This window comes from Phyllostomus discolor, chromosome 8, assembly GCF_004126475.2.
Source record: "Phyllostomus discolor isolate MPI-MPIP mPhyDis1 chromosome 8, mPhyDis1.pri.v3, whole genome shotgun sequence".
NCBI classification, from domain to species: domain Eukaryota; kingdom Metazoa; phylum Chordata; class Mammalia; order Chiroptera; family Phyllostomidae; genus Phyllostomus; species Phyllostomus discolor.
The window spans coordinates 15,733,562-15,805,650 of NC_040910.2; positions in this window are offsets into that span (position 1 = coordinate 15,733,562).

Below are 72,089 nucleotides of genomic sequence, written 5' to 3' on the forward strand. Positions count from 1 at the left end.
AGTGGCCTGGCGATACAAGTGGTCTGCGGTGGGGTCTTTCCAGCTCTAACGATTAGACTGTAAAACTTCCCCAACCCACGTGCATGTTTCAGTATTATTCTTACAAAGTAAAACACAAAGACATTTTCAGATTCAACAGTAACTCCAGCTTTTATGCAATATGAATCAATAAGAAAATTCTGCTAAGGTTGAGTATGCAAAGATACAACTGGCTTTGATTTTTCTCTGTGAAATGAAGCTTTCTTTCTCTTTTTTTTTTTCAGATTTTGCAAAAGATACCAGAGAAGAGCATGAGTCTGGAAAAAGCAGCTCACACTAGGAAAGAGGAGACTTTGCATCCCTTCACTGTTAAATAGGTACTCCCTGATCAGGTCTGTACACACAGGAGCCCCCCTTCTGTGTGATGGGGTGTGTGCCAAGACCCCCCAGTGGGTGTCTGAAACCTCAGAGAGTGCCGAACCATACAGATACTATGATTTTTCCTATACATACATACCCATCATAAAGTTTAACTTATTAATTGAACACAGTAAGAGATAAACAGGAATAGCTCATGATAGACCTGGCTAGTGTGGCTCAGTGGACTGAGTGCCAGTCTGTGAACCAAAGGGTTGCTGGTTCCATTCCCAGTCAGGGCACATGCCTGGGTTGTGGGCCAGGTCCCCAGTAGGGGGCGTGTGAGAGGCAACCACACATTGATTTTTCTCTCCCTCATTCTCCCTCCCTTACCTTCTCTCTAAAAATAAATAAATAAAATATTTTTAAAAGAATAACTAACAATAAAATAGAACAGTTTTTACAATATGCTGTAATAAAACTTATGTGAATATGGTCTGTCTTAAAATATCTCATGGTACTACAATCACATTTTCACTTGAAGGAAGCTCTTTATGGCTTCTCCGGCATATCCAGACTGTCAGCCTCATTGCTCTCACCCTTTGGGGCTATTAGTAAGTGAAACAAGGGTCGCATGAACATAAGCACCGCCATGCAGTGACAGTCGGTCTAATAACCAACATGGCCCCTAAGTGATTAATTGTCAGGGAGCCTCCACAGCATAGAGACGCTGGACAAAGCAGTGAGTTGCCTCCTGAGTAGGATGGAGCAGGTGTCTTGAGACTTTATCAGATGAGTCAGAGCTGGACGTGATTTCAAATGCATAAATTGTTTATTTCCGGAATTTTCCATTTACTATTTTCAAACCATGGTTGACTGCAGTAACTGACAGCCAGATAAGGGGGGGCTGCTGTACAAGAGAATAGGAGTCTGGGGACATTTTGGGCGTATAAACTATAAAGGCTCCAGACCGTGTTCTTCAGGAAATGTGGGAGCTGAGGTTAAAACAAACTCCACTGCACAGACCAGGCAGAAATCTAGCTGCCCTTCAAACATGCTCAGGGACTTCCACCCCACTTCTGCCTGCGTCTGGGATGACCCTTGAGCCCGTTCGCCTACATCTCTTTAAATCCACATCATACCCTCCACATACCTTGCTGGACTGGGATCCCATTTCCCTTCTCTGTGTTCTCCCAACTCATTTCTCTTGTATCCCACGGTTTCTTGCACAAATACATAAGTGGGTAGTCAAGACATCAATGGAAGCATAACGTATATTAACTTAATAACTTTCAGATCTAGGGGCAAGAACACTACTACTGTATGAGGAATGTAATATGAGTTCAGAAGCACTTTGAGAAAAAAATGAAAACAGCCCAGCTGATTATAGGCGACTAGACTGTATCGAGAAAACAATACCTACATTGCATCGGTGAGTGAAGAAAGGATGTATTGTGTAATGCTACAAGTTCAATGATATCTTTTTAAATTAATTAATTAATTTATTTACTTATTTTTAGAGAGGGGAGGGAGGGAGAAAAAAGAGAGAGAGAGAAACATCAATGTGCGGTTGCTGGGGGCCGTGGCCTGCAACCCAGGCATGTGCCCTGACTGGGAATCGAACCTGCGACGCTTTGGTTCAAAGCCCACACTCAACCCACTGAGCTATGCCGGCCAGGCTCAATGATATCTTTAAAGAAAAATACAGAAAGAGAAGAGAAGATTTCACAGTAATGTTTAGGGTTATTGAATTCAGAATTGTATTCTCTACTTTTCAAAATGTTGACAATGAGGCTTATATTACTCTTATAATGAAAAAAATAATGAGAACCATGCTTTGAGTCTCTGTGCTCACAGAAATGAGGAATACCAGTGGAATTTTGTTATAACATGAATCTGAGGTTCACATAATTGCCATTTTTTAGAGGAACCCACTTTATAGCAAATGCTCAGTTTTGGACTAAAAGTTGATAGCCTTTTCTGTGGGCTTCATCATGGGCCTTTTAATAAATTCCATTCCAGGGAGAACAGTGTCGCAACATGCCTGTGTCTTGCTACCAAAGAGAATTTTATAAGCAAACTGAATGAATTTGTTTCCTACTACATTTTTATCCCAATTAAGAGCCCAGAAAGTGGGGGAAAAACATGGTAATTATCTTACTGGTCTCTAAATACCTTCATGTTTTAAGCCATGGGCCAGTTTAGGTACTGAAAGATCCAATCTAGTCAAAGCCACAAAGTCTACTGATCACCTGAGGAAAACCCAACGGCTGTCCTCTGGCAAATGACTGACCTAGATTTGATTGGCAAGGCACGAGAGGGTGTTTCCAGGGATGGGGGGGGGGGGGGCGTGGGGGCGGGCAAGACATCCACTCCCAACCCGGCTTTAAAGCTGTGTGTGTGTTAAGGGAGTACCTATTCCCAAGACAGCAAGAGAAGGTGGGATTCTCTATCCTTTTTTCCCCAGAAAAACCTGGCTACTTCAAAAGACTTGCCTAAAGAAATGTGCCTACAATAACACATTCCACCTCCATACAGCTACAGCGTAAAATACTCACAAGTCATTTCAAACTTTTTCTTACCTCAATTTTAAAAAAGAATTGAGGTAAGAAAATGCCCGATTGGTCACCAAAAATGCCCAATTGGTCAATATAAAATGACAATGGAATGTGTCCCACAGCTCTCTGCTCTGGGACATAGTCCCACGCGATTAGACATATTCACAACTGTGCTGTGGTGTTCCTGTGAACGCTTTTATCTTCTTTCTGAAAACAACAGCCTTTTCCAAGCCCTCCCCTTTCTCCTACATTTTCCTGCCCAAGATGCAGGTGTGAGGGTCAGGATCACTGCAGCCACATTGCCAGCAGGAAGGCATAGCCGAGAGAAAATGAGGAAACCTTGGAACTGATGTTAAGGTGCTGAAATGAACCTGGAAACCTCCCACCTTCAGACTGACTTTATTTATGTCAATGTGGTTGGGTTTTTCTGAAAATACGATAATGGCAGTTTTATCTAGTACAGCCCATTTACAGCCAACCGCAGCACGGTGTGCTCCTTCTTTTTTTCTTTGCTCTACTTTGTTCTACTCTCTCAACAGAGGATGAGGGCGAAGAATAGAGAGATTTTATGATCAAATATATTTGGAAAACATTGAATACTCTGTTCCCCTTCTGGGGTGTCACACTACACATAAAACTATTGCAGACTTCGAAAAGAACAAATATAATAGAAAAACTGAAATAATATTCAGATGCTTCCCAATCTTATTCACCACTGAACTGATTTTTCAAGCAATCCCTTGATGTACTGTACTCCTCTGAGAATTAGGGTTCTGAGGGCCATATGTGGGAAGTACTAAACTATATTTATCCATAATTATTTTCATAATTATTGTTTTATATTTTCTTATTTGCAAAGGACCCATATGTTCTGGAAAATGTTAGAGAAATTCCAGAGAAATCGGATCAACACACATTCTGACCAATACCAAAGGCAGGCAGGGAGGCGGGCAGCCGAGGTTGCCCTGCCTGGTACACATTCCCCACTTCCTTTGCCCGGAGGATGCAGCCCCACATCCTGGCAGCTATGGTAACCTCAACGTGCCTTTCTGGATGGAGACATCACCTTCCATACTCAATGCCTGAGACCTGACACCTTGCTACTGCTGTCTGTAGGGATAATCACCGTGAGTCCATGAAACAAGCAATCCTTGCTACTCTATGATACATGTGGATTGCCGTGTGTTCTTAAAATCCTCTTTCACCTTTCATGCCGAACTCACTTTCCCTTTGGGGCTGGTCTGTCCTCTCATCTCAGCAAGGGCATCTGATGTGCCACCAACAGACCTCAGGACGCACTCACCGCCCCTAGCGTCCTTTTCCGAATTACTTCCTCTGGGCCGTGAACCCAACTGTGGCCACCAGGGTGTGTGTATTTTTCCCTTTTCCCTCTTCACATTGTCCCAGCTTTTGAGCCAGAATAGCACTGGGGCCTTGCCGGGATTTGCACCCCCAAGCAGCCTTCCAGAGTCTAGGCATTTTGCCAGAAATCTAAACTCTGTTGAACTGTGTTAAAAGGTTAAGCATTTCACAGAGTTTAGGTCCCCTGCCCCCACCGCGCTCCCAGATTCTGCCTGGATCTTAAACGTCGGCTTTATCAAGAAACGGAGTAACTAACAACGTGCTGGATGGAACGTGCCCAACCATCGCCCTGTCACCGCAGTAGAGCAAGAAAACCCCAAACAAGTGCTCATCACACGGCTCTCCTTCCCCAAAAGAGCTGAGGCCAGACCGTCAATTTACACTGTTTTGAGAAAAATGCTAGAAACGTTCCATAAAATACAATGTTTAAAATAAAGCGCTTATTCCTAGCTCGTAATAACTTCTCTTTTAACAGAAACGCTCTCCTAAAATGAACATCAGTGAACAAAAACAAACCCCAGCCTCCCGGGTCTGGAGGGAATAGGAAATACTGGCTGCTAGGCGCTTCCTTGTGAGAGCCTGCTCGTGGTTGTTTTCTGAGGCCAAGGGCGCCCGCTTCCTCGTGGCCACGCTGCTGCTGAGGTTCTCAAGCCCACGGTCAACCAGGATATCGAAGGGAAAGGAAGTGAAAAATCTTGAGTTTGCCCTTAATTCGCCCACTTCCCCATCTGAGGATGGCATATCTGCAAAAACGTTCCCCCAGTTTGCTACTATCTCTTACCCCCGTTACCACCCCGGTCCCAGCGACCATTCTGTCACCTGGACCCCCGGGGTGGCCCCCTAATTGGCTTCCCTTCTTCCTCTCCACCTCCGTTCTCCTCAGGGAGCAGCCAGGCCACTGGGTCTGCAGAGCCTCAGGATAAAAACACAAGCTTCTTGTCCTGCTTTATAAGGCCCTGCTTAAACCTCTCCTCACCTTAAACCACCTCCTCCTTTGCCACCACATTCCTGCCAGGTGGGACCTTCTTCCTTTCCTGCAAACACACCAGGTTTATACCTGGGCCCGTGGGGGTACAACCCCCCACCTCGTTCTTTGCACGGCCGGCTCCTCCCTGTCATCAATTTTCAACTTAAGTGTGACCTATGTAGGACAGCCTTCTGCAGCCACAGTCTAAAAGCCCTGCTCCCCAAACCCTCAGTTTTTCCCTCGCAGAATAACTACACTACATGGCACTTTCCCCATCTGATATTTTCTCTGCTCTGTCTTTGGATTTCCTCTGCTGGTCAAGGGCAGGAATGGACTCCTCCACTGCTGACTCTCCAGCACCCATCACAGTGCTTGGAACACAGGAAGACCAAACTCAGTCTGTCCTGAGCGAATACCCAGGCAGGACAAGAGCAGAGAACAGGTGCTTCCTTCAGCTCCCGTGGCCCAGCCGTGGGAAGATGTAACAATACTAGTCAGCCAGGACTTTTGGGTAAGAGCATGTCGGGGGCTGGGCATCCTATCAGATGTCTTGGGGTGTGCCATGAGCCCCTGAGAACTACCCCACAGAAAATACAGATACTGACACAAAGAGAGAGAGAGCTGTTTGTCTTCACTTGTGGGGACACGAACTTCTCCAGGTGGCTGTTTGTGTCTTTAATGTGTTCAATATAGTTTAAGCTGCTACTTGTCAAGGAAGTCTCCTGATAAGAAACTTCCCTAAATAGGGAATATTTTTTACTTGCTGTTTTAAGGTAAATCACTGAAGGTTTCCTGGTAGACAGTCACGACTTCATAAGGAGTTTACAAATACAGTTAAGCAATAGTACTCCTCGCTGCTCAGCAAACAGCCAGCTTAGATGACTCGCATCCATAAGTTGAGAGTTGTGTCTGTGATCAAAGATCAGAGCTGGAGATGCTCACTGGAAAAGCGCTGAACAAATCTTTGGCTTCAAAGCTGGGTTTCGTGTGGAGCCAGAATTAACAAGGGGAAGCATGACCAGAATGGAATGTGAGGGATGAGCACTGTGGAGCTGTCCCTGGGGCTGTGACCTGCTTTGGGTCAACCGCCCTGGGAGCTGGGCTTGTTGCGGCTTAGGCAGCTCTGCTCTCATGGCCAGTCAATGGGATGGGAAGGGAATGGGAGAGGAGCCTGGGTGAAGAAGCACACCGGCATGTACTGTGAAGGGAAGAGGAAAGGTAAGGATCACAGCAAGGTCGCTTCTGGGAGAACGCAGATAATGACAGATATATTGGCAAGGACAAAAGCAAGGAAGTCAACTGGCCTCAACTTCATGAATTCCAATTCAGGGTCCATACACAAAGGAAATGGAAACAGGATATCGAAGAGCTATCTGCACACCCGTGTTCTCTGCGGCACTGTTCACAATAGCCAAGATACGGAAACGACCTAAGCACCCACCAAGGGGTGAATGGGTAAAGAAGATGTGGTACCTACGTAACAGTGGAATATTATGCAGCCACGAGAAAGAAGGAAATCCTGTCATTTGTGACAACATGGATGGACCTTGAAGGCATTATGCTAAGTGAGATGACATAGATACAAAAAGACAAATACTGTCTAATGTCATGGATATGTGGAATATAAAAAAGCCAAATTCCTACAAGGAAGGAGTAGAAAGGAGGTTACTAGGAGCTGTGGATTGGGCAAATCAGAGAGATGCTATTTAAGGACACAGACCAGTGAACACAGTCAACAATGTTGTATTATAACCATCGAACTTGCTAAGAAACTAAATCTTAATTATTCCAGTCACCAAAAAAAATGATAATCATGTGACATGATAGAGGTGCCATCACCACAATGGCAGTCCTATTACAATCCATAAATATATCAAATCAACATGCTTTACACCTTGAACTTATGCAATGTTACATGTCAAATACATTTCAATAAAAATAAGTAGAGTTCATGGGAGGCAGGCAGGCAGACCAAGTAGAAGCTGAATCTGATAATATTAGTACCTAGCAGAGAGCTTCTCATAGAAATGTCACATTACGACTGACCATACAATAAAAAAACAAGGTGATGATAATGACAAGCAACTAGATATTCCCAAAGTCTCAGAAGAAAAAGTATGTGGTGAGGAAAAGGACTGCAATTTCTTTTGAAGAACAACATAAAAGGAAACATTATAGACCTGGGTCCAAGAGCCCCTACTCTCCTCGGTTTGTTGAAGCATTTACTGGGCTATACCTTGTGCCAGGCTCTGCATCCGGCGCAGAGGACAGAAAGAGAAGCTACACATCTTGAACACAGATCTCAGGGAAGTATGGGGGGTAGTGACCCACATGCAAGCAAGCAGACGGTGATCGGAGCAGTGGTACCGGGTCAACGCCGGGGCCGTTAAGTAAGGCAGGAGAAATACGAGCGCGGTAGGGCTCCAGGTCCTTCCTGAAAATATTGATTAAGTACTTCTTTTTCTTTCTGGTTATCACTCCATCACAGTTCAGCGAATGCTGCTAAAGTAGAACGTATTTTATCCCTTTTCTGAACAGGTATTTTAATCCCTAAAGACAGAGAAAGAAACTTCTAGATCAGACTTTAAACGAGTCTATAAGCAATGTCTTCTCCCAGTTTTCCATCCTCACTGTCTCTATAACACCCCCCTGTTTTCCTTTACCATTTCTGCTGCATTAAATAGGAAGCTCCTGCTCACCAACTTTGACCCATTTTAGCTGCTTTTGAAATCATTGGGTTTCCCAAACTTGTGCTAAAACTTTTTAACTTCAAAATTTCTTTGTTAGCATTATATAGTCTTTTGGGGGGGGACAGGAATTCATTCATTCATTCATTCATTCAACACAGTGCATCCACTTTGTGTGAGCTACTGAACTGGGCCATAGGAAGAGAAAGACAAACAAGTCGCAGTGACCCTGCCCCGAGGAGCCTCCCTCCTGGTGAGCACAAGTAAACAGAGAGTCCCAGGGGCATGCTAAGGGCTATGACAGAGGACACGTACTAGGAACTGTAAGGGCTCATTAGAGGACAAAGTCTGGGACTGTCAGGAAAATTGTTTAAGGAAAACAACATTAAAACTGAAACATAAAGGATAAGAATTTCCAAGTAAAGAATGGAGGAAAGAATGATGTCATCAGACACAGTTTCAAAATCCCCAAGAGGAGAGAGGTGCATTCCAGGAAATACAACTGTGGGGCTGTTGTCATTGGTTGGGGGAGCTGTATGGAGGAGAGAGGGCACCGAGTGTGAGGCAGGGCTAGGAGAGGCGCAGAGCGCCCTGGTTTCCAAGGAGGGAAGCAGGAGAGAAGTTGTAAAGGATCTCATAAGACATATTCAATGCTTTCAACTTGATCCAGAGGGTCATGGGAGCCTTTAGAGGTTTTTCAGCAGGGGAGCTGTAGAAACTAGATTTATGTTTTACAGCAGTAACCCTGAGCACAGACTAAAAGAACATATTTCAGGGAACACGGATGGTGGTAGCCCACGTGTAAGTTGGAGGTGGTCAGAGCGGTGGTGTCATAAGCCAAGGGAGGGAATGTTGGGTGGAAAAGGAGAAAATTGAGCATGTTAAATACTGGTGTTACCAAACCTATGCAGAAAAGTAAATATATGGGAGAAAGAACATCAGGAAAGTGGTCCTCCAGGGATGTGACCCAGAGCTCAGACTGAGAGCAAACTTGGGGAAGAGACGCACCTTCCACTGGACTGAAAGGAAAGAGAAAAGGGCGGATGTGGATGAAGGTCAAGTTTTCAATTTGGTGGCAGGGATTGAGGAAATTCTCTACTTGCTTCTGTTTGCTCAAAGATCTGCTGGCAAGATGTGTTGCTAAGATTGACCAGGGAGGAGGGTAAGGAGTTTGGAAAGAGTGGGGAACCTGAAATAACCACCTTGGCGGTGGGTAATGTTGAGTGTGCGGCTGATATCAAAGGTATGCACCTCTAGTGGCATGGATCTGGCCAATTGGGAGGATGTTTCAGCAACGTCCCAGCTGTAGGTGTCTAATGAGTAGACAGTTGGAGTGACTAAGCTTTAAGGTTTTGCCAGGCAAGCACCGAGGAAGAACAAAGGACAAGAAAGTCTGAAGATTCTAAGAACGTTCTCCTACATAACCACAATACATCCATCAAATCTAGAAATTAACAGTGGTACTAAACAGCGTGCTACCACCTAATTCTTAGACCCCACTTAAGTTTTGTATATTTTCCCAACAGTATCCTTTCTGACAAACGATTCGGTCCGGAATCACGTGCTGGGCAGTCACATCCCTTCGCCTCCCTCGGTCTGGAACAGATTCCCAGTCTTCTCCTGGCTGTCCCAACTCTTCAGAAAATGACAAGCCAGTTATTCTGAAGCATATCCCTCCGTTTGGCTTCGTCTGATTTTTCCCTTAATTAGATTCAGTATATGCATTTCTGGCGAGAACATTTCAGAAGTGACAACAAGTTTTTCTTAGTGAATTCTATCGGATGGTGAGTGATTTCTCTTTGCCCCGTTCCTGGTGCTGGTTACTTTGGGCTCCCGAGTGAAGTGGTGTGACTACACCGCAGAATGTTCTTCCTTTTGCCTTAGAAATGAATGATGGCTTTGTAGGGAGATGCTCCGAAACTATGCAACTGTCCTGATCTTCTTCAAATGTTCAATTTATTCATGAACATACTTATATCAAGGTGGAGTTCCCATTTTATTTAAGGGGGTTTAACCCACTAAGTCATAATTTGTACATTCCAATTGTCCCCAATTGGCCAGAAGGAGCACAATTAAGCTTGCTTCTCTTTCCTCTGAACATGCTCCCAACATCTTTCTAGCACTTTCTTGCTTCCTGTCTTGTGTTTCCCTTGCCCTACCCTGGGAATTTGCTACTTCCTCAAGGAGCCTGCTGCCTTTGCATGGAAGACAGTATTTAAAAGCCAACATCTAAGTGCTAGATGGTATGGGGGTCACTGCTCCAAGCGCCTCTGTGTGCAAAGAGCTAGGAAACATGTGTATGCATCAGATAAATGTCCCAATCTCTTCCATACCCATACATTTACACCTTCAATTACTGCCCTGTCTACCTATCCATCCATCTATCTACCTACTTACCTATCTGTCATCTACGCCAGCCCATGAGTTCACATGGAGAATTACAAGTCCAATCCAACACAAAGCAGAACAAACACAGGGCTGGCATAGATGACAGACAGTTTGTCCCCTGTTTTATTTGTATCTCCCTTCTCCAAAACGGAGAAAACCGTCTCCAGCACATTTGCTAAATTAAGCCGTCCCTCTGGGCATAGCCTGCCACCAGTTTTCCTCTAGGTGGCTGCCTCCACAGGGAACCCTTCACCCAGACCCTCTTCTCCACGCTGCACCTCTAACACCCACGCCAGGCCACCCCAGCATGGACACTCTGCTCTCCCTGCTGGAGCTCTGACACCGCACACCGGGCAAGTCCTCCTTGGAGAAGGTCTTCACATCCCCCTGCCGCCCAAATTCCCCACTGGCTCCTCCTCCTGGACTCACCCCTTTCCCTGAGGAGCGCTGACACTCTGTGCCCGCTGCCCACTCCCTCTCCTTACTCTGTCCGAGTTCCGACTTCCGAGCCGCCCCTTCCCTTTGCAGGGATGCCCACCTCACCCTGCTAGGGCGCTGATGCGGGGTCTCGCAGTGCCAACGGTCTTCCCCTGCTGGGGCTCTGGGCCCCCGCCACTGTCCCCAACGCACACGTAGTATCTAGGATACTTTATGCTTTGCTCGCTCCTGCATAATGGATTTAGGACAGAATTTTTCAGGGAAGGAAGATGTGGGCTCTGAAATGCTTTTTTTTTTTAACATAGACAATAAAGAGCTTTAAGATGTCTAGGGACTTGTGATGAATCATTTTTTCATCTTAATGTTTATAACTATTTAGTTTTTATTACAATTAGGAGTTACTAACTTATGAGATGAATAAAATTTAGTGAGTTCATTGGTATCCCATAAAATTTAAAACTGGCCTTTTCAATTTCAAAAATTTCAAAAATAGCCTTGCTGTTAATTATGCCTTTAAAATTAATTATGCCATTTTAATGCCCTTCCTTCAGTTTTCTTCATTTTTCATATACATTGTTGGGTGTTGATTTGACTAAAAATATAAGCATTTTTATTATTTTTAATGAAATCAGAATATTAATTTATGAAGTGTTAACTTTAAATGACAACTCACCATTGTCGTGGTGCTCACTGTCGGGTTTTGTTTACAAATCTGATGTGTGTGTGTCATTGCTTGACAACCAAGTGTTCTCTACACAGTTGCATTTTAGCAAATTTTATATCAAACCCTGCATTAATGTTTCACATTTGTAGGAATGTATTTATCCTTGTCTTCTAAAATATTCACTATTTAGAAACAGACACACTGCCAAGTTCTATATTTCACCTTTGGTTTATAAAACCATGAACATGTTTAAAATAATAGTTAAAAAGTCAAATGGTCGATTTGATTATTTATTTTTGTGTAGTGCAACAAAGAATGAGTCAGGCATTACCGATTTAACTTTTTCTACTGAAGACTTTTTTTGGTAAAAAAAAATACATGGTAGTCATTTCTTAACACTAGCACATTCTAGCCCTATGTCTGCGTGAAGTTTGATTTTAAACACACTACTCTGAAAATCGACAGTGGCCAAACCAGAACGCCATTTCCCCTCTGCAATGAGTACAAGGTAATTTCCTTTCCCACATGTGAATGGAAAAAATTCTTTATTTTTTTCTCACATTAACCTATGTAAATTTTATAGGCTTCTCCTTTGTCTAAAAATGCTGAAACTGCAGTGATTTTGGCAGCACGGTTTACTCAGATTTATTTTTCATAAGTCCGTTGTTTTAAAAAATATATGACAATACGCCACACTTAAATTTTTGCATTATATGTACAATACAGTTTTCCATAAAGGCTATAATAGTATAGCTGTTATATAATTTATTACTTTCCCTAATGAGTTCACCTTTAAACAATGTAGTTGAGAGATTGTGTGTCGATCAATTTCCAATCTTGTTAGAAATTCTTTTCATCCTTTTTCCTCTTGCCTTTCTTTTCTTCGTATCTTCAAACCATACAGTTTTTATTAATAGATATGTGGGAACCTGGAGTAATTTTTCCTTTTCTGCTGGTGTTACAAAATCGAAATGAATGTGCGCCCCTCCCTCCTTGCAATTTATGATTTAATAATGCGACAGTTCCTGGTCGTGTCAGTATCCTTCCTCCGCAAGCATGTCTGGAGGCCCCCAACCTCAGGCACCCGCTATCGTGCAGGCACCAGCAAGAAGCAATCTGCCCTTGAGTACCAACCACATCAGGTGCAAAGAGAAATGCACAATTTTAGCCATATTGTTTTTCATTCCACTAAAGCTTTTCCCTTGGTGAACTTAAATTTATATTTTCACTTTGAATGTCTCAACACTTTCACGAATCTACTCAGTGAATCTCTATTTGTTTTTAATGAATTGCCCAGAAATTCTACCTTTCATTTGCAATGCAAAAATGCCTAAATATTTTCACATCCCAGAATAGAATATAATTAAATTATGCATATAGTTTTTTGCAATAAAAGGCTATGTAGCCTGTGACAGCGTATGAAAAGGAATAATTTAAAACAAGTGTTACCCTATTTTTAAGGCTAGAAAATGTTTTGTAATATTTGGTATAAAGCAGATGAAATATATTATTGTTTAAAATAATATCTATTATATATCCTCCTACTTCTTCTGAAACTTGATTCCCTAAACTCAAATGGCTGTGTTTCCCATGGGGGAAAATGTCTCCCACATACAATCAAATTCTTGATTGATCAGCACTGGGAGTTTGTTGTGTTGGATTAAACATTCCCCCCCGACCCCCGTTATTATAGGTTGTTTAAGGTTTTCAGAAGATGTGCGCTCTCCAGGAGCTAAAACTCATTTTTAAAATTTGCATAACACACATGTCCAGTCAGTGGAAGTGCTGACTTCACTCCATCCTTAAAGAGCGCGCCAGCCTCTGCTCAGGTGCAGAAAGGCCAGGTTATGCTAATGAGAACCATTTAGCCAGCTGCTGACACTTATTGGCCATGATGATCAAACTGCATGTAGGCAGGAAACGCCACTGGATGGCATGGCTTTTAAATCCATAAGGTATGCAAGAAATTTTCTCAGACGACTGCATGCAGCCCAGAGGTGTGTGAAACTAAGGTGTGTGGTGGAGGCAGCCTGGGGGGACCGAGGGAAGGGGCCCGCTGTGGCCCTCAGCAGGAACCCCGCTTATGGGACAAAGAAATGGGGGTGTGAGAGAGCAGCCAGTGGCCTACGAAGAGCTGGTCATAGGGTGGAGGTGAAAGGAAGAAACAGGGAGGAAAGGGTTACAACAGAGCAGGAAGGGATTGCATTTCGACAAGAACACAGATAAGGAGATAAAGGTATTTGCCAGTTGTCCAAAAGCTACCTACACTTATAGGGATAAAGGGAGGGTGGGTGGGAAAGGGGGTCAAGGAAGATCTTTTTAGTCACACTAAGAATAGTCCAGTAAGCACCATTGAATTAGATCATTGACTTCATCGGTTTTTGATATTAGTTTATAGACTACATTACATTTGAAAAACAACAAATAAGTAAACTAACAGTTCTGGCCAAACTTTTATAATTAATTTCATAATCTCCAGGAGTCCTAGAGTCATGGGCCCACAGCTAGAGGACCCCAAAACTCACAGCCTTATTACCGTTCTAGGACCCCCAGAGGATGCACGCCCATTTAGAACGAATTAACCTCCTGAGGCCCAGCTTGGGCGATGTTAAGAATATCTCTTAGGCAATTACATTCCAGCGCCATTCACACATTTTACAGTAGTTAATAATAAAAATGATAAGATCTAATCAGTCAATGCTGCCATACAGTCCCTCCCAGTGTGACCGAATGGTGGCGTCAAGGGGACGTTGGGTATTCCCATAACAGTGGCATTTCTATTCTGAATAGAGACATAGAGAAGGTTGTCATTTTAAACTGAGAGAAACCCACTTAGAGGTTAGCAGGGACCACCCAGTAAGGAGAGCCTCATAAATGTTCCAAGTAGTAACTATAGTTTTCACCATCAAGTAAAATGTTGGTCATTGATTTGATGTGGGAACTAAATATCTTTCATTAAAGAATTATTCTTAAAGTCCTAGACAAAAGATAGTTTTATACTGAAACTATCAATGGGCTTTCAAAATCTTTCTCACTAATTACATGACTTATCATTATTAGCCTTTTGGAATAATTATGTGAACAGATAGTCTAATAAATAAATCACCCTTGCATTCCTGCTTAAGACTGGTCAGTTCTGTTGGAGTGTTCTTAAATATACAAAAGACTGTAATTTATTATTATTTAAGATTTTTTCATACACATTTCTAAAAACAATTGTTCTTAAGTTTCCCTCAGCTCGAGAGAGGGTGAGTGCAGGGAGATCTCTTCCTGGTCTTGGTAGCAAGGATATTATCTGCCATGTTACACACTCCAAATGGTTGACTGTTTTAATGTATAATATTAGAACTATGATCTCCTTAAAGACTCCTTCAAATTAACCACAAAAACAAGTAACCTAGGAAAGTATCAGGTATGTTTTGATAAGTTAATTTTATTCCACAATTATTCATCTGTTAAAGTTTTCCTCAAAAATATATGTTTAAAATGTCTTTCTGTGGGTCAACTTTGGTAAAAATTTAGCTCCCTGTTAAAACAAATGTGTCTCTTTCTTGCATTTGTTGAAAAAGAAGAATGACAAGCAGGTATGACTGAAAAGGAGGAGCTGGAATCAGTAACTTTGGGAAACCGGACTGAATAAGGTAGTGTGGGTTTGCTTAAGCAGAACTTCTCGGAATTCTCTTTCCAGGGCAGTCCTGGGGCCTCTCAGTGAGGGAGGCATCAGTCAGCAGGCAGGGATCGCCAGGCTCACTGGCCAGGGAACCACTTTGCCCCTGAGGGTCTTGCAGGTGGGGCACACTCTGAGGAGTGTCCACTTACATCATAGGTATCGCAGACAAGCTAATGTGGTAGGTAGGTAGGTAGGTAGGTATAGGCAGACAGGCCGTTATAGTGGAATTTTTGAAATTCGCCTTTGAGTTTTAGCAGTAGTTTTAAATTAACCGTAACTTGTCTGGATTCAAACTTCTCTTATAGTTCACAAAAACATTGTGCTTTCTTGACTGAATTTCCTGGTTCTCCGTGTTGTGGGTTATAGAATGGTCACCTCTGGTCCGCTCTTGAAAGTTCAACATAAACAGTTACTTCCCGTTTGACCATGTACCCTAGACAATATTTTCCCTTAGGCATTACGTGGATGTTTTCTTTTCAGCAAGGGTTAGAGGTGCTGTTGATGGCCGTTCAGGAAAGAAACTCTGAATGGAGACTAACTAAAATAACCCTGACACATCAGGGTGGAGGCTTCTCAGAAAGACACGACCTAAGTCTGGTAAACCGTGGACACATTTCCTGTACAGACCTCCATGCGCACGACACACAGGAACATTCTGAGCTAAGGACTTCAGCACGCGTAACCCATGATGTACTGAGGGTAAAGGCTGAATAATCACCACTTTCGGGAGGCGGGGGCTGAGCCCAGGAGCGGACACACAAACTCACACATACACACACACTGATATACACGCACCCCCTAAACTTTACCTGGGCAAAGCAAATGAAAGATGCAAAGAAGGGGGAAAGATAAACTTTCCCTTTGTCCCAATTTTGTCTAGACGCAGCCTAGAGAACCCCGATTTTTACAAGTATCCCCCTTCCCAGCCCTGGACGCTTTAGTCAGCTCCACCTTCAGGCTGAACGGTGAGTACAGCTTATTCAGTCTGCTCACGTGCCACAGTGTGTCACCAGCTAGGAACGGTCGTTTGCTCAACACGTGTGGCTGGCTCTCCAGCAGCCCGGGCTCTGTAGACCTCACTCGGCCTCATCAGCTGGGTCACGCAGGGCCCAGGTGAGGGGCCACCTGCTATTATTCAGAGGAGAGAATAACAACCAAAGCAGCCTCACAGAGTTTTTTGTTACTCTTCGAGAAAAATAGCCCGAAAGTTGTATCCTTTTCAGTGTGCTCACAGAGCCAACAAGTCTGAAATCACAGTTCAGATTAAAGCGCTAAAACCAAAACAGTCAAGAAGCTCAGTAGCCTGAACAGTTTCCTGGGATCCATTCATTCAAAGCAGGAATTGCTTTGGGCTTCTGATGAAAGCCCCACCCATGCCCCAGGCCCAGGTCTTGGGCATGGTCTTGGTGGCCCTAGATTCTCCAGCCACCCTAGACCTTGGCCACTGGGGCACGAAGAATAGAAACAGCAGCAGCCGCGCCCCAAGGGCCGGAGGGGAAAGCCCCAGCGCACCGCACCTGGAGCCCTGCACTCCTGCTCCAGCACACGTGGTCCTCATTTTCCCAGCTCCACTTTCAAGCCACCAGGGACAAACAGCCTCTTGGTCCGCTTAACATTTTCCTTGTTATCAGTAAAATAACAACAATAAAATCCACCCATAATGCTCATATTCGTGGTTAGAGCCAAGGCAGCTTCCTCTGACTTCTCCATAGCACGGGATGCAATTGATCGATTGTGCGAGTGACTCTAACTTGCACAGTCGCGCTGGCAGAAGTAGCGACTGCAGTCCACCCAAACGGTCTCCCTTCGAAAGAGCAAGTGCAGGAAGCTGTCACCGCCCCCTCATGTGACAGAAAAGAGCCAATAGCTGTGGGCGTCCACTGGGCACAGTGGTTTACCTTTGAAACTGGCTCTGCTTCAGAAACACCTGGAAGTGGGATGCCATTTAAAGAACACAGTGGTCTCTGTTATGATAGGCAAAAAGCGGAGTGAAGCTGTTTGCGTGGAAACCAGAGCTGCCCAGCCCGAATCGCTCACAGTCCTCTGCCGACAGGTTCTGGACTCCTGTTCCGCCCACTCTCCCTGGGATGGAACCCAGCGCAGCCACGTGAGTACTGCAGAGAAGCCTCTCCTCACCCAGCAGTGTCTCCCACCACTTTCTGCAACCACTGTACTCACCTCTCTTCACCCCAACTCTCTCCTTTCCCGGCCTTCTCAACACCAGTCCTTCCTGCTGCCCCAGAGGCCTCTCTGGCTTTACAGAGCCGGCTACCAGCGGCCAGAGCCTCCATGGAGCTCTGGAGTCAGGACCAAGCAGCGGAAGGAAAGGAGAGGCCGACCTGAAACGCCCAAGTGAGGAGGAGCCTGCGGGAGGTTGGAGGAGCAGCTCTCAGGGGGGTTGGCCATGTCAGCACCGCTGTAAACCTGGGAACCGTGAGGTGACAGGATTCTCCGGGCTGACCCCTTGACCTCGGGTCAGTACCCCTTTCTCCCTTGTGACTCCTCTCTGCTCTGGCACTTTGCACCCTCTGATTCAGTGCAGTGAGAATGACCAGTGTGCCTATGGTGTGAGCCAGGCCTCAGGCTAATTGTGTATGGAAGAGAGGGGACGAGGGTGAAAGCTTTCTAGGAAGGCTTTCTCTCCCTGGCATCTGGAAGAGTACCTGAACACCATGTACTCCCAGCAGCTGGCACGGAGCAAGCATCGAGTATTTGCTGAGTCGGTGAAATGCGCATAGTTGCTGCCTCACCTAACGCTCACGTGGAGTGGCTTTATGCCATGTTGGGACTAGGAGTGGCAGGTTTTAGTCAGCAAACAGGACAGGGCTCTGCTTTGCTCTGATGACCTCAGGGGAGAGATCTGTGTCATCAAAGGGGAAAGGCTATATTACTAATATTATATCTGCCTCATCCTCCACCACGAAACTCTACAAACTGCGCCCCTTAAACCTTGTCCCCTCCATCATCTCCCCCACATCCGTTCTCTTCTTGGGGGCTCTTGGAACTGCAATCCTTGGACCCCAGAGCTCTGTGCAGTGTCGGGCTGGCTGTCTGCAAGCAGGGTCAGCAGGGAGTAGGGGCTCCCTGGGCCTGTCACTCAAGAAGAGTGATGGGGCTCATGACAGCCTCCTGACCCTAGGGGATAAGCGTGCCATGTCACTGATGTACACACATCAATCAGAGGGAGCACAGCCCGCCTCTCCTCCCATCTCCAATCCTCCCCTTCCCTGCGAGTCCAGCGTACCTGCTGTGGCTATTGTTTTCTCCTGCTTTCTCACAGGGGCCGGTTGGATGGGGGTGGGGGTTGGAGTGTGGATTGAACCAGGAACAAGGCAAGCAGGAAGTAAAGGACAATGAAACACTTTCCAGAAGTGAAATTAATTTTTAGCAAAAAAAAATCACTGATACTGATTTTTTAATACTCAGCGAACTAAAAAATCAGAACTAGAATAAGTTTAAATGAACAAGAAATTCTTTCTCTAAGTCAATTCCTGTTTGCTCAAAATACCTAGGATAGATAGATTACAGTACAAAAGAAATGATGTCGACTATATGTTGTCAAAATGTGTTTTAAACAAATGCTATCATAGTAAAACTCATTAAAAGTACACAGTATCCTCCGATTATCTCAGCTGAATTAAATGAAGCCATTCCACACATCTGGGGGGTGAATGTTTTAAGGCATGACCCATGGGAAGATTGCTAGTCCACATGCAGATCTTACAACTTTAAATTTGCATTGTGTGTAAGGGGCAGGCTTTGCTTTGCAGTCAGGAAGCCTGGATGCAAAGTCTCACTCAGACACTTAACTGTGTCATCTTCAGCAAGAAACCTTCCTGTGGTTTCTTCATCTGTAAAGTTGAGGATAATAACAGTACCCACCTCACGGGATGTGCAGCATCACGTGCAAAAGATTGAAAATGGTGCCTGGCACAGAATCACATGCAGTTAATATTAGCTATTTAATTTTGCTAATTAATTCTGCTCAAATGGTAAAAAGAAAAAAACTAGGACCATTTCAAATCAATTGTAATGTCAAAATATCTTTATAATGGGATAGCATTGTCCTTTTCACAAATTTTGGTATTTCCTTAACTTTTTTTTTACAATGAGTGTACAAATATAGAAATTATTTATAACTATAAATTATAATTAGAATAAATGCATTGACATAACAGAAATGATTAAGAAGCTTTTAAAAATAAATTAAGCTTTAAAAACTAGGTATTGAAAAGACCAAGGCACATTCAGATTTGGAGCCTATTTTAGCAGGAAAGCATTCATCCTGTTCGTGAGAAGTCAAGGTCAAGGGTACAAATGCCGGGCAGGGTTGATGAACCAATTTGCTGAAAGCATGTCATCAGGAATATTCCCTTCCCCGACTGCAGACAGTAACATAGACACTAGCACCTACTTAAAGCTGGGATCAAAGGAGAATGTGCCCAGAAATTAGAGAAATACCTGTCATGTTCAATGTCAACTACCTTAAATATTATATTTAAGTAAATCGTTCATTTTTAAAAATGCTTTCATGCACAAATACATACAAGTGCACAATGCCAGATTATTAACTATAAGTTGTGCCCTGTTCAATTGCCTGAAAAGCTGAGATTTTTGTAAAAACAACATAATTGAAATATAACTTAGCCCTGGCTGGCATAGCTCAGTGGATTGAGCACGGGCTGGGAACCAAAGTGTTCCAAGTTCGATTCCCAGCCAGGGTACATGCCTGGGTTGCAGGACATAACCCCCAGCAACTGCACATTGATGTCTCTGTCTCTCTCTCTGTCTGTCTCTCTGTCTCTCTATCTCCCTCCCTTCCCTCTCTAAAAATAAATAAATAAAATCTTAAAAAAAAGAAAGAAATATAACTTAAGCATTTATTCTCAAGCATAAACAAAAGGGCACCATTCTGATATTGTTTTAAACAATTAAAAACATAAAACAGAGCCCAAGTGCATTGTGACCAATTCTTTGTGCCTTCTTAGATCTGTTTTTATTTTCTTCATCCATATTATTCTCTTTGAATTACATGATCAATAAATAGTAATACCTGAACATCATTTTTAGACTTTTACTTTTTAAAAAAACAAAATTCTGGATGGTAGAAAGTTTAAAAATATTTGATTAGGCAATAAGATGTATCTCCATTTAAAAAATGTTCTTAAGACAAAAAAAAATAGAAGTTTATTCCCTCTGGCTACCATTTAGCAAATTCGTCACCCCACCCCCGGGAATTTCTACATAGTGCATATCATCAGGTGGTGGTAGTGGTGATGATGTTGGTGGCTTATGAAAATATTTGTGTAGACTGCAGTCCTGGGAACACGGAAAGTGCTGTGTTCCGAGAACTGAGCTGTAAACGAATTCCTCCGTGAGGAAGAGAGCAAGGAGTCTTAACCGACATCAGAACAGCCTTCGCCATGACCACAAAGGAGACAATCAGCCCGGCACCAGCTTAGCTGCTTCTGGCTACATTGTTCTGAGATCCCATTTCGGACTCGGCGCATCTGACCTACAGGTGCAGCTCACAGCCGCCAGAGGTCAGACTTTCACACCTGTCCCTAACAGATGCTACTCTTGAGTCTCCGACCCGGGTGCCTCCTCTTCAGCACCCCATTTTCTTCTTCGGTTTCACATTATCACCACCAAATAGAAGAAGATTGTGTATAAGTATAAGAACCACATATTTTACTTTCCCAGGTGAAAACAGCTTCCTGAGAAAAAGAGAAGGAAAAAGGAAGAAAATAAGAAGACAGTTCTTCTAAGGAGAGAACTCTGGTACTGAGGGGGAGGGGCCAAAACCAAACAGCCTACAAATCCCTTGGAAAAGACCAGGTGGGAGCAAAAACTCCATAGGAGCGATCTGAGTTTCGAGATTTTATTAAGATATCAGGTCTCATTCTGGAAAATAAAGACAAATTTCACCAAAATAGCAATAGTAGTAGCAGTAAGGATAGTGGTGGGGGAGGAGGAGGAGGCAGCAGCAGGAGCCAGTATGTACTGCATGCAGTGTTCAAAACACCATATACTTTATTAAAGCCTCATTTTGGGGTGAGGACACCCACCACTGAGGACTTTCTAACTATCATCAGGAGCCGAGAAAATGTTTCTGTGTTGTCAACTGCACTCTCGCATCTGAAAATTCGCTCAGAGAACTCACACAGGGGAGAAGTCAGTCAGCAGCTTCCCACTTTTGGCATGGAGATAGCCTATTAATTCCAGGGCTATTTATAACAGCAGAATTTGGAGACGACCTAAGTGTCTAATAATAGTAGAATAAGAAAATAAAATAGCAAATATTATGTAGCCGAAACAATTAGAGTGGTGAAGATTAGAAGCCATGGAAAAAATGGATGAAAAGAAAACAGAACTTAAGGAGATGGTGCGTGCTGTGAATAAAGCTACATAAAATATGTGCCTGTGTAGAAAAGGATAAAGAAATCTGATAGAAAAAAAACAATGTCCTTGAGACGGCGTAGTTTTATAGGAATTATACACATATGTTAAAAGCAAAAATCCTGGAAGACATGTTAAAAACACTGCCCAAAATACCCTGTGGAGCTTCGTCCTCGTGGGACTTCAGAGCACGAGCAAACTCAGTGTGTTCCGCAGAGCCGGCGCTCCCGCAGGGTCCCTCCGCCAGCCAGGCCAGGCCCCTTCCCCGGTCCGGGTTGGCTGGCTACGTTTCTCAAAGCACCCACGGGATGCAGCAGTGACCGCTACTGTGTTTGCTGGCAACAACAATAATACGCCAAACGTGCACAGGATTTTACAGTCTTCAACAACGTTTTTGCCTAGCTTATTTCAAGTCCAATTCCTGATGAGCAAACGTTGCCGATGATGAGAAGCCCACAGTGCTCACAGCAACATGATGTCCCATAAGAGAGCAGTGACGTTCACACGGTTCCAGCCACACTTTGGGGAACAGAGAAGCAACTTGTACCATCCGTAGGGCCCAGCCTCACCCAGCTTTCTGACAAACCGCACCCCAGTGTCACAAAGACACAACACCATGGACATAGAAACCACGCCCTGGGTGCATTCTTACAAAAGACCGCAAGCCCCACAGGTGTCATGGCTGTCCTCTTCCCTCTCCCTGACAAATGTTCTTGGTGGTCTCTAAACCTCTCTATCACCACAAGCACCCAGACCAACTGAGTAAGGGCAGTGTCTGAAAGAACATATTATCTAAAAGGCTGCCTAGCTTTTAAAAGTCAACACAATATACTTTTTAGGGAGCAAAGCCAAAGGGGTAGAAAAGTGTACCCAACATTTAAAGGTGTACCCTTTAGCCCATCTCTAGATAAGTCCTTCTTGGACATGAGCGTTCGTTTTAAGGAATCCCCTACCATTTAGGAAACCAGCCTACTTAGTCCACAGAACCTCCAGCCGTGGATCAAGCCCACTTCTGCTCTTCTTCACACCTCCCCCACACACTGTCCACGTTTCCCACGTCCAAGTTAAAGAGAGTCTGAAATGCCTCTTTCTTTACAACGTTGTGGCAGAGAGTAATAAGTCCAGAAATGCAGCCACAACACTATAGCCAGAGGCGGCGGAAAACACAGCCGTAGACATTCCCTGGGGTCACTAAAGCAGGCAGCTGGTTTTGTTCAGAGCAGACTTGTGGACACAGACGACTCTAGCAAACCAGTGATAAAGCTTCTGAGCCTAGAAAGAAGTGCAGGCTGATATCCCCGATGATTATAGGTGCAGAAATTCTCAGCAACATACTAGCAAACTGAGTTCCACAGCACATTGAAAGGATCATAGAGCATGATCAAGGGAGAGTTCTCCGTAGGATGATAGGATGTTCAACACATGCAAACCAGTCAACGGGAGACACCACATTAATAAAGTGAAAATAAAAATCATGCAATCAACTCAACAGGTACAGAAAAAGCATTTGACAAAATTCAACATCTTTTTTATAATAAAAGCTCTCAACCAAGTGGGTACAGCAGAAACGTACTTCAACACAGTAAAGGCCATACATGACAAGCCCTCAACTAAAATCAAACTCAGTGGTGAAAAGTTGAAAGCTTTTCCTTTACATCAGCAACAGAACAAGGTGCCCACTTTTGCTGCTTTGATTCAACACAGCACTGAAAGTCCTACCCAGAGTAATTTAGGCAAGAAAAATAAATAAAAGGAGTCCAAGTCAGGAAGAAGTAAAATAGTCTCTGTTTGCAGGCCATGTGATCTTACACACAGAAAATCCGAGAGGCTGTTAGAACTGATAAATGCAGTGAAGCTGTAGGGTACAAAATCACTATACAAAAATCAAGTGTGTTTCTATATACCAATGGTGAGCTATTTAAAAAAGAAATAAAGAAAACAATCCATTTATAAGAGCATAAAAAGAATAAAATGCTTGGTAATACATTTAATCAAAGAGGTGAAGATCTGTGCTCTGAAAACTCTAAGACTTTGATGAGAGAAATGGAAGAAGACACAAAGAGACATAAAGGTACCTTGTGTTCATGGATCCTAAGAATAAATATTGTTAAAATGTCCACACTACGCAAAGCAATCTGTAGATTCAGTGCAATCTCAAATTCCAGTGCAAATTCCAATGGCATTCTTCACAGAAATTGGAAACCAATCATAACATTTGTATGGAATCACAAAAGACCCTGAATGGCGAAAGCAATTCTGAGAAAGAACCAGGCTGGAGGCTTCACAAGCCCTGGTCGCAATCTTTACTGCAGGCTATAGTAAGCAAGACAGAATGGTACTGGCAAAACAGACACATGGGCCAATGGGAAAGGGTCAAGGGCCCAGAAATACATGCACACATATATGGTCAACTAATATTTGACCAGGGAGCTAAAAATACTCAATGGGGAAAGGATAGTTTCTTCAATAAGGGGTGGTAGGAAAACCAAATAATCACAGGCAAAAGTGAATTTCCTCTCCCTTTTTCTGGGTGTACCATATTGTTGATTCATTTACGTTGAACTCACAGCCAACAGCACTGTAACTTATGCCCAAATGAAACTTCGATCTAACACATGGTTTTCCTCTGCGAGCCATGGCACAGCTCTGCTGTAATTAAGGACATCAGGCAACACTTCAGTACTAAGCTTTTTGCTGTGTTGAACAGCAAAATCACACACACAAAAACCCACAAAGATGCAAAAATAATGTGACCCAGTAGAGGAGAGGAAACGCTGGTTTACAGTAGGAGAGCCAAAATGAGATGGCAGAGCATCACCTTGCTCAAACTCAGCAAGGTGTGTGCGCATCGAGTGACTTCAAATTTTTACCATTCTCCCCACATCTGCAGGTGGCCACAGAAGCACCACAAGTGCTGAATTGGGGCTTACAAATAGATTTTAGTGAGGAGGCTAATTTGCAAGAATGGAGTGGGTAGGAAACGAGGGTCAACTGCACTTTGGAGTGAAGATGTTCTTTCATATTTCGAAAGGAGGGCGTCCATGAACACTTAATACTGTCCACACCTTAAGGCGTCATTTCAGATGATGCTGATATAATGGGACATAAGGGAGCAAAGCAACTTTTCATCATCATGTGCCCTGGTACCCTTGACGTTGAGATAAGAACAAAGGAAAACAGTTACAAATTGACTCAAATCCTAATTTCAAAACATACCCTCTGGCTTCCAGAACCATCCATTTGCAGGGCCAAATGAGTAGGGTGTTGCTCGTTGAAAACATGAAGAAAAGTTTCTAATCATCTTCTTGGAGCCTTCTCTAGTGCACTGCTGAGTGATTGTTAGCCAGGTTCTAATGTTTTTACATCCTTTGCTGGAGGTGTGATAACTTTGAGAAGCAACAGAAAGTAGTGGTTAAGAGCTTGAAAACAGGGAAACTAGTCTTTGGGTTCGTGGGCCTGCCACGCACACTGTGCATCCTGGGACAACTCGCCTACCTGCTCTAAGCACCTGAAACGGGGCAGTAATAGTGCACTTCACATGGAGTCGGTGAGAACAAACGTGATACTCTATATATAAGGTCCCTAAGAACAGAGTAAGCATTTGAAAATATTGGTTGTTGTTATTGTATCATGTAACATCCTAAAGAATCTGGAGAAAGTAAATATCTTTTAATGCTATTTTCCAAAGTTATACCTTTATCCAAAAGCCTGAGAAAATGTCCACAGAAAACCTCAAAGAATAAAAATCCAAGGTCTGTCTGGGGAAAGTCCAGCCATTGTTAATATAATGAAAATGGTTCATGTAATAGCGATGTAACCAGGCAGCCATGGAGAGTGGACAATGCACATGCATGAACAATGATGACTTCACTGAACTAGTCAGTGGGGGTCACAGACACCATTGAGTGAGCATGTGTACTGTGTGGCTGTCGCATTCAAAATGACTAAGTGAGTAGAGCTAAGTGATTTGATCTACATCAAATTTTGCATTAAGCTTGAACATTCTTCCATGGAAACTATTTGGGTGATTCAGAAGGCCGCAGGTATGGGCAACTGGTGATTGGCAGCTTCATCACAACAACGTGCCCGCTCATGCATCACATCTCATGCAGAGATTTTTGGTGGAACATCAAATCACCCGGGTGACTCAGCCCCCCTACACCCCAGATTCGGCACCTGCGACTTCTGGCTTTTTCCAAAACTAAAATCACCTTTGAAAGGGAAGAGATTTCAGACCGTAGATGAGATTCAGGAAAACACGACAGGGCAGCTGATGGTGATTGGGAGAACTGTGTGAGGTCCCAATGTGCCTCCTTTGAAGGGGACTGAGGCATCATTGTCCTGTGTACAATGTTTCTTGTATCTTGTGTCATCTTCAGTAAATGTCTCTATTTTTCATAGTACATGGCTGGATAGCTTCTGGACAGATCTCATATCTAGATAGAGGATGCACTTCAAAGTTGCAGCTCCACAGACAATTTCTGGGTGAAAATTAGAAAATGTGAGACCCAAGTGCTCACGCCTAAAGCCGGGAAAGTTTCTGTCCCATCCTCATATTCTGACCACCACCAGCTCCGTAGCTTCACATTCTGCGTTCCAAGCCAGGATCTCCCCCCTGTTGGCCCAGTTTATCTCCAATGGTAGGAAAGACTACACTTTTGCTAATAAGATTATGATCATGTTTTAAACTCCCTGTGATTATTCCCAGAACACCTCAATTCGAGTTCAGAAAAACATGGCCAAATGAGTAAAAGTAATTCTGTGCTAGTTTAAGGTGTCTTTATTCATTCACCCTAGAAATATTTCTCAATGAACACGTACTCGTCACCTGGCACCATGCACTAGCCCTGAGGGCCACTCTGGCTGGAAAGCTTTCCTGTAAGGGGTGGAGTGTGAGCAAGACCTGGAATGATACAGGAGGTTTCAAGAGGGAAACAAATAAGCAGCCTGAGAAAAATCTATGCAGAACAAAATGAACACACTCAACATAACTTCAGTCAACACTGCCAAGCAGTGATCTGATCCATTCGAAGAGGGAAAATTCTACTCTCACAGAATGAGGTTTAGCCACTTCCATCGACTGTCTGTAGGGAGTTCTCCATCACCCGCTGCCTTTTATCTACGAGCCAGTTTATTACTGAAGACACATGTTTGTCATACCCACATAAATAATGAAAGGGAATTAATATGAGTTGTACAAGAGCATAGCACACTTCACTCAATGACAAGATGACAGTAACAGAGGTGTGATATTGGGCTATTTGTGGGTTGATCGGTTTGTTTACGCAGTCTGGTAATTTAGTACTGTAACTCTACATCTAGTTGAGTCCTCTGAAGAATGTGGCTTGTTCACAACCTATAGAAAAATCATTGATCATTTGGTGAGAACGGATGCACTCTTGTGCACTGCAAATTTAACTCTCCAAAAAGAGCTGTTGAGGCTTTGTAAAATATCGGCCTTACATTTTATAAATGCTGGAACCTCTCAAAAATCTAAGAAAACACAAATATTTCAGCAGCAGAAAATGCAATAAGGGTCTTCCTGTGGTCATAAGGAAACTTCAGGTGACTCAGGAGACGGAGGACAGATGTGACCAACTGGTTTCTCTCTCAGGGATATAGGTCTCAACAGGCTTTCCAGACCTCCGAGTGACCCTTATGTTTCACTGTATTTTTTTTTAAAGATTTTATTTATTTATTTTTAGAGAGGGAAGGGAGGGAGACAGAGAGAGAGAGAGAAACATCAATGTGTGGTTGCTGGGGGTTATGGCCTGCAACCCAGGCATGTACCCTGGCTGGGAATCGAACCTGGGACACTTTGGTTCCCAGCCCGCACTCAATCCACTGAGCTACGCCAGCCAGGGCTTGTTTCACTGTATTTAAATCACTCAGGCAAAGCCTTTCACATAACCACGGCCACACTTCCTTTCGTTAGCCCTCATCCAAGCTCACAAAGGGAAGAATCCTTTGGAGAAAATCAAGAGCTATTAGTATTTCAGTTATGAGCAAGGAAAAGTGGCCCTAGAACTAGAAGGCCAAGTGAAGGTGTCCCCCAAGTTGGCAGCCTGTCCTTTACAAACCCACGGAGCTGTGGCGTCTCCCTCACAGAGCATCTGAGAGGTCATGTTAGCCGATGCCCAGGGCAGCCCCAGTGGACACTGACTGCTGATGTGTGTTAACTCCATTCCACCGATGGGGAACACGAAACAGACAATATCCTATTGTACTGTCCCCTTCCTCTACCAGTGTGGGCTGAGAAGAGAATGCATGCTTTCTGGTTCTCCATCAGGGACCATTTTTTCAGCCACCAAATTCCATTCAATTCTAAAGGTAGTCAATACTCACAACTTGATGACGGATTTAACCCCAGCCCCGAAGGAATCAGACACAGTAATAACATGTGAGTATAAAACCACACCTCCAGGGCAAAGCATGTTACAAAAACTAATCGAAATCCTGTAGAGTAAGTAAGCCCTTAAAAATAATTCGAAAACATCATTATATATGTTATAGTAAAGTTTGGATTATCCTCACCCAGTTTAACTGGGGGTCCCATGCCTCTCTCATCTCTATGAATCCACGTCAGTGTTTGTTTTGCTTTGGAAACTACTAGAAAAATAGATAGCTTGCAAAATCAGGTAAACAAGGAATAATCCTACGAGAAAGGTGAGAATGTCTCCAAGGCACCCTAGCTTCTCCCTCACCCTACCTTCCATCGTCATTGCCAAGTTCTATAACTCCCCTGAGTCTGCTACTCGACAACCACTAATTTTAGACCAAACCTTTGTGTGTACACATGAAAAACCGAGCCCACCAAGTAAGGCCTAGACTCAAGTACATTACAAAGCAGAGTGAGAATCCAATCTAATTCCTAACCCAGAGGGGAATGGCCTTGCCCCATCTTGCCGGTATTCTCCCCAGCCTCTCCTATCCCCTTCTTCTGCACCATAACACAGAACAAAGCAAGCACACACACAAAAGAATAAGAATAGAATTTCAGCAAGCTTGCTCCTGAATTTCTGCATGTCCCAGAAACAGCACTAAAAGCTTTTATTATTGCTATCACAGAGCATAGGATGACTTCATGCACACACAGCTCAAAATCCCAGACTGGTGAGTTCGGCTTTCTACCCACCTGTTGCTTTTTGTCAAAGGGCGCATGAATAAGCTAGTCACCCACAAATGTGGTGTGACAATGTGAATTGACTGAAAAGATACATTATTCATCAAAAAACACCTATGAGTACTTGAAAGGTGATATGCATGTGAAATAACCAAATTTCCATAATCACTTATTCCAAATAAAATTTAACTGATTCCCAACACCTCTAAAAGTATAGCTCAAATTTGACTCCTTATGCAAATAAAAACTGGATATTCTACATTATTATGGTACTAGCTTAACTTTTTAATCTAAAATACAGATAAAACTTAAAACTTTATTGTATGGTTTCACATACTAAAAATTATTATGTTACAATATTTTCAATGTTTATAATAACATGACCCTTTGAAATGATAAAATGAGAATTTAATTCTACTGAAAATATATTCAATCAACATTTTATCTGTTCAATGTAGTCCAAATCTCAGGATAAAATATTCTCTATATAACCCTAAACCTTATTCAGTAGAATTTAGGACTGGTAGATTCAGATCTGAAATATTTGCTTCAATCATTTTTTCTTTGTTAAAAACAATTATTTCCCTATTATAATAAGAGTATGTGGTTTTAGAATATTCGGGACATAGAAGAAAGTATACATAAGAAATATTTTTAATTTACTATAAATCTAATTTCTAGAGGTAAATATTGAAAACATTTTGGGCACTACATTTTAACCTTTTTTGTAACTTGTTGCCCCCTTCCTCTGGTATTAATGAATATTTTACTATGTGGTTAGATATTCTCAGAAAATGTGATGATCAATGGCTGCCTCATAATCTATGTGGTTACAAACCACTTTATGTCATCAGTTCCTAATGCTGGATGTTTCAAGAACCTTCTTTTTCAGAGAACCATAACAGCCACTAGTATGAATAAGGCCACTGCCACATAACACCACCCACAAACCTGCGCTAATCAGGGCAGAGTCAGAGCCCAGCATCCCCCCTCATCCCTAGCAGGTTTAGGTACACCTGAGGTCTCATCACCCCAAGCCAAATGCTGATGGAGGCCAGCCCTCTAGTGTAGTGGTCTGATATTCTGTCGAGAAGGCCATAGTTTACATGTTTTCTTTTTCTTTTGGAATATTAAGGCAGATACTTGCAGAGCCTGTTTCCAAATTCTTTACTGCTGGACTGCATTTGGTTCCTTGGAAACCCCAAACCTAAGGGTTTATGAAGGCCTTACCCATGCATACGCATCTTGGTCACTATTGATTATTAATGTCTCCTGAGCAGTATCTCCATGAAAGCAGTTAGCACGTGACCGATCCAGCAAGCACTAGATGCAATGGCTGCCCTACTCTGGCCCAGCAGGCCCCTTTCCCTTTGTTCCCAAGACCATGCGTGCACTGATTAAAAGCAGGAATGCCTCTTCAGGTCCTGGGAAGGGAGGTGATGAATGGTATGTCTGAACAGCTTGGTCCCTGGCTCGGTGTCACTGAAATGCCACACTCCTCACTGGAGTCCGTTGATAAGCCAGACAGTGCTAGCAACTTTTATCAGCAGACTTTGTAATCGAGGGGCCCGAGCGGAAAGTTAGCACATAGGTTGTTCTGTCAGCACGGGAGGCTTTTGCTATTAGCAGACCTAAACAGATTGTAGAACCAAATGAAAATCTCAGTCATTAAGCACATAAAAGAAAAAGTTACAAGAACTCCAATACAAATAAAAGGATGTTTTGAGGGAACCAAAGAAATTAATCTTGCAGTCTATTGGCAATAAAGAAATAGTGACTCGTATATTGTTTTACATACTACATTAATTAGTGCCATTTGGGACAATTTACGCTCCAGGCTATTTGAACTAAAGAATACTGGGAGAGGTCTGGAGAATCACCATGAGCCAAGTAGGATTTTTTTAAAACATAAAAACAAAACAAAACAAAAAACCCTTCTCTGATCTCTCAGGAGAGCTCATTCCTAGAGAACAACTAAACTGTCCAGCGCTATAGAACCATGAAAATGCAGCGCCCATAAGACTCCTGATTCACGAGACAAAGTTCAAAGTTATCCATAGAAATGCAAACCCTTGACATCTATCAAACACAATGTAAAGTCGAATAAAATATTGTTTTCACACAATAAAATGGATGCAAAACGAACTAGAGAAAATGGGATAGTTTTCTTTACGGGTCATCAAAAGCCATGATGTCTTCCAAACACTCACCAGAGTCCTAGGCTAAGGGAAAACATGTGTGAAAAGCATGTGACAAGTGGGGTTTGGTGCTCGGTAAAGGAGAAATGTAACAAATCTGCCTTGAGTAATTTGATTATGAGAAGAGAAGCTTTGGACTTACTCACCAGTCCACTTTTTTTTTAAATATGAGAATCAAAGCTGACTAAATGTAGTTCCTTTACTTATTCTTGTTCATCATGTGCTAGAAATGCCAAAGAGGAAGAGAATTCCTGGAAGATGAAACTCAAGGAGAAGTTCCTGGAAGAGCAAGAGAAAACCAGGAAACCATGCAAATAAAGGCAGCGTCACTTGAAAAACTACAAATGTAACCATCAATATGTAAATGTGATCATGGGGAACTCTAAAGAGTCATACTAGAATTACTTTCTGCACTTGCAGGAAAAACGGTCACTTGAATACATGTATATGCCTCTCCCACTGAACATAAAATACAGATAAAAGTCACATCAGTGACAGAAAGTAGAGAAGCGTATCAAGGCCATGCCAGAAATATTAAGTAAGTGTATCAGCAGCTGTCGGGTAAACAGAACACAGTTGCAGAAAATATGGAGGCTGTGGGAGGAAGAGTAATGATCCCCCCAATGATGCCCATGTCCTACCCCCAGACGCCTCTGACTATGTTACACTGCGTGGACAAGGGGCATTGAATTTGCAGGTGGAATTAAGGTAGTAATCTGCTGATCTTTACTTGGTGAGATTACCCAGGGTGCATCCAAATGGCAGAGGGAGGCAGACGGGGAGATGAGAGTGGTGAAGGGTGAGAAGGCCTTGAAGATGAAGGAAGGGGCCTACGAGCCGAGGAACTCGGGAGGCCGGGAAAGCTGGAAAAGGCCAGGAAACCACGGCCGCCCTGAGCCCACGGGAAGGAATGCAGTCCTGCCATTGCCAGGTTTCAGCCCTGTGAGATGCACGTCAGACTCCCCACCCTCTGAAACGTAAGATAACACATCGCTGTTGTTTAATCCACCAAGTTTGTGGTCACTTGTTTTGGGCAGCCATAGAAAACTAATACAGAGGCCCTTTAAGAAAGCTGTGTATCAAAAAACTATGGTACATTTACACAATGGAATTCTATGCAGCGGAAAGAAAGAAGGAGCTCCTGCCCTTTGCAACAGCTTGGATGGAGCTGGAAAGCATTATGCTAAGCGAAACAAGCCAGGCGGTGAAAGACAAATACCATATGATCTCACCTTTAACAGGAACCTAAACAACAAAACAAAGAAACAAGCAAAATATAACCACAGACACTGAAATAGAGGACAGGCTGACAGTGACCACAGGGGAGAGAAGAGGGAATTTCGGGGGAGAATGGGTAGGGTTTACAGGAACAAATGTAAAGGACACATGGACAAAAACTGGGGGGAGGGTGGTAATGGGAGGGAAGTGGGGAGGGTTGGGTGGGTGGGCTGGAATGGGAGTAAAAGGGAGAAAACTGTACTTGAACGAAGATTAAAATAAAAAAAAGAAAAGAAAAAAATGAAAGCTGTGTAGGAATGGATAGAGGAGAGCCTTTCAAAAGCCCCTAATTTGGAGAACAAAAGTATGATAATCAGAAGGATCTTGGGAAAGGAGAACCACTAGGAAAGTCCCTCTGCCTCTGGAACAGGCAGCCTGCAAAGCCTTCATGACGCAAGGCCCAAGGGCTTATACAATCAAAGGAAGTCAAGAGTGAGGTGCAGTCTCAAGATGTGGGGGTGGGCATTTATACTGAGTGCAGATGGTCCCGTCATAAACAGGGAGGCTGGGAACAGACACACCACACAGCTGGTGTGCAAGGACCCCACAGAAAGACGGGTACAGGAAGCTCCTCTTCCAAAACAAAGAAAAAGTTCCCCTACTGGGACTGCCCAAGAGCTGCAGCCCACTGCCTAAACCCCTTCCTGGGCAGCCAGCTACTGAACAAGGGATGTGAATATGTAACCTCCAGACACTGGACGTTTGGAAGGAGATAGGAGAGAGAGCCAGGCAGAGCTCCCACGCTGTTTATGGGCTTGGCCAGCCCGTTCTCTGTTCAGGGATCGAGAGAAAAGGACTCTCCTACATAAAAGGGGAAGATGCAGAGAAAGAATAATATGGATACAGACATTCCAGAAAAAGGGAAACATTGGTCAGAAAGATACCCTATGTTTTCGAAAATGCAGAATGTGAAAGAAAACAGGAGAAGAAGAAACAACAGAGTAAAATGGGAAATAAACTGTTAAATGTCAGGAGATAAAATATTCCCCCAAGGAAACAAAATCTGTTGGAGACATGAATATGTTCATTAGAAGATAGTAAATAGAACAAAAAGTTAGACCAAAGGAATGACACCAACGACAGAAAACGGAGACCCAACATAAGAATATCCATCGCTTTTTAAAGAAGAATCTAACACAGGCAGAAAAGAAGTAATTAAGATGTAACCATCAGACATATTCCTGAACTGAAAAAGGCATTACTGTGCAAAAAAACCTGATTCACCATGGATGAGGTAATGCCACTGAAGAAAGATGAACTTTTATACACACTCCAGAGGAATAAAATTAAACTCCAAGGATAGAGAGAGGACACAACCAGAACCCCGGGAGTTCATCTCAGGCTTCTTCCGAACCAAATGATAATCGGGCAATGCCTGCCCTGCAGAGATTTTTAGGGCAAAGTTTGGGTCTCGGGATTTTATAATCAGCCAGTTTATCTGATTCACGTACAAGGGCATGGAAAGTTACATACAGCGAGAACGGTCTTATTCACAGAAGTGCTCTGACCTCACGCATTCCTCCCCTGGCCGGCTCCAGACACACTGGCCTCCCTGATGTTCTTAGAAATAGCGATCCCCGCCCCCTCCTGCGGAACCCGGACAGCTCCAGCTGGGGCGAGGGAGCGCTGATAATGCGCCGGCGGGCTTCTTGCCTGCGGGATTGTGCGAAGACAAATGCCTGCTGTTGAGGCCACCCAGTTTGTGTTGTTATTACACGCTCACTTCATTTGTTTAATATAGACTTTATTATGCGGGCCTCAGAAATGAATACAAAAGACAACCTGTGGGAATGCCGCTGGGCCTGCAGGCACTGCTGGTGAGAGGAGACCCTGACCCCCTGTTCCACGGAGCCAACGCTCCCCACTGCTGCGGGGTTCTCCCAGAAACGCCCCTGCGGACATTCGTCCTACGAGAGAAGCACGGGGATATACAGAAAACGTATGCACGAGGGAGTCCATAGTAGCACAAAATGTACACTTTCTATAGCAACCAACTGCAATACTTCTGATGCACAGCACAGGACATACAGCACACCCTTGAATAACACAGGTTGGAACTGCGTGGTCCACTTAGATGCAATTATTTTCCAATAAATACTGTACAAGTACTTTCTCTGCCTATGGTTTTCTTGACATTTTCTTTTCTCTAGCTTACTTCATTGTAAGAACACAGTGTATTATACGTATAACATTAAAAATGTGCTAGTCAACTGTCAGTGTTACCACTAAGGATTCCGGTCAACAGTAGGTTATTAGCATTAAGAGTTTGGAGAGTCAGAAGTTTTACGTGGCTTTCAGACGGTGTGTGCACCTAAGGCCCATGCTGTTCAGGGGTCAACAGTATACACATATATAAATGATATGTGCAATGCATATATACTATATATATTTATATAAATGTTGAATCACCATGTTGTACACCTGAAACTAACGTAATGTTGTATGTCAACCACACTTTCACACACAAAAAAGAAAATGTTTGCTTAAAGCTTGAAGGAACGTGATGAAGCTGTCATAAGCTGATCATAAAATGTGAGTTGATTACAGTCGTCTTCCATTTGGTGGATTTAATTGGGGGATACATACCTCACGTGGACTTCTCTAATAAAGGTCATTAAGGACAATATTGTGTCCATCTTACGGCGAACTTGAAACAAGCTTTATAATACACAAAACAAGGTCTGGTGAGCCCTGTTCCAAGGGGCTGTCAAGGTCCAGAACGTTCTTGTTTCCCTGGTGACATGATAAGTACTTCAAGGTCAGAGACTTCGCGTTCTGGTGCTTTCACATTCTCCTTGGTGCCTTGCACTGTAGACCAGTGGTCCCCGACCTTTTTGGCACCAGGGGCCAGTTTCACTGAAGACAGTTTTTCCACGGATGGACAAGGGGTGCGGATAGGAGCAGGAGAGCTCGGAAGAGCTTCCTTTGAGCTCCCCTGGCTCTGTCACCTCCTGCTGGGGATGGGCAGGGGCAGAGACAGGAGGCGGAGCTCAGGCTGGGCCCCAGTTCCTAACGGGCCACAGACCACTCCAGGCCTGCAGGGGTGGGGGTGGGGTTCGGACCCACGCTATAGATGACATAGGTGAAGAATCCCATTCCTGTAAATGTACCCAAGACTCCAGATTATATCACCTCTCTCCCATTTAAAGCTATTACTCCAGCAATTCCCCTTCTCTCCCAAACCCTCAAACCTTTGCTCTCTCCTTCTGAATTGTTCCCATCAGTATACTATCATGAATGTTATATCTTAAAATTTTAAACACATGCACACACCCCAACTTTCTCCTGCCCCTTTTTTTCACTTTTCAGTAGTAACTACCTTATGCCGTTGCTTTAAAACTCCTTAAAAATCATCCCACTGCCATTGCGAGTCCCTCTCCTTACAGTCTCCCCCCAAACCCATCTAGCAGGCACTGTGTCCTACCGCCCCGCCAAAAGGCTTTCCCTGGGACACCTGTGGACAGCAGAGTTCTAGGTCCAGCGGTAAATCCCCAGTCCCCATCTTCCTGAGTGATTGGCCAGCAGCACGTGACAAAGCTCTCTCCCTTCCCCCTTGGCTCCAGGGCAACACCCTCTCTGACTTTTCCTTCGGCCTCACTGCATCTCCCTGCTCGGTCTCCTCTCTGGTTCCTTCTCCTTTCCTCGATTTCTTAATGGTGGTGCATTGATCCACGACACAGTATCTATCCTTTATGTACGCTTACTCTGGTGATTCAATACAATCTCATGGTTTTAAACACACGTTGGAAGCCCTAAAAGTAGTATCTCCCACAAGGATCTCTCTTTTCAACTCCAGACTCACACACAAAACTGCCTACTTCATGTCTTCACTCGGATTTCGAATAGACATATCAAAGTTGGCATGAAGGCAACTCCATCTTTTCCCCCAGACACACTCCACCCGTAGCTCTCTTCATCTCCACTCAGGGCAATCCCACCCTTACAGTTACTCAAGCCAAAACACTTAGCACCAAGAAAGAAACTCTTCACATTTTAATGTGAAGCCAAATTTTAAAACCACACACATAATCAAAGGTTCTTAATAGCTCCAAGCTCCTATCCATAGATGGCAAAGCCTCTGAATGAGACTATGACTACAAATAAGACTTTGACAAAGTCTCCTCCTGAGATGATGACTATAAAATTCTCCTGCTTCATCTCCCATGACTTCTACCCTTACCCTACACACCCCAGACTTAACAAAGTAGGGCACTTCCCTGCCCTTCTGCTATGAGGTCTCCTGTTTCCATCCTTAGAGTCACGCAGCTGCTTTTGAGAGCTTCTCTCTCCCCACACCCCCTCATCTGACAGCTGAACTATCTTCCCATCAAGAGCATACACACCACTGTCTCTGTGCAGAGATCTCCCTTTGGGTCCCCAGAGCACTGGGGAGCACTGGTACGGAGACAGCTAGCGGCCATCAAAGATGCTCCACTTCCTTGGGGTGACTACACTGATTTTCTTAGATGTAGCTGGCCATTTTCCAGCCACCTCGCTCAAGGTGGAGCCATATAACTGGTTCTAGCCAAATGAAATGTAGACTTAAGTGATATGTGTCATTTCCAGGAGAAAAATCTGAGTATTAGGGGTGGTATCCTTCATGAATTCTTCCCTCCACCCTACCAGCTGGTGACCTCAGGGTGACCTTAAAAGTAGGAAATGGCAGAGGCAGCCCCCACTTCTGAGTCATTGCTTCGAGGAAATACAGCCAAGAGAGCTATCCATTTAGTTCCATCCACATTGGCTTTTGCACAAGCAAGAAATAATTTTTTTTTGTATTAAGCCACTGAAATATGGAGTTATTTTTGATAGTAGTTACCCAATCCCAAAATATGAACTCTGCTTTATACTCCATTTGGTAACTTTATATTTTTAAAAATGATGTTTATTTCTATACACGTTTGCCTCCTTGCTTATTGGTGGGTTATTCATATCCAGAGTCCCAAGTCCAGCAGAGAGTAGGCACTTAATTAAAGTTGTTGAATTTAATCCAACAAAAATTACGAAAGGGTACTGGTACGGCCAGCCAGAGCTGCCATGCAACTATCTCCCTCCCCGGGTCTGCGGTGCCCAGCAGCTGTCTTTCCTTTCACTGATACAACTGTCCTGACTACACACTCAGGACCCTGCGACCCTCTCCCCGGCAGCAGAATAACCAAGGGGGTTGTTTCCTGCCTCCACCCTGTGTACCATACTGGAGCAATCCACATTTGCCTGGACACCGTGTTCTATCTGCTATGTCAGTGAGCCCAACTAGGAAAGTTTTATTCCTTCTGTGGTGAATTTCCAGCAAAATGAGCGCCTAGTACCCATGCATGCAGAATTTTATTAATGCCGCAAGTAGAGAACTTACTTTGAGCTCCTCATGTGTCCATTTTCCCTGGCGGAGTCCGTGCCCATTCCGGGAACAGCCTCTGGTGTCTTTGCATCCTTAGCAGCTGCTCTATGCTTTGCTCAGGACAGGTTCAATAAGTGTATTTTTTAGTTGAACAGCATGGAGCAAGTAAAGGAGTAGAATTTAAATACATGATTTTCTGATTGCACTCTCATAAAGAGGCTCTTCTATAGCAAATACTCATAACCCCCTCTAATTAGCTTGAATAGCCATTAAAGTATAATTGGTTATTTATTCATATACGTAATCATATACTCCATGAAAAGAACTAGAGATCATTCTCAATCAGTAAGGGACCCTTTGGTTTCCTAGAATATTAAGTGTGTGTGTGTGTGTGTGTGTGTGTGTGTCTCACTGTGTATTTAAGACATGGTGCCGTTTGTAGCTCTATCCCTAAAGGGAGCAGAGCTACACACTATGCTTTTCTCCAGCCTCAGTCTCAATCGACAGCAGCCTCTTTCAAAAGCAATGGTTATCCTCTTTGAAAATTACCTACTGAATGAAAAAGAGAATAACAGAAAAGTAGAAAAAGTATCCTCAGTGCGGTAATGGTTTAATATACTTTATTCCCATTGCGTGCTTGGCAAATTTGTAGACATAGGTTTTGGAAGTTATTAATAATAGAATTGATTCTCTTATATTCAACCTAGGTGGAAATCACATGATAATCTTAGCATCAACAGGTGTTTTCAAAGCTGCCCATCTTGAACGATATTTACCCACTGGAAATACTTAGCTTAGGGATCTTTACTGTATTGCTCCAAAATTCTTTGCGTCCTAGAAAGGCTGGGAGGTCTCCAGAATGGTTCTCATCACAAGATACAAGCTAATTGCCCACCCAAGGTAGCCATGTTGCCACTTTATTATTAAAAATTAAATTAGCAAAGAAGTGAATCTGACATCTTCTTCAGTATCTCCACATTCCTCCACAGCTTTCAAAGCTCCTAGTTGTTGAGCATTCGTATGACCAAATTAAGAATGTGTGTGTCCGACTTGGCTATCAGAAACGGGAATGCTTTTAACTTTAATCTGCATAACACCCTGGTTTCTTAATGCCATTCCTTAAAACAATGCTGCCTTCTTTCTTTATTCCTGGGTCTCCATGTTTCAAATAGAGGGCCTGTGCACTCAGAGTCCACATTCAGGATTACAAAAAGGAAAAAAAAAAGCACTACACGTGTTTGCCAAGTTGTCCTCACTTTGGTTCAGTTGGATCCTCATCAGCGAACCAAGCTTATGAAGAGTCCAGCCCATACTTCCAGAGGCAATCTGGCTTGACTTCAGGCTGTCAGGATGATGGGGAGATTGCCAGCTGGTTATAAATAAAAATTTGTTGAAAAATAATGTTCGTTTAATTTATGGTGTCCCAAAGTCAGAGTTATGAGAAAACCTCCTGTTTAGGAACAAAATCAAATCCCAAGATTCACAGAGACAAAGTGCCCCCACAAAGAGGCACATCGCCTTCGTGGACAGGTAAGACAACAGGTAGGAAACAAAAGCTATTGTGTAAGTGTGGCATGGAATTCCACAGGCAGGCAAAGGGCAGCTGAGTCAAAAGCAGGAGACACAGGCCTCGGTCCTGGCTCCGCCGGGCCTCAGGTTCTGACGGACAAGTGCGAGGAGCAGCCAGGCCTTGCCTCAGTTGCTGCCTCTGCAGTTGACACCCCTGGATCCTAGTAGGGGTGTCCAGCCTTCTGGTATCTCTGCATCACACTGGAAGAAGAAGAGTGGTCTTGGGCCACACATTGAATACATGCAATATGTAACCACAAAAAGAAAATCTCGATGTTTTAAGTAAATTTGCAATTTTGTTTTCACAGGCCGCAGGTTGGACACCCCTGCGTGGTGCACTGACCCTCAAACGGGCAGCCTGTTTCATGGGCTGCAGCCATGTAACAATGCACATTCCTGGGGCCAACCGTAAGTCTAGTGGGTCAGAATCTTTGGAAACGGAGCCTCAGAATCTTGATTGTTATGAATACTCCAGGTGATTCCTACTCACCACAAAGACTGAGAACTACCCCTTTGGCACCGATCCTAATGTTAGGCAGGAATTATGATTTAGGGGCAAAGCCTAAAATCCTTTGGGCTCAGCATTGTCACCCTTATAGATAGTCTCACCCTGACTTAGGGCCCCAAGTTGGATGAGTAGCTGTTGGCTTTTCATTGAAGTAGAATCTCCATCTTGTGTCCCAGTTGGGATTATAATAGGGATTTTGTCCTATTTATTCAGAGCCCCTACCTGCAACCTGCCTAAAACTCGGGTCCCCTTCAGAAGGTCAATACTGTGGCTCCCTGCATGCAAGTCTGTTCCTAAACGTTCTGTGGCTGACATCTGGTCCCCGATGACTGGCCCACCTGCCCTGCCTGAAAGTGAAAATCCCTTCCCTGCGTTTTGCTTCTCTATCTGCCACTCACCTTTTGGAATCATGGGCACCTGGTATCTTTGCCCCTCCCCCATCAAGACTACTGCCTATCACCTATCACAGAGGCTTCAGAAACCACGGCATCTTTTCACCTGGCTTTGTGCCCCTGGGAACTGCATAACTCTAGTGCATGGCTGAGTTTTTTCTCTCTCCTCATCCAAATGCAGTTAATCTGCACCATGTCTAGCCAAGTCTCAAAATACGGTAAGACACTTTCTAGGGGAAATTTCAGGTACAAAGTTCCATAATGCTCTGGCTCAAGGCCCTCAGAAACACCAGCGGATATGGAGCAGGGAAGAGATGTGTGAACGAATGAGCTCCCCAGGGTTTCTCACATTCCTCCAGGGTGGGGGAGAGACAAAGCTGCTGGAAGCGGAGAGGTCAGCAAAGAGACAGACAAGCCCTACAAGCTGCAACTTCTGGGAGTCAGGCTAGACAGTTAATAGTGGGTGACCCACTGTCCCAGTGTTCCCAGAACTGAGGGGTTCTTGGGTCATGAGACCTTCAGAGCTCAAATTGGAAAAGTCCCTGAAAATCCGGGATGAGTTGGTCACCCCAGAACTCAAAATTGTCTGGCTTTTTGCTAAATCTAAGAATTGGGATGTAAAAGAATTATACTAAAAAGGAAAGGACATTAGATTTTATTTAAAGTATTTTGAGAAAATATGTAAATATTAGAATGCCTTTGAATTTCTCTGGTCTGTTGGACCATATGTTCTGAATGCAATTTTGTTCAGAGCCTAGCCCCCAGCTTTTGTGCTAGTTACCTGTTAATGAGAGAAAACACATGAGTATTATTAATACCATTGCCAGACATTCTTAGAAGACTTAATATGCCAGTCAGAAATGGAAGTGCTTTACATAGATTATTGCAAATTACTGTAACAATGACCCTAGTAGGTGACCACTGGTATTAGCTGAATTCTACCAATAAGGAAACAAAGGCACGTGTTTTAAGCAACTTTTCTGAGAAGAAACCCTGACCCTGAATTGCCATATGGCAGGCAATGAAAGGAGCCTCCACTCCGTCCAACAACACACAAGTCGTTAGGGCACAGGCCAGCGGGTCATACAGTCCCAGAGAAATACACATGTATGTCCACACCCCTGGGTGCACACAAAGAAGGACTGGTCCCCTGGTCAGATCAGGGACTCTGCTCTCCAACTGACCTCCCCTCTGTACTGTTAGTGTTTATCGAGCGCTTCTTCCTCTGTGTCAGCCATGGTACACGTGTGAGCTCCTTCAGTGCTCACCTGTGTCTCCTGAAGCAATTGTTGCAGGCTGCATTGTGCAGAGGAGGAAACAGGAGCACGGAGAGATTGAGTAACTAGGTAAGATCACAAGACTAGAAAGTTGCGAAGCCCCGATCTAAACCCAGGCAAGCTGGCTTTATTCATTTAATTACCTCAGTTCTTCACTGTAATGCATATGGACTGCAAGAAAGTTAAACTATGCTATTTAGTTAGCTTAATCTCTTCATTTTATTAATACTAAACCAAAGACCCAGAGATTATGAGATGGGAAAACAGTAATATATATAGTTGGGAAATAGGTATTATAACATACATATATAAATTGTATATTAAATATATGATATGTAAATATGTATTATAATATAAATAATATCATATATGTTGGGAAAACAGTACATACATGTATATATCAGCAAGAACACAGGGTTTAGAGACAAACAATGGGTTGGACCCCTATCTGCCATCTATTAACTGTAATTTGTGTAGATTATTAAATCTCTCTGAACCTCAATCCCCTCGTCCATAAAATGAGGATAATACCTACTTATTGGGGAAATTTCAGGATTAAATAAAACAATGAATATAAAGTATTTAGTAGATTTCCTTGCTTATAGTAAGGGGCCTATAGATGGAATTTCTATAGATCATTATTGTTATAATTATTATTATAAGTAGCTACTAGTTACTACTGTTACCTGCTACTACTACTGCTATAACTATAACACTACCTCTCATACATCATCATCATCATGCCAGATCATACAGCAGTCTACTGCAGAAGAAGCAGGCTTAAAATCTGGCTGTCTAACTTACCATGGTGACCTATTTTCTTCCTTATCGTAGAAACAACATTAAAACCCCACCAGAGACCTTTGGAATCCAACAGGTTATCTAATGTGGCCACAGAGTTGCAGACAAGAATGTACAAAAATTTAAATGGGACAGAGCACAAAGAAGCAAACGCAATGCCATGGAATCTTGGGCACTGGTGATGTTTCTCTAGCATAACTTCCAAGTTCCATATAAATGCAGCATACATGTTGGGCTTGGGTTTATTTTTGTATTTCTTCTGGCTTCTGTATGTGCCCTGTGGACCCATGGAAGACAGTCAGACCTTCCGCATTTGCAGCACAGATCTGAGATTTGAGAGCAAAAACAGAGGGCCCACAGCTACCCCAACAGAGAACGGATTGGGTGGAGCTAAGTTTCCCTAAGAGTCAACAAAATAACAGACCAAGTGCAGTTTCAGCTTTGCGATTGCTAACATGACATTGCAAGAGCCCCCTGGCCTCCCTCCTCCTTTTGACATAATGAAATGTTATTAACATGTGTTCACATGAACAAACATTTCTAAATAGGGGGTACATGGAAGAACAGGTTACAACACTCACAAAGCATTTCACAAAGAAATTTTTATTACACTATTTTAAGTTGAATTAAAAAAATTAAAATCATTCATAATCCTACAATGTGAGATAACTATTTTTAATACTTTGCTGTGTATATTTTCTGATTTTTTATAAGCAAATAAAAATTCATACCTAGGTAAATATAAGCAAACTTTTTAACATATTAAACTAGAACCTTTTCACATAGCAAAATATAATTACTACTGTCCCATGTATATAAGGTCAGTCCAGAAAGTATCCAGCCATTTACTATGAAGAATAGAGACATTTATTGAAGAAGATACAAGAAACATTGTACATAGGACAAGGACACCTCAGTCCTCTTCTAGGTGAGCACCTTGGGACCTCACATGGTTCTCCCACTTGCCATCAGCTGCCCTGTCACATTTTCCTGAATCTCATCAATGGTCTGAAATTTCTTCCCTTTCAAATATAATTTTAGTTTTGGGAAAAGCCAGAAGTCACAGGGCACCAAATCTGGGCTGTAGTGGGGCTGAGTCACCCGGGTGATTTGATGTTTTGCCAGAAAACTCTGCATGACCTGTGATGTATGAGTGGGTACATTATTGTGATGAAGCTGCTAATCACCAGTTGCCCATAGCTGCAGGCTTCTGAATCATCCAAATAGTTTCCACAGAGGAGTGTTCAAGCTTAGCACAAAATAGGATGCAGATTCATTGTTCAACTCACTCAGTCATTTTTAACGCAATGGCCACACAGTACACATGCTCACTCAATGGCGTCTGCTACCCCCACTGCCTAAAACAGTGAAGTCATCATTGTTCACGCATGCGCATTCCAGTCCACTCTCCTTGGCTGCCAGGTTACATCAGTGTTGCACAAATGGTTCTCATTATATGGACCATGGCTGGACTTTTTCCAGACAGACCTTTGCATGTTTCATAAATTAACCACACCCCACATCACTGTTTGAAGTAGTTGCCTGACATCCCAGTGTGTCAGTGCACCATATGTTACCAGTCCATCGCTGCTCATGGATACTTGGGTGGTTTACAATTTCTTGCTGCCGTGAGCAATTTGTTTTTATAAACATCCTTTTTTGTACACTGTGGCACACTTGTCAAAGTATTTTCTTAGATATAAAAAATGCCTAGAAGTGGAATTTCCTAATCAAAGGCTAAATATTGAAGTCTTCTCAGTATACACTTTGCAATAAGTACTAGGCATGTATTTAGAACACGTGCGTACAGGGCCAGCTCACTTAACTGCACCCCTGGCGGTGGATATAACTGAGCCTGCCCCACTGCCTTTTCCAGCTGAACCAGCCCACAGCTGGCCTGGGTGGCCATGGCGTCCAACAGAGAGTCCAGGAAGACCCTCTCACGGGTGCTACCTTTGTGACACAGGAGAGGATGAGAAACAATACCCAGCTGCTGGGAGGACTTCCTGCCCCACCAGCTGGCTGACAGCTGCTGACAGCCCCAGGGTGCTGCGATGTCATAAACTATCAAAGGAAAACACCATTCAAAACTAGACAATTGAGAATTGCTAGACACTAGCATTGAGAAAAGTTTCCATTTTTAAGTGTGCATCTGTTTTGCCTTAACAAGTTAAATAGAAAAAAAGGGCTGGTCACATTCAGCAAGTAAGAATACTTTTCCTCTGGGAAAAAAAAAGACCTAGGAAAAACAAAAGAGGAAAGCGCATCATTACAGATTTGTAAAATCTGCTACACGTTTCCTGGCCAGATAGAGTAGAATATTAGAATGCCCAAGCCTGGGGGAGGCGGGGGTGGGGGGCGGGAAGTGGGAGAAACCTTTCTCCTGTACCTGCGTAATATTTTCAATCATTTCCTCCTGGAAGATTTAAAAACTAAAATCGGAATGTCTCAGTGGATTATAAGCCAGAGCAAAGCATCAAAACAAGATAGAACAGCTCTTCCTCAGGAGGCTTGCTTTGCACCAAAGGGAGCCACTTCCTGCAGAAAGGGAAGGACCGGGACAAGTCAGAGACACTGGGCATGTGGGTGCCGTGGGCCAGCATGCCGGTCGGGAGGAGGCAATGACATGTAATTCACACTTGAACAAACTAATAAATGAAGTACTTTCTCGTCCCTCCTAGGGCATGGAAGAACTATGTTACAGATAGTTGCCTGCTGCTTTCCCTATACAAACTCAGCTCATCTCATGACAAATTACCCCCATTTTCCAATGGGGATACTGAGGTACGCAGAGATTTTTTTTAAAAATATTTCCCCAAGATAATACAACTACTAAGTGGAAAAGCTCAGATTCAGACCCAGGGAGCCTGACTCTAAAAATCTACCCTTTTGACCACATTGGTACGCCAGCTCTCAGGGCACAGCTACAGAGACGGGGTAAGACTATAGCGTCGCAGTGAGTTGCCTCCTAGTAGATCTAAGAGACCAAAGGGCATTTGCTTTCTGTTAGCCTCAGGGTCCTCAAATAGGGGAAGCCAGATTTCGGCTCTGCCCTCATCCTCCCCCTCCAGCCTGCTACCCACAGTCACCCCGAATGCAGAGCTCCGTGTACCTGGAGTTCCCCATCCCCGCCCCCTCCCCACTCCCACTGAGTTTCAGTCTGAAGTTTTTTACTCACTACCCAAGTGATTTTTAATTGTCACTAAAATGTGATCATTATTCCCCCAGAATACTTTGCTATGGAGACGCTGAAACAATAAATCTCATTTTTCTGAACATTTTGTAGGGGACACAAAAGAAGAAGAGGAAAAACATCGCATCCACAAAGTACTTTTAAACTCCCAGTAAATATCCCCATTGGTCGCTTAGCTCCACGCTGCCAAGTGGGGAAAGGTTCTTTCAGCGCCTTTTCCTCCTTTCAGTTCCCAGAATTGACAACTGTCTTCCCTTCTGAATTTCCACCTGGGGATTTTTAAAGTAAGATCTTTAAGATCTCACCCCTTTCAAGTTGTAAATGACTTATTTATTTATAAATAATTTCATAATGGTGATGCTCCAATGAGGTGGCAGGTGTGAAACTCCCTTATAAAAATGGAGTGGCACATAAACAAGAGGCTTTGTTGACACTGCCCCTGGAAAGATGGTACAAGGTGAGCAGCTGAAAACACGGGCTTATCTAAACCCGTGACCGCAGGTGTGCCACGAGGAATCCGAGGGAGCGTTTCTACGCATTGCTGACTGACGCCAGCTGCAAACCATGCCTTGGCAGTTACATCAGAGACTGTGCCGAGCTGATGAGACAACTTACAAATCTGACCTCCAGCAACTCTCAGGAAAGTGCGAACAGACCCCGCCCTCCCAGGTTGTCATTCAGCTCTACGGGTCTTCCTCTCACCGTCGTCTGTTCTGTACTTTTTAAGAAAGTCTCAAACGTATGTTCTGCTCCCACTGTCTCCATCTTGATCTCCACACCCAGTTCCTGCTCCTCACCTTGGAATCTGGATTCTCTCTCTCTCCGATGCTACCATGGGATGGATGCATGCAGGTCCACAGAGACCCCCTGTCGGGACACAGTGGGCCTGTCGCCTCCCTCACCCTCTTGGCCTACCCCACTGCGCTTGACGTGTTTGAGGTGACTAGGGAGGAGTTTCGAGCAACAGGACTCTGACTCAGAAGCAGACAATATGCATCAATCTGTCCAATGGTCTGTTTTCCTAAGTCATAAGAGAAATATATTTTAACTACCTCTTTTCTACTGACTCATGCAGCACCATAATGTGAAGGTTCAGCTAGTGTTTGAAAAAGTCTACCAAGTCACACAGCTCATATATGAAAGAAAATTGATAGAGGTCTTCCAAAATTTGACAGTCATCCTAAAAACTTTCGTGACAGTACCAGGAGCAGGTTATAAAGCAGAAACGAATTTTTCTACATTATTAATAAATTTCAATCCACTAGTCAGAGAAAAGACTGAATTACCTTTGCATTCTCTCCATGAAAAATAGTATAAAATTACTGTCTCATGCAGAGTCGATAAGAAAGTATGTAGCCAAAAAAATGTAAGGGGAAACAGTAATATGAAAATGTGCAGGGCAGTATAGTAATTAAAAAATTATACTATTTTTCTGGATTTATATGTGTGATATTTCTCAGATTGTATTAACTTATACTTTTTTATGATTATTTGTAATAAATAGTGACTTTTCAATGTAATGCACTTGCAATTTTGTATTCTTTTTTAAGGAGGGTGTCCCAAAATTGTATAAGTTCCAGGTCCACCCAAATCTGCATCCCACTAATTACACACTAGCTCTTCTATCATAGGAATCCAGACTATAAACTCCAGCACTTTTGTGGATAATGAAAATGAGGCATCATTATTAGCATCTTGTTAAATGACAGCAGTTCCTCTCATCTCTGCCATCGTCCTGAGCCCCCTGCCATCTCTTTGGCTCTGAGTACAGTCACACCTGTGCTACATGCTGATAATGTAGGATAAATAGATAATACCTGCCCTAAGTAGAGTCAGACCTAATAAGGGGAAGAAGACATGAACACTAATAACTATGCAACAACTTTTCACAGCTCTAAAGAGTTCAGAGCACGGGATGGGGAGAGACTGATTCCACCCTAGGAGTTCAAGTAAAGTGTCACAAGAAAGGTGACAGCTGACCTGGGCATGCAAGGATGGGGAAGGAAGCCTGCTGGAGAAGGGAGACAACGCCCCACGGGGAAGCCTGCAGGTTCACTTCTGTGAGCAGAGCGTCAAAGCACTCTAAAGAACACACTCAGGTATGCTATGCCGGATACAAGGATCAGAGAAACAAACACAAACAAGCCACTACCAAAAAGACAAGCACCCCTAGCTCTCCAGGAGAATTAATAAATGATAAGCAGATACATGGCATCCTCTTCTACACCAAACGTTTATAAACCTTGGAAATTTGTAGTTTCAAGCTCTGGCATCAGGGAGGCCTGGGCATTGAATCCTCCAGTGCTTACGAGCATTGTCACTTGGGACACCTGTGCATTTTTTCAAGGCCTCAGTTTTCTCATTGGTGAAGTGATCATATCAGTACTTACATCAAAAATTATCCTGAGGATTAGACCAATTACATGTGGCAGAAAGTAGTGCTGAGCAGGTATCGTCCATTGTCACTAAATGAGGCTCACCTGTCCAGACTGTTCTAACCGTAAAGATAAATGTGCATCGCACGTCTCTTTGTTACACTAATGATTAACTTGGGCAAAGGCAGCACCTGTTGCCAAAACAATCAAGCTGGAAGCAGGGAAGCTGCAAATCGCCGCAGCATTCCTCGGAATTCCAGAAATGCTCTCACATCCTCCCTCACATTCCTTTAAGCACAGACCAGTTTACACAAACAGCCAAAGCACACCAGGTCAAAAATGTACATACAGGGGACAAAGGCCCAAAATCAGATCCCAATGAAAAATAACCCTCTTGCAAGGAGGTAAGCCATTTATTCTGTGTAAGATGTGATTCAGAATGTATTCCTGAAAAGTCGAGGTGTCCAAACTTTTAGCCTTGGGAGGAGTATCTGCAGGCTGAGCCGCTTCTCACGGCTTGGAGGGAAACATTTAAAAAATAGTTTATTTTTATTGTATTTTTCCATTACCATTTATCCCCCTATACCCTCTTTCACACCTGAAGCAATAATGGCTCGATCCTTTCCAGCCTTAATAAAATTGACTGCTTCTTTAATAGTAAAATGTGTGCATTTTTAAGGAGGGACATCAACCTCCTGGATTTATAAAGACAGTTGTAGAGCAGTGAGCTGTGTTGTGTTTTAGCCCGGTGGGCCGTTAAACCTGTCCCTGTAGCATTAGAAGGTGAACATGCAGTTCCAAAGACACTAGAGCAGGGGATACCCCTGTGCTCTCACAGTAAACCAGTCTCTTCATTTTTGTGACTAAGGATCCTGAAACTCTCAATATTTGCAAATGGATCCTCCCAAGAAATGTGGCTATGATAGCGATCTGTGCATATGGGTTGGTTTCATTTAGGGTTTTTTAGGGGGGGGGGGGTTGGTAATACTATGGTACTAACAATAGGTCCATAACATAGACCCTAAGTACATACCAATTTCTTAGGCATGCAACAATTTCCCTTGAGCAAAGAAATGCAAGAATGAGTGTTGTCAATCAGACTGATTGACTGTCTCTGCAAGTCAATATAAGACTGTATAAACGTGGGGCACTTCGTCATTCCATGATTTTTTTCTAAGCACTATGGATCGTGTCAGAAGATTGGAGCAGCCCTGACCAGTCTCTTCTTACAAGACAAACCATGGGTCATGGAAAGAGAGGGACAAATCACTTCTTGAAGGGGGATTTGCACGAAGGGAGGGTTGCGTCATTTCACTGGAATGAGGTGCCTTTACGGACCTGGTTATGCGACACTTGAACAACAACCAGCAGTCACGAGGTGACCGCCCAGGGCATCGGGCAGCCCTGCAGTTGCACCTCCATACACAGTCACACCTTCCAAAGACAGCAGGTACTGACGGACTGACGGCTTCTTATTACCCACCTGAATGATGTAACCTGGCCGTCTGACAGCAAGGGCTCACAGAACACCTTTAGAGAAATATTACAAACGTGATTATTTTTGTGGCCCATCTGAGGAGCATTATATGGTGACACTAGGTTAAAGCTTAACTTAAGGCAGCAATGGTTTGAGGTGAAGAAAATTACATTTAGAAATTTACCTTTATGAGGGCATTCATAGGAAATGTGGTCGATAGTAGTTGTCTCTGGGTTCCAGCCAGCCACACACCTTCATCCTTATGTGTTTTCCCCATCTCAGTTCTCCGGAAGGAGTCCCAGATAGATGTTTTATTGAGGAAATGGTGAAGGGTTTCTATTATTCCCACATCCACCTTGCTTGTGGCTACACTTCCCCTGTCGTGTTTGAATGAGGAGCAGGATTTGCCTTAATTTGCATGTAGTGGAGACACCTGGCAGCCTGCCTTCGTCCCACCAGCCCGTCTCAGTGTCTCTGTCAGATCCGGGGTGTACCGCCTGTCTGTTGGACACCATCTTTATCTTAATAGAGAAAGTTAGGTCTGACGGTATTAATACTTACAGCAGTGTTCCCTAACTCCCCCAAGTCATGGCACTAGGGAAAAGGACCATGTTTATTTTACACAGTACTGCAGGAAACAAACAAGGCAGGCTGGTCCAGAAGGACCCTGCTGGGGGAGCAAAGGACAGTGGGGATGAGTCCCAGCTCTGCGGCCATGTCCCTCCCGACAGTATCTACACACCCAAGAGCCCCGCCCTGCCTCTGCCAGGGAGAGGTCACCTTCAGCAGTGTAGGTGTTCCAACGGCTCCTTTGGGAATGTAAGATCCTAAAGTCTTCGTGGTACAGGACTAGGAGTCACTATGATTTATTGAAAGGTAATAATAGTCTTCTTTGTAATTATATTTTATTCATTATTTAAATAGTTTTGGCTGCTGCAAAGCATCTTATAAACAAACCATTTACTTATAGCCTTCTTCTGATTTCCCAGTTCCCTAAAGCCTTGGCGTGAATGGCACAGAACATACATGGGTTTCAAAGTAAAACAGACCTCCTAGAGAGTCCTGGTGGGCGCCCATGGCCTTGAACAGAGGCCGCCCTGTCTGCACCTCAGTGCCCATATGTACATGGGAAAATAATATCTACTTCAAAAGAGTTATGGTTTTTAAAAACGTTGGAAAGCTGGCGGCACAGAGAAATGCTGTAGGTGCTTATTAAATATCAGCTCACTTCCTCACCATGGGAGAGAATTATCATCAGAAGTCCAGCCCCCACCTGTCATCTTGCTTTGTTCCTTTGTCCTCTACCATCTTCCCTCTGTCACTAGGCTCTCCTCCTTGCCTTGTTTCCTATTTCTACAGTGCCTGCTGCCTCCATTCTTATGTTCTTACTTTCTTCTTTCTAAACACTGGCACAATGAGGGAGAAAAGAAAGTCTGGATAGGAATCAACAGGTAATATGGTCATTAATTCAATTCAGCTTCCAGGTTTTGTAAGGTACTGCCCTAATCATGTCAAGCAATAATAAAAAGGGAAAAGAAGTCATTTCTATTGGGCAATCACTGTCCTCCAGGTCTGTGCTGCCTAACCCCTCAGCCTCCATCAGCTGCCACTCTTTGCATCAGGGGCTCTCAGCTCTCACACCACTTTGCCGTACCAGGAAACACGAGCACAGACCCATCAGTAGGAACAGCTTGTGGAAGGAGTGAGTCTTGGTAAGAGAAAGAGGACCAGGTGGTGGGTGTTCAAGTAATATTTCTTTATAATGCAGGTACCCGAGGAAGCAAAATTCAGCTATAGTATGGATCCACAAATCAGATACAAACCTATTACTCTAGATCTTTAAAAAAAAGAAAGTCAAGGCAAACCTAAAATAAACTTAAAAGAAAGATACTAGATATTTACATCTCCTTTCTTGTATATTTGTTTCATTTTGCTTCAGTATTATCTGTGATACAGGGAAAACACAGAAGGTATTTAAAGAGTACAGATGTTCTCTGAGTTCTTCCAGCCTAATGACCCAAAAAAGTAAAGAGAAAAAGCCGACTAGGACAGCATGGTGGAGACGGCAAGAATTGTCACACCAACAACATTTCCAAGATCGGATGGTTTCTACAAAGAATCTGCAGGCTGGACCCCATCTTCTACCACTTTCTGGAATGCTTCCTCTATTAGTTCAGACACCATGACCTTCGTTGAAAAGAGGAGGCAGCATACCATCTCAGAGAGCTTGTAAACAAACATGTCAGAATGCGCTGGAAAGGCAGTAACCCCTGCCATCCGACACTGCCACTGACATTAAGCAAGCATACAAGTTGGAAACCATATGAGTCATTTTCGTAGTCATCTCAGTGATAGCCTTGTCCAAAGGCACTACTGTAGCTCTTGAAATACTAATTACCATTGTTACTCTCCGTGATGCCATCACCGGTGAGCCATGTGAGCAGAAGCATTTCTGAAGAGGTTGGGGGGTCCCCAGCCATACCGATGAACTTTCAGTAAATTTGCCTACAAGATGTGAGCCATTCTGTAAAGATATAGCAGTAATAAGTAAGACCCACAGTCAAGAAGCATAATACTGTCAAAACCTCCAATTTTATTTTCTTGCTAAAAAAATAGGATCTGACAGATCTATTGTCATTTTAGAAATAAAGAAGTAACCATACGTATGCACTTCATAAAATTATATTAATTTCTATATGAATATCTTTCCAATATACCTATATTGGAAATTTCTGGCTCATTTATGTTTTTATGGTAATGAACTTAAATATGATTCTGCAGAGTATTGTTTTAACAAGACTTGGTTTGGGCAGAGGCAGGAGGTCTGGCTCAAGTGCATGATGACTAGGGATACCATTTCCATGAAAGTCCACGTGAGAACTGACCCCTGGAGTAGGGCGGCAGGTTGGCCCTGGATGAAAAGAAAAAGAAGTAGAAAGAAGAGAGGAGAAAAAAAGATAGTATGAATTATTAAAGAATTGCTCTTCTAGGTAAATTTAACCTATAAAATGTTTGATCATGGGGGGGTAATTAGAAAACAAAGAAAATATCTTTACAATGAAAATTATCGATCCATCAATTTAAAAAGCAGAAGACAGACAGAAAGAGAGAGAATAGGAACTAGAAGTAATAAACAGATGTTGAATCTGCCTAGTTATACTTGGAGTTCCTCAATCAATTGGAATAGTGGAAACTTCTGTTCTCCCCAATACTCTAGAAATTCTAGAAAGTCAGGGGTGTCCAAACTTTTGATGTCTCTGGGCCACACTGGAAGAAGAGCTGTCTTGGGCCATTGTGATTTTGTGATTACATGATATTGTGATGTATAATCATAAAAAAGTCTCATAATGTTTTATGTAAATTTACAATTTTGTGTTGGTCTGTTCACAGCCATCCTGGGCCACACGCAGCCCATGGGCTGGACACCCCTGGTAGCACAAAGAGTCAACAGGAGACAAAGCCCTAACTAAGTAACACTCACCAAAGTTACCAGCAAAATGGGCAGGAACTAAAGGAAGAAGAGGTACGAGAGAAATGTTGGTTAGAGGAGGAAGGAGGGATTGGGACAAAAATATATTAATGAATTTGGTGTTGTAAAAAGCAGGAACGGTAAGGGATGCTGAAGAAGGATGAGGGAAACCATAAGAAGACACGTTTTCTGAGGGAAGCGGAGCCAGGGGGTCCATTCTACACACAGCACATCCCCATGCCTGTCTGAAGCGGAGAACAGGCTGCCGCAGCCGCAGCAGCAGCAGCAGCAGCAGGGTACCCCCCACACTTACCACGTGTGTGTGCTGCAGTAGGAAACACCACTCAGGGACGACTTTACACCATCCCTCCAGCGCCCTCGTGAACGACATCCTATATTATGCTCATTTTTACAGAGGAAAAAGATCAAGTCTCAGAAAGCTGGGGTACTATTTACACGTTTTCATTCAGTGTTCAACTTCTGCACCCACCCACACACTCAAACCCTTAAACATTAAAATTAACCTTCATCTTGCCAGATTCCCATTGGTGGAATTCGGCCCTCCCCACCTGCAGAGCAGCATCAGCCTATCAGCTTTCACAGGGTGATGCACTGACAATCATTCTTCAATTTTATGCTGTAATAGCTCCCCATGTCAGTGACCCAGACCACTAACTGATCACTGTTAAATTTTTATTTTTAATGAAACATACTCAATAACAATAAAACTCCTCCATGAGTAATAGGACAGTATTTCAGTTGACTTCAGTAGGCCATCATTTGAATATATTCATTTAATGTGGTGGCCAAGTTATTTATTCATGACTGACTCAAAGAAATTCTTCATTTTTGTGTAGAAATGTACCAAAAAACGTAACTGTTTGGATAAGATAAAGAAAGTTTGTGGCTTGTTAGTAATCACATTGATAGACACATTCACACACATTAATTCTTTGTTTCTGGAACAAACACTCAGATTTCAAACAACTTCTTAAAATACTTTTGTTGTTCTGTTTTGATGACGCCTAGCACAAATGATGATGTTTGAGACTCTGATTCCTCTGAACACAATTAGATTTCTTGGGTGATGTAACATAATTGATCAAATCATGAATTTGAATTATAGAGCTTCAAAGTTTATGTCAGAAGATCATAGGTACTTGTTTAAAAAAATTGAAAGAGCTAGTCACAGTTCAAAGTGATAGTATGTTCAGATTCATATTATGGCAAGACTAGGTACATATTCACTAATTCCATTTTATTTTTCTCAGGAAAAAAGAATGCAACTCAGTGTTTCTTATAGTTGGGTTAGATATAGGGGACCAACTTTCGGCCATTGACATGTAGAGGGAGCAATATGTCCCTTTCACGCCTATTTTATAAAAATCCAATGCATGACCATCCATGATGGCAACCATGGAGACCATGTGTCGAAGACGGCAGCATAGCAAGATGAAGAGCAACGTCAACTGCCATGGGCAGTGATGTGAGAAGCAAACCTTTACTAACTAAGCCACTGAGATCCCAGAGCTTGTTTATGATGCACCATAACTCAGCCTAATCTGACCAATTAAGAAAGTAGGATCAGTAATGGGGACAGGTATTATAAAACTTTTAAGATATTATAAAACTTTTAAGTTCGTCAGGCAGCAAAGAAGCTGGTGTCACAGGCTGGAAATATGGTGATTAAGTTGTGCAGTGGGAAAGCAGTTTGTGAAATTGTTACCAAAGACAACTTGATGGACAGACTACAGCCTACTACGTCGGAAACTCTAGAGGAAGGGAGGAAACGATCATGGCGTTCGTGCACGCAGAGCTGGCCCCGCTTTGGGTGCATTTGGCCACGCGTTCCATGGAAGAGAAGCTCAGGGAAGGGCTGGCTGGTCTGGAACACGCTGAAATACTATTTATCTCAGGGTCATACTACACTGAAATAACGATATTTCCAAATGTCCGCAGGGCTATTACATATTTGACATTAAGCACTAACACTGTCTACCTTACACCCCAGAGCCAAATGTCATCAGCTGCCCTGTTTTCAAGCCAGGCCTGGGTGGTGGAAGGGCAAAGGCAGAGGGTGGAGAGAAAGGAATTAATATAACCATTACTCCAGGCCTTCAGAAAGTCCTGAGTGAGTGCGTTACTGACTGTTTATGCTCTAGTTAAGAATACAGTCTCTCTTTCAATAGCATTTTTGGCCTCTCCGAAATTTCAAAGGAATACTTTTGAAAGGTTAGTGAATTTTCCTATCTAGAAAGAAAATTTAAAAAGGCCATTATCTTACCACTTTCTTCAGAAGGCAGAAAGAATACAAATGCAAACGCTGCATTCGAATTCCCTGGAGAGACTAACTATAGACCTGGGGCGGAGGCAGTGGGCGAGAGTGGTCTGGTGTTCATTTCAGCAAGCCGAACTTCATGTTCCGCTTTGGGAGGCCACGCGTGATAGTCATTGTTTAGCATCATCCCGCCTAGGCCTCAAAAATCTCCATAAAAGAAACCTTATGGGGAATTTATGTGCCTCGCGTTGTGCCAAAGCTCTGAGAAGAGTCAGCTCGGACTCGGTGACCAGTGAGGTCTCCTCCTTGTCCAAGGAGGAATAGCCGTGCCCACCACCGGGACCACGTGGGCAGCAATGGGAACCCAGTCAGGGGCGGAGCCAGACAAACCACGCAGGTGTCACCTGGCGAGGCTAGAAGCCAGAAGGGTGTGGAAATGGCTATGGGCCAGTCCTCGGGAGACTTCCAGCCCAGAGGAAAACTTAGTGAATTAATGGGGTGGGGCACCTACCAAAATAACAATCAGGAGATTGTGGCTCGAAGGTGAGTTCTTCCACTGAGCAGGTATGGGACTGGGAGACAAGTCACGCCTCCGCTTTGGACTACAGTCTCCTCTTCTATGAGGTGAAGACGTCGGGCTTGATTATGGATTGTCCGTTCAAAACGCCTGCAGGGGCCCAGCAGTGGTGGAACGGGAGACCCACACGGAGTGGGGAGCTGGCTGGGTGCAGAGCACACGCCTGCCAGCGGGGCGGCCGCCACTCCACTCCAGCTGACGGCGGCGTCCAGGAACACAGGCGCGGTGTTGCCAAACTTCCCATTGTTTCAGAGAAGCCAAAATCCAGGGATTTGTAAGGAAACTCTTTCCATTTATAAATGCTCATGCTTAATTCTATTTTCTAAATCACATTATTGCCCAAACAAAAACTGTCTGCTGGCCTGGCGCGGCCTGGGGACCACACTTATCAGATAACTGTCTCTGGACTAAACACCTTCTAAGCCCCCTTTCATATGTGAAGATAAATGTAAACTAATTGCCTGGTAAATGACAGTTTATCTCTTCTCTCTTGTGATGTCTTCCTTTTCTCTCATTTTTTTTCAAATGCTTTGGAATAAACTCCCACACAGCCTGCTGGGGCCCTGGAGTTTTGGCTTCCCCGCTGCTCCGCTGACACAGTATTATTATCCACAATGTCCTGGCCACGGACTCCAGCGGGAATTGCCTTGCCCACATTCTTCACCAATTTGCAGCAACGCAGACTGTCAACTCCTCTCCTGAACAGCCAGCTTCTTCTGTCTTCTCACATGTTTCTAATAGCCGTGTCCCAGATCCTTTTGTTGTCTCCTCTTTTCCTCACACTTCGTAAATGTGGGTGTTCCCAGAGACTCGGTCCCCAGCCCTCTATTGTCCTCTCTCAGTTCTCATCCCGAGACCTCAGCTGTGATTTGGCTTCAGCACCACTAGGTTCGTTGCCGTGCACAAATGTCCTCTCCACCGAGGGGCTCCAACTCTCCATTTCTGATGGACGTGGGAACATTTCTACTTGGGCCATACAGCCCATTCCTCATGTTTAACGTGTTCCAGATTTATTATGTTCTCCAAAACTTCTACCTACGTTCCTCTTGCTACTAATTTCTCCCACCATTCGTCCAGTTACTCTGAGCTAAAATCTTCATTACCTTTGACCCCCACCCCCACCCCCGCCTCACTCACCTCCACATTTGTTCATCTATTCACAGTACTGGGAGCAGTCAGTCATCTCTACCTGGCTGAGGAAGGCCCCATGCTTCCCCCTTCACGGGTGGATGCTCCACATCTGTCCTTCCTGCTCCAATCACGGTGGTGCTGCTACCAAGTCATCGCTTGCATCACGTGATATCCTCATCTCCACTGCCTCCCAGAAACACCAGCTCCCTGCATCTGGCGTTCCAAGTCCACTGTCGGGCCTTTAGCCATCTTCCCAGCCTCTGCACACAGAACACCTCCTGTTCCAGCCAAACCAGCCTCATCATTGCTCCCCCAAAGACTGTATTTTGTTCGTGTCTAGCTTGTCCTTACCTATAACTTCTACCTGTTCAAATCCTACTATTCATTAAGGCTCAGACCAACTTGTATCTTCAAAAAACTTTCTGAATTACCTAAGTCAAAGTGACCTCTTACATAAGAGTGCCTGGCCTATTCTAGGCCCTTCCATATAAATTTCACATAGATTTGAGTACCAGCTTTTCAAGCACCCATCTTAAGCACCCCCCAAAACCAAACCACTCAGCTGGGATTTTTATTGTCATTTCTTTAAATTTTAGATCACACTTCAGTTTTTGTTTTGGGGTTTTTTTGTTTGTTTTTGTTTTTGTTTGTCTAACTAGACTTTATACTGCATGCCATAGGCTTAATTTGCTATTTTTTCCTGATTTCCAAAGATGAAGATTTTGAATACAAATGCTAAACTTCCTGTTTTCAATATAAGAATGTAATGCTATAAACTTCCTTTTATGTATTTCCTTTTATCATTTTATGCACTTACATGCATCCCCAATTTTCAATGTGACATTTTCCTATTCATTCTATTCAAGAGATTTACTCATTTCCTTTGCGACTATGTCTCTGACTCGAGAGCTGTTTAGCAGTGCAGGCACACCTCATTTTATTGGGCTTCCTTTTACTGCACCTCAGCAGACACTGCGTTTCTTTTGCAAAATGAAGATTTGTGGCAACCCCGTGCTGGGCAAGTCTATCAATATCACTTTTCCAACAGCATTTGCTCACTTCACAACTTTGTGCCACATTTTGGTAATTTTCACAATATTTCGAACTTTTTCATTATTATCATCATAATTGTTATGGTGATCTGAGATCAGTGACCTTTGATGTTACTATTGTAAGTGTTGTCTTATTTCAAGAAACTGCAACAGCTACCCCATCTTTTAGCCACCACCAACCACCCTGATCTGTCAGCGGCCGTCACATCACGGGAAGACCCCCTTCACTGTGAGAGTCACTGCATCATCGTGGTCTGGAGCCAAGCCCGCCCATCGTCAAGATATGCCTGCGTGTTGTCTAGTCACGTGTTTTGTAATTTCCCAGATTTCTTTTTGTTATTGATTTCTAGTTTAATTCTTGGGTGGCCACAGAATGCGCTCTCTGTCAGATTTCAGTTCTTCAGGACTTCTCGAGACTTGCTCTATGGCCGAGAATGTGGTCTACTCTGACGAATGTTAAATGTCAGTTAGGACGCACTGGTTAACGGTGTTGCTCACTTCTTCACCCCTAGTTGGTTGCTACTTGTGTATGCTGACATCTCCAACTATAATAATGGATTTTTCTACTTCTACCAGTTTTGCTTCGTATGTTCTGAAGTCCTGTTATGTTTCAAATACACACTTCAATTGTTGTCTCCTTCATGAATGGAGCTTGTCATCCATATGTAATGCCCCTCCTAATCCTAGTTAATATTACTTGATGAAGTCTGTTTTGTCTGATTTTAACATGGTCCCTTCATTTTATTTCAGTTTGTTTGTATGGTATGTCCTTATCCATCCTTTTACTTTGAACAGATCTATGTCTTCATAAGAAAGCAGTTTATGAAGTTTATATACACGGTATATAATTGGGTCTTATTATCTAACCTAACAATGTCTACCTTTTAATCAGCATAGTTAATTAATTTTTAAGGTAATTATTGATATGATGAGCTTAAATCTATCATCTTTTCACTTGTTTTCTGTTTTCAGATGTTCTTTTCCCCGTTTCCTAAAGTCATTTAAATTTATAATTTTTATTATTTTTTCTCCAAAGTTGGCTGATTAGTTTATATCTATGTCTTAAAATGTTTAATGCTTGTCCTAAAGTTGACATTAAATTAAATTGTATTATACATTTTTTAATTTATCATAGCCCATTTTAAAATAATATTTTTACTTCACATACTATATAAGGACCTTATAGCAATATATTTCCAGTTCATATCTTCTAAAATTTGTACTTTTCTTTTCTTCATTTTATTTATACATATACTATTATATATACATAATTTATATATACATTATATTTATATTATGTTTATATTATAAACCCTAAAACACATTTTTTATTTTGCTTTAAACTGTCAATTGTCTTGTACAGTGATTAAAAGTAAATTTAAAATGTTATATTTATCTTTATTTTTAACATTATTGGCCCTATTAATTTTTGTTAAATCTAAATTTCTACCTGGTATTATACCCTTTCTCCATAAAGAATGTTCATCTTTCTTATAGGAAAGAGCTACGGGGAATGAATTCTCCTATTTTTTTATCTGAAATTTTTGAATAATCGGTTTTTTAAAAGATACATTCACTGAGCATCAAAATCTGAGTTGATGCAGTTTTTTCTTTAAATACTTTACAGATACCACTCTGTGTTTTGTGGCTTTCAGACTTTCTAACAAGAAGCCTACAATAATGTGTGGGATTTTTTTTTTGTTTGACTAAAATATCTTTTTCGCTGTCGATTGTGTGTACCTCTTTATCTTTCATTACAATGATGTTTCAAATTTTCTGTCTACTTGGGGTTTTTTCTTTTGTGTTGTTTGTTTTAGGTATTTATCCTGCTTGCTGTCACATGGGCTTCTTGGATTTGTGACTTGATATGTTCCTTTGTTTTGGGAGAGTTTTCAACATTTATCCCTCATTCTCTTGATTCTCTTCTAAGGCTCTAATTACACATATATTAGCCCATTTAGTATTGTCCCACAATTCCTGGGCATTGTCTTTTTGCTTTTGTTTATCTAAAACATTATTTTTCCCACTTTATGTTTCAGTTTGGATTTCTACTATTCAGTTTAAATAGTTTCTATAATTTTTTTACTTATCTTCTAGTTCACTGCTTTCCTCAGTTCCATCAAGGCTACAGATGAATTTGTTGAAGAAATTCTTCAATTCTCATATCCATTTTTAAATTTTCTATTTAAAAATGTTCTGTGCTTATAGTTTCATCTTTCTTCTTAAGTTTCCCATCTGTACATGCCTGCTGTCCTCCTTCCTGCGTAGACCCTTTAATATACTTGTTTTAATTATTTAAAGTCCTTGCCTCATTGCCCTAACCTGAGTCATCTCTGGATGACTGGATCTTTGGATTCCCATATCTCTTAACAGTGGGTTGTATTTTCTTGCTTTTTAAATTGTCTTATAATTTTTTTAATGAATTTCAGTCATTGTACATAGAAGAATAGAGCCTGAAGTAACTAATACTTATGCCCCTTTTCCATCGGGCCATTTGAGGGAGATGAGTTAATCTAGTCAAACAATCAGCTTTGTCTGGTTTAATCTCAGCGTACCGCAGACTTCACATTCCTCTGGTGATGGGTGGCCACCACTTCATGCTGAGTGTGGGGCTGGAGTGCCAGGCAGAGTTTCTCAGTGTTCACGCTCCACCCCCAGCTCTCAGCCATTGCTCTGCGTCCACCCACAGAGAAGGACTCTCTCCACCCTCTTACATACCATGCCAGCTGTAGGTAGCTATTGCTTGATAGATACTCAGAGGTAGGCTTCCTGAAGTAGCTCCCTCTTTCCCTGGTTCAGCCTCAAGCTTAGGCAGGCCCTCTGTTCCTTGAACCTGAGGCAGAGCTTTTTCAGCATTTCTGCCTTCCTTCCACAGCAGCCAAATTCTCTGCATTGCAGTTGTGGTTTACCACGTTTTGCCATGTATAATGTGCACTTTTTGCCCAAATTTTTGAGGGAAAAATAATGATGTGCATTATACATGAGTAATACTAATTCTTTATCTATATAAATGTTTTTAATTTTTTAATTTATGTTTATGCACTAAAAGTGTGACTCTGGAAAGCATTAACAATATCCGTATGCAAAGCAATACCCTGGAATCCAATAATCAGTTTAGTTTCTAAATATAAATACATAAAAATTAAATTAAAATATTAAAGTGAAAGACTTTTTTCCTGAAAGTTTGGGCCAAAAACGTGGTTGCACCGTGTACATAGGAGTGCATTATACATAGCAAAATATGGTATTTTAGTCGGGAGTCCTGGTCTCCTCTAGTGGTGGTGAACCAGAGTGTCTACTGTAAGGCATATGCTAGAGACACAAAGTTGAAAAGGCATACTCCATATCTTCAAGACATTTACAATCTCTGTTTGTGAGACGTATATTAAGATAATGCAGTGTGGTCATTGCTAATATGGAGGTATAGTCAGTAAGAATAATTGAGCAATAGAAACATGAAGTCATGAGAGACAGGAAAGAAAAAAGATTAAAATGGTAAAGCTACCAACCCTAATGACTCTGGTCAGAGCACATTACAATTAGTGCTTAACAAGAATAAACTATTTAAGGAGCAGAAAATAGATGCCAAGGCACAAAACACATAAACATCTCAATTTAATAATGTTACTCCACTGAGACACAAATGCAACTTTAAAACAGAGACAGTAATTGGTAAATGCGCAACAGTAGAAACGTCCATAGAGGATTGCAAGAAGGGGGTTATAGAACACTAAATACGTACAAAAATTCTTAGACTTTGAAGGCAGTATAAATCTCAAGAGAGACTAGAATTTGGAAAACTTCGTAAAGGCAGGAACATTTAAAAAACGTCTAACCGAAGCATGCTCTGCGAAGACCACACCCCAAAGGAAACGGGAGATTTATACTTCGATGATCGAGCCAAATTCGCAGTGCTATCTGCTCGATATTCAACAAGTGGGATCTGAAGGGCTAGACAGAAGCATGCACTATATGATCCAGAAAAAAATGTTTTAACCTTAAATTACAAAACAGATCTGTCCTAAAATGACTTTTTATTTCTCTTCATTTGCCATAATTAGAAAGTTAAAAGAGCCCAGCAGCTGTGATTTGGAATAGATCCCAGATATATTAACTTCTTTAATATTTCATGATTAGCTCTAACTTTTAACCATCTATTATAAATATCAGTAATTAAAAATGAATGTAAACATGGACTCCCTTTTGTTTATAATTTCTGCTCTAAGATGATAACTATAATGCAAATTCTCCAAAAGCTTTAATAAAATGTAGCAAATAGAAGCCAAATGGAAGTTTTTATTGAAATTCCTATCAGGTGTAAAGTTTCCATGCTCTCTCTGCCCAAAAAGCACAGGTCCAGGAATCTCTGGACCATGACTTTCAGTCAAACAAATGGGCACATTTCTGTCATGATGGCTCCTCGTCATATTTAGAAGACAGCCAACAACATTTTTCTGGAGTATATTTGATCATACCATCATATTTGCAATCCTAGTGGGGTCAAGGTGAAGTCAAAGGCTGGGTGGTAGACCAGAAGCTTGACTGAAGCCAGTGTGATACTCTTGCATTTCACAAACTGTTGACCACTTACTCTCTCCCAGCTCTCTGCTTGAGTCTGGGATACATCACTGAACAAAACCAAAACACCTACATTTGATGGTACCTACATCCTATAAATAGGAAGGTGCCCATGAAGGGCATAATTAACCACAAAGTGAAATGGGCTCAATAATAATAATAATAATAATAATAATAATAATGTAACATGTATAAGGTACCTATTACTTATGCACTAAATACTCTTCTTTTTAGAGGTTTATATGTATCAATGATAGGATAGTTCAAGTGCTATCCCACAGACACTTGCAGACTGTTTAAACGTAGATTTTAGCCCTGTAGCAATGTCAGCCTGGATCCACAACTCACTCATGACACTACGCAACTGAGCACCAAAGAATCAAAGAGGTGAAATCCTTCAGTTTTAAAAAATAAATAAAATGCCCCAGTTTTGCCTTTGGCTCAATCAGCATGTGTGAGAGAGCCATTTTGTTCTGGTTCCATTGTAACAAGGAAAAATAACCCGATTATTCTAACCAGAAATGCAAATAAAGAAGTTCTCATGATGCCTGATGCATCTTGCACCACTAAGGGAGAAGAATATTGCATGTGTGGGAGAAAACTTCCGCTCATGAGTTGAAGATGTGTTATTCTGCTATAACAAAATTGTGTGATATTGTAAGTATGAAAAAAACAAAATTGCACAAGAGAAACCTCCTGGATAAGTATTTTGCATGTCAGCCAAAATTCAACAGAGAAGAATTGCTGCCCCATTCAGGTCGCTGTGGGGCCCTCGAGTCTTCCCCAGGTGCTCCTGCCTGTGACTTTGCAGCCATCGGAGTGTCTGGCAGACTACTGGGCACCCACAGCACAGAAGAGCAGCCTCTTCACAAACTCGATTGAACTGGTCTGGACCTTCAGATTAAGAAAGATTCTGTGGGGCTATGACTGGTGTGGCTCAGTGGGTTGGGAGTCCTCTCACAAGCTAAAAGTTTGCTGGTTCCATTCCCAGTCATGGCACATGCCTGGATTGCGGTCCAGGTCCCCACTTGGGGGTTTGCGAGAGGCAACTGATGGATGTTTCTCTGCCAAGCACATCCATACTTCTCTCCCTCTCTTTTCCCCCTCCCTTCTCTCTCTAAAACAAAATAAAAAGATAAATTTTTTAAAAAGGAAGGAAGGAAGGAAGGAAGGAAGGAAGGAAAAGAAAGAGACAGAAAGAAAGAAAGAAAGAAAGAAAGAAAGAAAGAAAGAAAGAAAGAAAGAAAGAAAGAAAGAAAGAAAGAAAGAAAGAAAGAAAGAAAGAAAGAAAGAAAGAAAGAAAGATGCTGTGGGGTCTGACACACCCAGAGAGAGTAATAGAGTGAGAAAACTTCTACTGTCTCATTCCTGCTTCTAGAAAGGTTAGTTCAGACAACTTGGAGGAAAACTCATACTGTTTGTGAGTTCCGTGCTTTGCAACATCATCAACTAGGTGGAGGAGAAAGTGTTTCCTGCACACCGTCTGGCCTAAGCCAGGATCTTAAAGAGTTAACTTGCCTGGTCTCAAATATTTACATGCCGTGATTATGATGAACTAATTTGGATTATTGGGATCTGCCCCAAAACTCACATAAACTGAACACTTCCTTTCCCTGGAATAGGCCTGAACCAACAGAAAGTTTTAAGTTCTGCAGAGTCTGGAAATAGGAGACTAGTCTTTTCATCTGACAGAATAGCTGCCCCTAAATCTCTGACTGTGTAGTCTGTGTTTACCGCAGAGCCTGGGACATGAGTCAGCCTGCTGAAACTCTGCCCTCATCAACAGCCACTTCATTTCCTCAGCCCGACTTGGGTTACAGTTCAGAGTCAACTAATTGTGTTTTTTTTTTTCTTTCTTTCGGCCAAACTACCCATGCTTTGAGGACAGTCCAAGGAATGCTAATTTGCTTCTATTGAAATAAAACCTATTCATTCCTTCTTACTAGTTTACCTTTTAAGGGGCTTTTAAAAATTATTTGATACACGTAAATGTTAATTAATCTAACTGACTGATAAAATAATATGAACTCGGCTCACATCGGCATTACCACTGCCTCTGCCTATCACTCCTCGTATGATGGATGAAGTGCAAGTCTCAGTGAGCAGTAGACATAATCCAAACGCTCACCTCCAGAAAACAGATTCCACAAAAGAAAATAAACGTTGATGCCAAAATGTGAGAAAGGGTGTATTACGTTTTTTTCATAATGCCCATTGTATGACTTGTTTCTGGATACTGCCTAATTTCATGGTGTAACTAACACTGAAATCCACCAACAGATTTTTCATTCTAAAATAAGAACTTTTGACTCGAGACTTGTTAGATGGCTGCCTTGAAGTGGCTGAATTATTGAAAATTGCCTTAAGATAGTCTTCCATGAAGTATGTATGCTTTTACAAGTGTGAATGCATTTATGTATAAGTTAACATTTTAAAAGTTTGTGCACACAATGCAACTGTCTCTAAATATTTATGAGTGTACTCCCCCATTAAGTCTGGAGACAGTCAGGAATGAAAACCTGTGTGAAACATTCTCAATCCGGTGGACATATACAAATACCAGATTTTTAAATGAATAAACCCCATATCCTAATTCTGGTGTCTTTTTAACCTCTCTATTAAGATATGATTGACTAATAAAAAGCTGTACATATTTAATTTACACGACTAGATGAGCTTGGAGATGAGGAAATACCCATGAACCATCACTACAATCTATGTCATACACATATCCATCACCCCCAAAGTTTTCTCCTACCTTCTTTATTTATTGATATTATTTTGTGGGATAAGAATACAACATAAGAGCTACCCTCCTAGCAATTTTCTGAGTATACAGTACAGTGCTGCTAACTATAGGCTCTATGCTACACAGTCGATTTTGAATTCTTGGCTGTATTTCAAGGGACTTTTAGTTTCAGATCATCATTTCCAATTAAAGGAAACATCTGATACCAACTATCTTCTGAACTACACCAGAGTTCATGGCCAATTATGAACTTGGCCAATATACAGAGGAAATTAGACTGAAAGGAGTGGAGGGACCATATGATTCTTTGCAAGGCTTGATTTAGGCAAATTCTCAGGTCTTTGGTCTAGTTATTTATGCTTCTTGGAAATGTGCCTTCAGTAGAATTGGAGGAAAAGGCCCCTCATCCATTGTCTTTCCAAAAAGAAAAAAAATGCTCTCACCCCGGCTGGTGTGGCGTGGTGGTTTGAGAGTCACCCTATAAACCTAAAGGTCTCTGGTTCAATTCCCGGGCAGGGCACATGCCTGGGTTGCGGTCCATGTCCCTGGTTGACATACAGATGATGTTTCTCTCACACACTGATATTTCGCTCCCTCTCTTTCTCCCTCCCTCCCCGTCTCTCTGAAAAATAAATAAATAAAACCTTCTAAAAATGGAAATGTTTAAAAATATTATTAGGTTACAAAGATATCAGAGAAGGAGGACTCCTCATGTGTGTATTCTCTAAGTGAAAAGTGAATTCAATACATCTAGTCAGCTACTGTGTTCATGGTTTTTTAATTTAATTTTTATTGTGATGAAATATTTTTTACATTCTAAAAAATAAATAACATAATGGTTAGAAGTATAAGGTATAAAATAATTGTAAAATACTCATAAACCTTACACAAAGGTTAATAGAACATTAGCGATATTTTAGCCCACCCCCTCCCAATATGTTCTACCCTCTTCCCTCTCCCCACCAGCTCCTCTTAGGGGTAACTGGTCTTTTCTAAAACTTGTACACACCCACTTTCTTACTTATTGTCAAAGTGTACGAATTCCTAGACAGTATGATATTTATGTTTATATTTATACGCCTTTGAGCTTCATGTAAGTGGCAGGCTGTATGGTTGTACTGCAACTCGCTCCGTTCATTTAACCCTATCACAGATTTAGCCACTGTGTCAATGTTGAATGTTCCTTCCTCACCCACCACGGCTGATGGCAGCAGGTATCAACCTTCAGATTTTCTATATAATTATGTAATCTTTTGTCTTAGAAAATACACTCCCCTTCAGGGCCGGTGGATATCACCTGCCTAGGCACAGCTGGTCACATAGCCTTGGGGTCTGGAGTAGGGGACCAGGATGGCTTCAGTTCCAACTAGTAAAGAACTGCAACGGGCAAAGAGAAAACTTCCTCGTGAAGGTAAAAGCTGGGACAGACCCTGATAACCAAACCCAAACGCTGGCTTCTAAAACCCAAAGGCAGCCACATAAATGCATGTGCACAAAATGTCTAACTTCACTCAATAAAAAATAAATATATAGCCTTTAGGAAAATGTTCATAAATAATTTTAATGAATTTAGCTAGATTCATAATAGTAATATTAAGACAAGTGGACTTTTCTCACACCCCTACGTCTCTGAAATATTACATTGCTTTTGAAATTTTACTGTGTTTTGTGAATCTTAGTGAACTGTCAGGGTTTTACTCAAAGATCATCAGCTTCTTGAACGTGCTTCTTTTTTGCCTTTCTGATCCTTCACTGTCCTCTGCTTCACATTCCAACAGAAATAAACCCTCCTTGCTCTGAACTCCCCAAGCTTGCCAATAGTACTTTATAAATAATGGTTATCACATCCCACCGAACATCAGAGTTACTCATGCGCGTGTCTCGCCGGCTGTGATGCGTTGCAACCGTCTTGAGGCTGGAACTCATACTGGGAGTCTGTGTGATTCAATTACATGGTTACAATGAGGGAGGTGACTCATTTGAAAATGCAAGCCTTTTTTTTTTTTTTCTCAGAATCACACCTTTTACTCCATTGCAGAGGCTGGGGCCAAATCGACGCTGGTGTTTTCCTGACTCACATTGCCACTTGACTTTCTTCCTGTACATAAATTTTAAACTGCTGTTATTAAATCAGTTCTTTTCCCCCTTACTGGTTAAAAAGTTTGCATTGAAAGCAATAATGAGGAGCAGAGAAACGAACACCACCTCTACTCCCTTTTTTACATTTGATTTTCTAGAACACTAAAACTGGATTTCACGGAGGAGAGATGGAGGAGGGGGAGAGAGAGACTGATCCACGCTGCCCAAAGTTATTTCCCTGAGGAACAGAGGCTTCTTCCCAGTAGGTGATCAAGTGCAAGAAGAAGGGGACAAGGGATTCTGAACACCAGAGATTTAACTGAAACAGCAAGGCATGACCTAGAGCAAAATAGCAATTAAAACCCCAATGTACAGTTCCTTCCCACTGCCCAGCAGCAAGAAATTGCTGAGCTTCAACTCCCTAATGGAAGAACGACTTTTGATGCCATTGTCTCTCTAGGAAGCTATTGTTATTGTCCCATGGGAAACAACTCCTTGAATTTGCCTTTGTTCTGTTCAGGTGCTTACAATTCAATAACTTTTCATAATCTAAAAAATACAGTGATATCATTTGAAATCTTATTCTTTGAAATGTTTTTTCATGACAAAAAAGTATGGCTTTCTTTTTTTTCATATCAAAAAAGTTTCAGGACAAAATTATTACCTTCTTTAATAACAAAAAGATTATCCACAAAAAAACCTCTTGAAAAACTCAAAACTGTATAATATGGTCTAAATATACCCTGGGTATTTGCTAGCCACCAGGGCTGAGTCTGTTAGTAGCACGCTCTATGTAAGGATTATTTCTACTTCCAGAGACAAAATATATATACTCATTCTGTTCTCTCATTTCTTGTAGCTTTTTCAAGTGTCAAACTACATAGAAAGAATTCAAAGAAGGCAAGGTAAAATGTATTTATTTAAGACTTCCAGTATTTTACTAGACTCTTTTTTACTCTTACTTCTAGCTAGATTAGCCTGTAAACACACAGGGTCCAGCAGAAGTAACACCTGCCTGAGTGTGGTTGATAGGATAGTAATATGGGTGTAATAATTTATAGTTTTAATCTGAACATTTCACCTAAAATGTCATTTGGTGTTCTTGAGTGTGATATTGTTATGTTATAAAATTACATGCTTATGATTTTGTAATAAAATATTTTGTAATAAAAAGGGACATTATTTGTACCTGAAACCTGTATAATAAATAATTAGTTTGTAAATGTTTCACAATAAAATAATTTTGTTTGACTTTCCTGTCCAAGGAAAAGAGGCCAAAGTCACTTAATAGCATATAGTTTAAACCATATCATTCTTAATTCATTATAAAGAAAAATACTTTTTATCGGGTATTCTTTTCCTCTTTAGTAAACTAATAGTTAATCAATTATTACTTCAATTGTGCACACTTATTATTTCATTAAAATAGGTGGCAAAGAATGGATCCATGGCTAGCTAGATTTAAGAGAAAGGGAGGAGAAAAAGATGGGGGAAGGGGAAGAAGGGAATAAAATAAATGTAAACGCGGAAATAAACCTAAGTAATGCTTATTAAATTTTTAGTATTCTGCTGGGAATGGCATCTAGACTCACCAAGTTTACATTGATATGAACCCTGTGATGGAGGATTATGACTCCCCCTGTTTTGCAGATAAGAATGAGGAACAAGAGATCCAGCCACCAGCCTAGAGCCCCGGAGCCGGTGACTGGGAGAGCTGGGCTCAGAGCCAGGCCTGTGTGTTGCCACGTGCACCTTCCTCTCCGCCCTGCTGGCTCACACGTTGCCTCATGAGGCGACAAGGTGTTTTTTTAATAAGTCTAGTTATATGTATTGTCAAGTAGAACTTGTTGCCAAGTAAAAGGTCTCTGGTTCTAATGATTAACAACTAATTATCATTGAGTGCCATTTGCCCCGTCTCTGTGTTTTTGCAATCAATGACAAAAGTCAGTGTTGCCTGGACTACTATGCAATCTACAACCCAAAATATTCCTGTGATTCAGAGTCAAGTTCAATCTATAATGAGTGGGTACCAAATGGAAGTTTAAATCACATTTTTTTTCACATAAGAAAACTGTAGGAAGAAGTCTGAAAAGATGACAACTTGTTCTTGGCTTTTGAAAAATATCCTAAATATGCTGTAAATCCTTTCGAAGTCTACTCTCTATTATGTAAAATAGGGACACAGGGGCAATATTAGAAACACGTTAATAAGCAATAAAATCAAGGGGCCCGTCTTGAATCCCTTCAAGAAACACAAAGATTCACCACTAGAAACTATTAAAAGAATAAAATAAATGCATGAATAAAGCAAAGTTTCTGAATCCTTGGGCAGATAAACTTTAGATTAGTTCAGAAAGGGTCTCAACACCTGCCTGATTGAGTGGTTGAAATAAAAAGTTAAAACCATTCAGCCACTGGTTGTTGTTCAGTTGCCATTTTCTTTCCAAGTGTGTTGACAAGTTATCCATCTGACAAAATTTTTTCAACTGCCAAAAATGTATTAAATCTAAGACCATGTGTTAGATTTGTTATTTTGTGTCTTTCCAGAGTGCCTGGGGCACTTCTAATAACAATATTATTTTCCTTTGAAGAGCCCATTTCTTGTGACTCAGGTGGGGTAAATCTGCCTGTGGCCCCATGGTGATCACATGATTCAGAGATGGCCAATCAGAATACTGCATTACTACCCAACCCACAATCATTGGATGAGTACTTGACCTAACGAAAGCCAGAGTATTTGATCAGACTTGATATAATCTTGTTGTGAGAGAGTTGTTCTTCCCTTTCATCAGTACTCAACAGGATATATTCTTGAGGCTCCCTTTCCTAACACATTGAGAACCTAACTGTCTGAAAAAATAAACTAATAGGAAAATAGGGCAAAGGGATAGAGAAGCAAAGCCCTAGGGACATCACTTGAAACTCTGAATCTATCTGTACCTGAAGCTGATCTGGCCTTGGGTCGATGACTTCAGATTTGAAAAAATTCCCCTTATTTTGCTTGGGGTAATCTGAGTTGGAATTCTGTCACTTGAAGCCAATAGATTCCCAACTAATAAAAGTGTGATGTCATTTTCTAAGTTACTGCAAACTATTGTGCATTACCTCTTCTTACTTTAGACAACAATCAGATGATACAAAACAAGACCAAATGAAATGGGCAGAATCATTACAGATATCTCGGTTTTCTTTTCAACAATAATTCTGAGAACTTGAAAACAAGACCAATGTTCACTTTAATTCCATCACACTGTCAAGGTAATTATGGTTTTCTACATAGACACTCAGTTAAGTTCACGTACATTCATTCTATATCATGAACTTTTGAATTAAAAAGGACTTTGGAACGCCTCTTCCCCACCCTCATCTTAGAGATAAGGAACCTGAAGTCTGACAATATTAAGTGAATTGTCCACAGTCACACGGCTAGTTAGTGACAAGGTTGGAATGAAACCAAAGTCTGCATCTATAATTTACCAGAAATTATAAAATTATACCTATTACAGTACTCACAATATTCTGAAATAAAATGACAGGAGGCTTGCTAGAGTATTATCATTTAAATAATTGGTAATTCATTTAGTGAAGCACACAAGTGTTTCTGCTTATTTATCCAATGGGGTACGCATTGATTCTTCTGAAATGAGGATGTATTAAATGAGCCCAAATTCCAGTAAACACACACAATGATGAATGACCTGAAATGGTCTCTTTGTAATAGTTTTGTTTTCTTTATAAATAACTACCAGATAGAAAAGGGTAGAAATAAGGATATTCTAATGGGAACTAGTAAATTTTATTAGATGTGAAAAATGAATTATAAACTGAGTGAAAAAAATGCAGATTTTAAAAAATGGTTTTCTCTTGGATAAGGATGGCCCATCATTCTCTCTCTGAGTCGATAGGCCAGATCTAACAACTGAACTCCAGAAACCAGACAATGCACTTAAAGAATTCTAGTAATCAAGCAGCCTTTCTGACCAGGTTATTAGGTGTCCACTGGTGGGGACAACATATTTTTAATCCATATTCTTATTCTATATTTATTACTGCTTCAATAGACACAATTACTATAAAATGTTTAGCATTCATTTGTAAGTTTTTAAACCAACTCTCTACTGTTCAGCCAAGAAATCCTATGAAACTCAAAGTAAAATAATTATTTTCTCTGGGAATTATTACATAATTACATGCAGCACATTTGTAGCCCTGAACAGCGGAACAGCGAAGAATCTAGGTAACACCCACAGCGGCTGCAAGCACATGAGAGAAAGTCATCGGGACGAGAAGCATTTTAAAAGCTAAGTTCATATTCATTTCAAAGCCTCTCTTCCAGCGATTTTTAATTTTTAACTATTTTATTAAAAACAATATTAACAATCTATTTCTATTAGGGTAAACGAGCTCAAAATGCGTTATTATTTTTGCTTTATATTTATAAAAACTAAATGCAGTTTCACAACAAAATGTTATCATAATTTCTTAACCCAACTCCAAGAGCCAAACATTGAGGAAGGAGTACCATAGTGAACATGTTGACCATAGAATCAAAATGACTGAAGGCCTCACTTATGATTTTTTTCAACCATGATCACATTCTTTTCCTGTATCAGTAAGATATTTATAGCTATAATGATTAATCAGCACTTCAAAATGGCCAGAGTAGGCTTTTTTCCAATGACTATTTGACTAAAGTCTGGCTAGCACACTGCTTAGCACACAGGCAGACAGGAATGCTATCCCTGGACACCTCTGCCTGCTTTCCAAGCTCCCTGCTCCGCCCCCTCCCTTTCCACTGCCGCGCTCTTGAATCACGTCCCCACTTCACTTCTGTCCGGCCCTCCTGTTTGCCTCTAAAGCTCCAGGACGTTTACAGATAATACTCATGCCTTTAAAGTACACACAGAGACGTCCCACACCTTTAAACCACCAACTCTCTCCTTGCAGAATGATACAATCATCTAATTCACTCATTGTTCTACTCACCAGGTTGAGGAAAGTTGGTAAATGGCTATTTCAAAGTGCTCCCGTGCACAGGTTCCTCTTACTGGTTATGACCACTTTGTGGACAAAACAACATGCGGTATGTAACCCTGCTGCTTTGCACAGGCTGCTTCCCAGGGCCCTGCGTCTGGGGAGATCGTCCCACCTCATTCCCACTCGGAATTCGTGGCTGTA